The 61,221-nt window shown below is 51.6% G+C and overlaps 2 protein-coding genes and 24 non-coding genes across 26 annotated transcripts; 9 read left to right on the top strand and 17 right to left on the bottom strand.

Annotated features, from left to right (window-relative positions):
• Nucleotides 1-9,171: 9,171 nt before the first annotated feature.
• On the bottom strand, nucleotides 9,172-9,253 carry TRNAS-GCU (transfer RNA serine (anticodon GCU)). Its single transcript has one exon. It is a non-coding gene; the product is annotated as a tRNA-Ser (tRNA).
• A 122-nt stretch (nucleotides 9,254-9,375) lies between these two features.
• On the top strand, nucleotides 9,376-9,448 carry TRNAM-CAU (transfer RNA methionine (anticodon CAU)). Its single transcript has one exon. It is a non-coding gene; the product is annotated as a tRNA-Met (tRNA).
• A 231-nt stretch (nucleotides 9,449-9,679) lies between these two features.
• Nucleotides 9,680-9,752, bottom strand: TRNAM-CAU (transfer RNA methionine (anticodon CAU)). Its single transcript has one exon. It is a non-coding gene; the product is annotated as a tRNA-Met (tRNA).
• A 215-nt stretch (nucleotides 9,753-9,967) lies between these two features.
• TRNAS-GCU (transfer RNA serine (anticodon GCU)) lies at nucleotides 9,968-10,049 on the top strand. Its single transcript has one exon. It is a non-coding gene; the product is annotated as a tRNA-Ser (tRNA).
• Nucleotides 10,050-11,259: 1,210 nt separating this feature from the next.
• TRNAT-AGU (transfer RNA threonine (anticodon AGU)) lies at nucleotides 11,260-11,333 on the bottom strand. Its single transcript has one exon. It is a non-coding gene; the product is annotated as a tRNA-Thr (tRNA).
• A 792-nt stretch (nucleotides 11,334-12,125) lies between these two features.
• Nucleotides 12,126-12,197, bottom strand: TRNAP-AGG (transfer RNA proline (anticodon AGG)). The gene has a single exon. It is a non-coding gene; the product is annotated as a tRNA-Pro (tRNA).
• Nucleotides 12,198-12,466: 269 nt separating this feature from the next.
• TRNAS-CGA (transfer RNA serine (anticodon CGA)) lies at nucleotides 12,467-12,548 on the top strand. The gene has a single exon. It is a non-coding gene; the product is annotated as a tRNA-Ser (tRNA).
• A 640-nt stretch (nucleotides 12,549-13,188) lies between these two features.
• TRNAA-UGC (transfer RNA alanine (anticodon UGC)) lies at nucleotides 13,189-13,260 on the bottom strand. The gene has a single exon. It is a non-coding gene; the product is annotated as a tRNA-Ala (tRNA).
• Nucleotides 13,261-13,656: 396 nt separating this feature from the next.
• TRNAP-UGG (transfer RNA proline (anticodon UGG)) lies at nucleotides 13,657-13,728 on the bottom strand. Its single transcript has one exon. It is a non-coding gene; the product is annotated as a tRNA-Pro (tRNA).
• Nucleotides 13,729-14,240: 512 nt separating this feature from the next.
• TRNAP-AGG (transfer RNA proline (anticodon AGG)) lies at nucleotides 14,241-14,312 on the bottom strand. Its single transcript has one exon. It is a non-coding gene; the product is annotated as a tRNA-Pro (tRNA).
• A 548-nt stretch (nucleotides 14,313-14,860) lies between these two features.
• Nucleotides 14,861-14,932, bottom strand: TRNAA-UGC (transfer RNA alanine (anticodon UGC)). Its single transcript has one exon. It is a non-coding gene; the product is annotated as a tRNA-Ala (tRNA).
• A 284-nt stretch (nucleotides 14,933-15,216) lies between these two features.
• On the bottom strand, nucleotides 15,217-15,288 carry TRNAP-CGG (transfer RNA proline (anticodon CGG)). Its single transcript has one exon. It is a non-coding gene; the product is annotated as a tRNA-Pro (tRNA).
• A 732-nt stretch (nucleotides 15,289-16,020) lies between these two features.
• TRNAA-CGC (transfer RNA alanine (anticodon CGC)) lies at nucleotides 16,021-16,092 on the top strand. The gene has a single exon. It is a non-coding gene; the product is annotated as a tRNA-Ala (tRNA).
• Nucleotides 16,093-16,489: 397 nt separating this feature from the next.
• Nucleotides 16,490-16,571, bottom strand: TRNAS-UGA (transfer RNA serine (anticodon UGA)). The gene has a single exon. It is a non-coding gene; the product is annotated as a tRNA-Ser (tRNA).
• A 279-nt stretch (nucleotides 16,572-16,850) lies between these two features.
• TRNAA-UGC (transfer RNA alanine (anticodon UGC)) lies at nucleotides 16,851-16,922 on the bottom strand. The gene has a single exon. It is a non-coding gene; the product is annotated as a tRNA-Ala (tRNA).
• A 604-nt stretch (nucleotides 16,923-17,526) lies between these two features.
• TRNAP-AGG (transfer RNA proline (anticodon AGG)) lies at nucleotides 17,527-17,598 on the top strand. The gene has a single exon. It is a non-coding gene; the product is annotated as a tRNA-Pro (tRNA).
• Nucleotides 17,599-18,374: 776 nt separating this feature from the next.
• Nucleotides 18,375-18,446, bottom strand: TRNAA-UGC (transfer RNA alanine (anticodon UGC)). The gene has a single exon. It is a non-coding gene; the product is annotated as a tRNA-Ala (tRNA).
• A 171-nt stretch (nucleotides 18,447-18,617) lies between these two features.
• On the bottom strand, nucleotides 18,618-18,689 carry TRNAP-CGG (transfer RNA proline (anticodon CGG)). The gene has a single exon. It is a non-coding gene; the product is annotated as a tRNA-Pro (tRNA).
• Nucleotides 18,690-23,702: 5,013 nt separating this feature from the next.
• LOC134175711 (beta-keratin-related protein-like) lies at nucleotides 23,703-24,252 on the bottom strand. The gene has a single exon (XM_062641945.1). It carries the CDS (start codon nucleotides 24,250-24,252, stop codon nucleotides 23,953-23,955), a length of 300 nt encoding a protein of 99 aa, XP_062497929.1. The 3' UTR covers nucleotides 23,703-23,952.
• Nucleotides 24,253-30,093: 5,841 nt separating this feature from the next.
• On the bottom strand, nucleotides 30,094-30,165 carry TRNAA-UGC (transfer RNA alanine (anticodon UGC)). The gene has a single exon. It is a non-coding gene; the product is annotated as a tRNA-Ala (tRNA).
• A 169-nt stretch (nucleotides 30,166-30,334) lies between these two features.
• On the bottom strand, nucleotides 30,335-30,406 carry TRNAP-AGG (transfer RNA proline (anticodon AGG)). The gene has a single exon. It is a non-coding gene; the product is annotated as a tRNA-Pro (tRNA).
• A 1,053-nt stretch (nucleotides 30,407-31,459) lies between these two features.
• Nucleotides 31,460-31,531, bottom strand: TRNAP-AGG (transfer RNA proline (anticodon AGG)). Its single transcript has one exon. It is a non-coding gene; the product is annotated as a tRNA-Pro (tRNA).
• Nucleotides 31,532-32,579: 1,048 nt separating this feature from the next.
• Nucleotides 32,580-39,720, top strand: FTCD (formimidoyltransferase cyclodeaminase). The gene is made up of 12 exons (XM_062603501.1): nucleotides 32,580-32,632; nucleotides 34,504-34,630; nucleotides 35,656-35,847; nucleotides 35,931-36,068; nucleotides 36,370-36,501; nucleotides 37,128-37,189; nucleotides 37,516-37,648; nucleotides 37,768-37,929; nucleotides 38,515-38,558; nucleotides 38,630-38,768; nucleotides 39,312-39,407; nucleotides 39,592-39,720. Exons 1-12 carry the CDS (start codon nucleotides 32,580-32,582, stop codon nucleotides 39,676-39,678), a joined length of 1,365 nt encoding a protein of 454 aa, XP_062459485.1. The 3' UTR covers nucleotides 39,679-39,720.
• TRNAP-UGG (transfer RNA proline (anticodon UGG)) lies at nucleotides 32,853-32,924 on the top strand. Its single transcript has one exon. It is a non-coding gene; the product is annotated as a tRNA-Pro (tRNA).
• TRNAA-UGC (transfer RNA alanine (anticodon UGC)) lies at nucleotides 33,322-33,393 on the top strand. The gene has a single exon. It is a non-coding gene; the product is annotated as a tRNA-Ala (tRNA).
• TRNAS-CGA (transfer RNA serine (anticodon CGA)) lies at nucleotides 34,017-34,098 on the top strand. Its single transcript has one exon. It is a non-coding gene; the product is annotated as a tRNA-Ser (tRNA).
• Nucleotides 39,721-61,221: the final 21,501 nt, after the last annotated feature.

Raw genomic sequence — 61,221 nt, 5'->3', positions numbered from 1 at the left:
TCTTCTCCTGACATTGTTCACTGAATCCCTTTTGTTCATACTGAAAACAGAACCCCTTGAGATACATAGCAATATAGGCAATTTCAAGACATTTAATAGCTATTTTGTAAAATCCAAGCAATATGAAGGTTGGGATCATGATAGATCATGGTGTTGGAGGGGTGTTTGGTGCTTAAACTCTTTCTTGTTTGCCAGGGTATTGGTGGATTGGTTGAAAACCAAGTTTGTGGGAGACAAAAGCTGGGAGAAAAACGCTTCAAGTACAGAAGGCAGAATTCAAACACTGACGTTATTTAGCACGCCTGCCATGCAAGGGAGCAGAAGTATTAAAGTCAGTGTGTGTGTTAAGGTAAGTGAGAACAATTTCCTGATACCTAACAGACTGTAAAAGCGAGATGTGCTCTTTTCCAGTAGCTTTTGCATAGAAGCTTTTCATCCTTTCCTGTCAGATGGAAGGAGATGATGCTGGAGGGGTGGGATTCTTGAAAAGCTCTGAAAACAGATGGATTTTTCTTTTCCTTGTTTCCAATCAACTGAGTAAATACCTACCTAAACACACTACAATAGTTAGAACCTCTGTCAGCTGCATTCTTGATGCCAAAGCAGGTGCTGAAGTTCACTTTTGTGCTCACCTGCATCTATTTGACACATCTGTGTTTGTCCCACAGCTTATTGTCTTAGGATTCCTAAACCTCCTGGTAATGAATGTCAAACCTGAATGCTAGTGATAGTAAACTGCAGATTTTGGTATGAAAATACCTTTGTTTAGCTACCTTATTGTTAGCATCCTTGTTACTTGTATAGGTGGCCTGTGGTACGCTCTCTAACTCTGAGCTTGATGCAGCTGAGATGCAAAAAGACTTGCTTGGAACCAGTGGTCTCATCCTTCTCCTGCCACCTAAAGTTAGGAGTGAAGATGTTTCAGAAGATGATGTTTACTGGCTTTCAGCTTTGCTGCAGTTGAAACAGTTGCTTCAGGCCAAACCTTTCCACCCAATAGTTCCACTCGTTGTTCTAGTCCCTGGTCAGGGAGATGAGGCCGTAGAGAAAGAAGTAGAAGAAGGTATGTAATTATTTCTGTGTCTTGTAAAAACGCAATGTGAATGTGTCCTGGGTTGAGCTGTAGCAGTTATTTTTCTCTTATGTTTATGCCTGCCTCAAGTAGAACTATTACAGTCTTTTAAGTATATCATCTAGTAAAGGGGGAAAGCTTTGCAAGGAATTCTGAGGCCTTAAGAACTGATCAATAGGGAAATAGATGAACTTCCTTTTGGCTTCCAGTTTTCCTTTGCACAGAGTATTTGATCCTGGGTGTTTGTGGGCAAGGAAGGAGGAGAGAAGTGATGCTGTGAATTTAGGCAGTGTGTGGTCAGAGGTGTGTTCTTCTTTGTATATTTGACAGGGTTTCTTCTTTTTAAGGTCTGATGCTGCAGGACTTAATTTCAGCCCAGCTTATTTCAGACTACACCGTTGTTGAGCTCCCAGGTTCTATCAATGACTTACAAGGCACCACAAGGGTAAGAACACCAGCTCATATAAAGAGATAGTTGGTTAATCATGGGTAAGAACACCAGCTCATATAAAGAGATAGTTGGTTAATCATTAACCTCTCAATTGCTAATGCCTTAGAAGGAATGATTATGTTCTCAGTAGCTTAAATTGCTCTCAGTCCTAAAATACGAAGGACCCTTTCTATCTCTTCTGGCTGCTGTCCCTTCACCAGTATTTTTCCATCTGGGTGGATGGGACTAAGGGATGCCCCTGTCCTCTCATATATGTGAAGGATTGTATGTATCTCTCCCTGAGAGCCTCCAGACACCAGCTTCTCCCCTTGTCCTTCAGTTTGGTGTGTGCTTGGCAGTAGTGGCCTGGAGAAGACTCAAAAGCCCATGGTGGAAAATGATACTAAAGTATAAAACAGTTTTTTGTGGATGGTTTGGAAAGGTGGGAGAGGGTAATGGCCAAGAGCAGCCAAAGCAGCCCCAGCCCTGTATTCCCTTCTTAAGGCATCTGAAGAAGGTGCCTAAGAGAGAAAGTGAGAACAAGCCAAGCCCAGAGTGATTCCCCCCACAAACGCTCACAGCTTGCATCTCTCTGCAGTTAAAGGACTGCCAGGATCAGATACAGCTTCTTTGGATATAGTCCAAATCCTCCCAGATAAGTTTTTGACATCCCCAGCATCTTGCATCAGGGAATTCCACTGCACTTGGGGTGAGCAGCCTCTTTCTTTTCCTGACCCTGCTGCACATGAATTTAGTTTGCGACCGCCAAGTTGGAGAATTACTGTTGCAAATCCTGGGATAATGAGAATCTATTTGTTTGTATTTTGCTGCATAGTATCTTGAATAGTGTTACATGGGCAGTGTTCAAGGCAACGTTGGATGGGGCTGAGAGCAACCTGCTCTAGTGGAAGGTGTCTCTGCCTGTGGCAGGGGGTTGGAACTGGATGAGCTTTAAGGTCCCTTCCAACCCAAACTATTCTATGATTCTACGTCAAACTTAGGGTAGCAGGATTGAATCCTTTGTGTCCTGATCACTACAGAGCAGTTTCCAACCACCCATGTTTTGTGTGTTGTAGATCTCCGCGGCTGTGGGCTGGCTGGTTTCCCAGTGCCCTGATTCCCTTGAGCTCTGCAGTCAGACCCTTCAGGAGTACATTGAGGATGGGATTGATGATGAATTTGGCAAGCGCTTCTACCATGACTGGAAGGAGAGGCGGTTGGCTGGCCTGCCATCTCAGGAGCCTGGGGTCATCATAGAGCTGTACAACAGCGTGCTGCAGTTCCTTTCCGATGTGGCATCCTCAGAGCACCTTTGTGACTTGTCTTGGCCTGTTACTGAGTTTTCCGAGCCTGGGGGTAACAAGCAGTTGCCCCACCTGCAGTGGAACACGACTGATCACCTGGCCTGGCTGAAGAAGGCTGTGCTGTCCTTCCAGATCCCATACCTAGATCTGCCTCCATTAGGTGGTACGTACTTCATGCTGCAGTATCCTTCTCTCAGGTGTGCCTGTGCTGTGTTGAATTACCAGCTTGTAGGGTAGGTAGTTTGGATTAGTCACAGATTCTTGCCGTTTACTTGGTTGGTTGGTTTGGTTTGCTTTTTCCATAGCTCCTTGGCATCCTGTTTGCCACATGATTTTCCAGTATGTGTCTCAGATTGCAAGTTCTACCCATACCCAACCACTGATCCAGTCTCAAGTGGAGAATCTGCTGAGCAAAACTTACCAGAAGTGGAAAAACAGAACATCTGGGAACTCTGATGAAGATGGACCTTCTGTTGATGAGGTCCCTTGGGATGATATCTTGTTAGCCTGTATTGATCATAAACTGAGAGACTGGAAACCACCCAAACTGCGTATTAATCCAGGTATTGTATGTCCTTCTACAACATGGATGGTACTCCCTGCACAAGAGTGTTTAATAACTTGACAGTGGTGCCTTTATGTGTGGCAGGGAGAGAGCTGTGACTTTCCTCTGCTTACTGCACTGTCTTCTCTTTAGAATGTGTGTTTAGTGTTGATTATGATTTGACTTGAGCCTGTGATTAAGGAACTCTGTCTCTCTATGGTCAGAGTCTTTCAACCCAGTAGGAGAGGGTTTATATTCAACCTAAGGCCAAGAATTGGTCCTTCGGAAGTCAGGTAAGCTCAGGTCAGCCGAGCTGGCAGCCACCACTCTTAATGAGCACTTCCATGGGTTAATGAAGGTTGTCTTGGGTTTGTTTGCTTTCAGTTTCAAGTGTGTGGGTTGGCTTTATTTTGGTGCCCTGTTTGGCTTAACTGTAGGGAGGTTCTTTAAATGAAATCACTACTTAACCTTGAAGTGAACTTTAACCTTACTTAACCTTAGAGTGAGCACGGCACTTGGATGCACTGGAATTTTTTTAGTGAAGATAAAGCAGCATTTTACAGTCTGTCCCAGGAATCTGGTATCTGTTGGAACAATAAATCAGCTCAAGAAAACTCCTTTTTACACACAGATAGCAACTTAAGGCTGCTTGAAAGTGAACACACAAGTATTTCTTCAGATTGGCTTAGCACTGAGTTTCTCTTCTGAGGGGGGGAAGTCTGTTCTAATATTCAATGTTGGCTTTGGGTTTATTGACAGAAGCAGTAAGTGAAGATGGTCAGATTCGCGTGTACTTCTTCAAGGAGCACTTAAAGAATTTCACTCTCCCTTTTTCATGGGAACAAGCCAGGCTGCGCACGCAGGAGGAGATCCGGCAGAGCCACACAAGGTGAGGAGCATTCAGCTCTCCCTTATGCCATTAACCAGGGAGGCTGATGGGGGCCTTTGCAATGAACATAGAGTGCCCTTGCAGTGCTGAAAACCAGCCTATGGCATCCCCCCAGGATGTGCTTTGTGCATCTTGAAATGATGTCCAAGGGTGTGCTGAAACAGAGGAGTAAATAGAGTTTATTTCTACAGGGTTACTCAGCTCTCAAAGAAATGGATTACTTGAAGAGTGTTTAAAGTGTTCAAAGTGGAGAAATCCTGCCAAAGAAAACACTACTGAGGCTTTGGAATTATAGCCTTGTAGTCTAAGCACACAAAGTGTGGAGGGAAAAACAGTACGATGTTGGGAAAGAGCATGGGAATGAATCATGAGCGTGTGCCCTTACAGCCTGGACCTGACAGCTCAGTTACATGTTAGATGGTTTGCAGATTTACTCTTTGGTAATTACATGTTAAATTTTGCAGCATTTTGAGTTCAAAAGGAAGTTTTGTCCCCAACTTCTGGGAAGACATGAGGAAAATCCCACTGCTGAGAGAAAATGCTAGTTGGGGGCAGGCTGCCTTAGAGCTGTGTGGCATTAAAGCATTTTATGATCTCAGGAGTCTAGCTCACTTCCTTAGCCTTGTTCAGAGAGAAGCCAGGCTCTCCTTTCTGTTGGAAGCTCAGGTGCTGCTCTGCTGTGTAGCAGAGATATTGGGTACATACTTTGGGGTGAATCTCAGCCCCCTGTCAGGTTCTTCTCAAATCCCCCACACCGGAGGTGGTACGTTGGACCCTGGCACAAGGGAATTATGTTGTCAGATGATCAGTTCTTACTTCCTGTTATTTCCAAACTTCAGTCTAATGGGGAAAAGAAAAAATCAACACACTGATACCAATTTCTGTGCTTTTGTTTGGTTTTGTGGTCTTTTCCCCTTAGGTCAAGGGTAAAGTCTCCCATCTCTTTTAAGAAACCATACAGCTTCTCTATGATGCTGGGTCAATATGGTTCTGGCATGAGCATGCTGTCGGGGCAAGAAAAGAGTGTTCCCAGTATAGATGAATTCAGAGGCACTGCCTCAGCCCAGGAGCTTCTCCCACAGCGTTTGTTGGCACAGTTGCAACAGGAGAAGATGGAAAGCAGAAGGTAAGTTCCTAGATCAGCGTCATTTCAGCTCCAGCCAGGGTTGTAATCAAGTCTTAAGTTGTAATAGGAAGCTGAAGTCCAACAGTGCTAGGAAACAGCCTTAGACTGAGTCCAGTTTCACCTAATTTGATCAAGCACGTCAGTGCCATGCAGTTCCCTGCTAGCTTCTCCTTGCACCACAGGAATAGTCCAGGAAAATGGAAACTCTGGTCAGTGAAGCTGCCAAACCTAAAGCAGTACAGCGTGTACAGCAGTCTGTGTCCTGCAGTATCACAGATGCCTGTAAACTGCACCTTTGGATGTCAGTTTGGTGCCTGTAGCAATGCAGATCACAAAGCTGAAGAACTAAAGCTTTTGAGGTTGGCCCAAGGGTTTCTTGTCTTTTCTGCCTTCCCCATCAGTTGGGTGTCTTCAGGATGTGTGGGTCCTTTCTGTACCACAACCTTTTGTAGGTGGGTTATTCATCATAGCAGTTGGGTATGTCTGACCGTGTTGGAAATGACTGTGAACATCAGATCCTTCTTGCAGATACTTCTGAACCCAGAACTGTTGGTTAACACACTGGTTACAAGAACAAAACCAGGCTGAAATTTGACTGGTGCTCTGCATCTTTCTGTCCAGGTTTGAGGAACAGTTGCACCAATATCTAGCTGAGGACATCAAGCCCCTTGGTGATTTCTTAGGTCTTCCTCTCTACCTGCCCCAGTCTCTGGTCTCCACCCCAAATGTCACCTGTCCATTGAGGAAGAGTCCTGTGGCATCTGCTCAAGAGGTAAGAAAGGGTGGTGCTGAGATTTAGCTATAGTTCTAAGGAGTGCAGGTGCCAAAACTACTGTAGTTACAAAACCTGTAGTGGGAATTGTGTTGGCCTGCTGTGTTGGGTAGACTTGGGAAATAACTAAAAAAGAACACCTTGGAAATCACTTCTCTCTAGGGAGGAATGCTTTCTGTAGATCTGGAATAAGAATTCTTCACAGGTATTAGTGTTTGCTGCTGGCAATCATAACGTTGTCCTTTGTGGTGCTTCATTTTAACTTAGGGAAAATCACTGCTGTGTGTCAGCTTCCCCCAGTTAAAGGAAGGCTGGGAACAGGAATAGAATGTGTTATTTTTGCTTCACCTCCTCAGGGGTGAGAAGTGCTGACCTCCATGGTTGTTCTGAACAATGGGGGAACAGCCACTGAGCTGAGTTCTTTGTTGGTACTGGGTAGTGTTTCTTTCTTAGTCTCATTTCTCTTCCTTCTGCCCAGGCTGGGAATCCAGAGGGTCACAAGCCTTTGGTGGAGGAGCTGAAGCCCACGCTGTCAGACAGACTGAAACACTTGCAGCGGCTCCTCAGAGCAAACAAGGAGGGTGAAGTTGCCTCTGAGCTTCACTTATCTGCTCTGTTGGACATGGTGGATACTTGAGAAGGGCAAACATGTGCAGACCAAGAGACTCAGTAACAAAATCCAGGTCTGGGTGACTGAACAGACAAGCTCCTGCGTTTGTCCTTCTGGGAGAAGAACACAGCACACGTGGGTCTTGGGTCCTTCTCATGTGGCTGCCTTGCACTGAGCTGGCATGCTGTGGCTCATGTCACCCTCTGGCTCACTGCTGAGCTTTGGCTGGTCTGGCACTCCTCTTCTGCTTCACAGGCATGGAGAGGAGGCAAAAGCTTTTCTTGGAAGGCCTTAAATTGACACTTAGTGGTGATCTCTTGTTGCCAGCTCTCATTGTGGGTAAACTTCAACTATAAGGTAGCAGGAGCCTCTGGGAGCATCAGAGGCAAATGCTCTCCATAGACACAGTCCCCGAGTTCTTGTCCCAGCTTGGTGCTCCTTGCAGAAGCTGCCTTGCAGCAGCACTGTGGTTTGATAGTCGCTGGTTTGATACACAGAGATGTCAATACTGTCATTCTCAAGTCAGTGCAACACTGCAGCTGTATTTTGTACTTAGTGATGCTCAGTGCAAATCCAGAAGGGCTTTTATGTGCTGTTGGGCAAAAGTTTGATTGTATTGAATACTTAAAGCATTAAAACCAGCTGAGTTGCTTATTGTACAGATGAGTTGTCATGCTGAAAGTGGGACACTTCAATAAACACCTATGGAGAACTGACTTTGCTTGTTTTGGAAGAGCAGATTACCTGCGTTCTCCATTAAAAATCTGGGGCTTTGGAAGCTGAACACCTTTGTTTTTGTTTGATATTGATTCCCAGTAAACAGTATGAAGACTTCATGTCTGCGGTATTCCTGTGCCAGTCATGTGTTTTTATTATTACAATATGAGAGGTTTCTCAGACAAACCCCTGGCTGGTGAAATACAAATAACCACAGCTTTGGCAGTAGCACTGATTTTCTGCCCTGCCAGAGACCAGTTGTCTGATTTGCTTCTAATTTCATTTGACATCTCAGTAGTCCACATCTGTAATCTGCCTTCCAAGAAAGTAATGTTATAGTTGTTTTTCTTTTAATAGCATTTGTCTTATTTCTCTTTATCCTAGAATAGCAACAGTAGATCAATATGAAGTTGAAATTTTGCTTTGAGACTGTTCATACTCCATGATACTTGTGTTGGCTGAGTTGTGTTAACTTTGGTGACATGCAAAGTGGAACCAGAGTGATGCTCTTGGCTGTGTTTGACCCCAGTACTGCTGCTGCTGTTCTGAATTAAAGCTCTAAAAACCCCGACAGCATTTGGGGATGTGGTTCACATGTCTGATGTAAATGTGTTTCGTACCTAGTAAATTTTGAGTGTCTTGAAATGGGCTGTTTCCTTGTTGCTGTGCAAAAGCTCCTGGAACAGGGTGCTCTCAAGGGAAGTTGTGGAGGGTGCTGCGATTGTCAAATGTGAATCAGAGTGGTTTGGGTTGGAAAGGACCCCCAGGGCTGGGACAGGACCTGGCGTAGTCTCTGGTGGTGCATGCCCAGCCCAGCCCAGCCCATTACATTGTTCACTGCTCTGGGAAGGGAGCATTGTCAAACGCGGGGCAGTATCGGGGTGTTAGCAGGGAGATGGGGAGGGGATGAAATGAGCTCTGGCCCCTTCTCATAGACACCCAAGAGAAAGACCTGAGCACTGGAGCATCCAGCCCTGCCTCTTGTCTCTGTTACCTGAGTCTGATGGCAGGTATCAGCTCCTCGACTTGCACACCATGGCAGCACCCCGAGCAGTGTCACAGCGGGTCGATAGCTGGACCCTGAGCCTCACTGTCCCACAGCACTGCCTGCAGGATGGTGACCCCATCCCTGGGCCTGTCCCTGACCCCAAAACCAGTGTCCATGCTGGGAGCACTGAGCCTGACCCCATCATGGAACCACAGAATGGTTTGGGTTGGAAAGGACCTTAAAGCTCATCCATTTCATGGCAGGGGCACTTTCCACTAGAGCAGGGTGCTCCAAGCCCCTGTGTCCAACCTGGCCTTGAACACTGCCAGGGATGGGGCAGCCACAGCTTCTCGGGGCACCCTGTGCCAGCTCCTCAGCACCCTCACAGGGAAGAGCTTCTGCCTAGGAGCTCATCTCAATCTCCCCTGTTCTGGCAGGTTAAAGCCATTCCCCTTGTCCTGTCCCTACAGGCCCTTGTCCAAAGCCCCTCTCCAGGTTTCCTGCAGCCCCTTTAGGCACTGGAGCTGCTCTGAGGTCTCCCCTTAAGGAGCCTTCTCCAGGCTGAACCAGCTCCCTCAGCCTGGCTCCAGAGCAGAGCCGTACTGCGGGGGGGCTGTAGAAGCAGCTCTCACTCCCCGGGACAAACCCCCACATTCTCCCCACCTCGTCTTGCCTCCGGATCGCGGTGGAGCAGAACTCGGGAGCAGCAGCAAAAGTCTCGACGAGGGTGGGATTCGAACCCACGCGTGCAGAGCACAATGGATTAGCAGTCCATCGCCTTAACCACTCGGCCACCTCGTCCTGACACGCACCGCCCGCGGTGCCCCGCCCCTCCGCACCGCCAACCAGCTTCGCGTCTACCTGCGCCGCCGGAAGCAGCCGTCGGGGGGAGCTAAGGGCTCGGCCCTGCGTCGCTAGACGGAGCCCTCTTAGCGCAGTAGGCAGCGCGTCAGTCTCATAATCTGAAGGTCCTGAGTTCGAGCCTCAGAGAGGGCAGGTTTTTTGCCACCCGCTGCCCGTCGCGGGTAGCCGACCACCGCGGGGAGATGTCGTCGCGGGGACCTTTTTGCAGGGCCGCCTCTCCATAGCGGGGAGTAGCGGCCCTGGAACGTTGAGAATGGAGGGAGCTGCACGGAGCCGTGCCCAGGGCAGGGCCGCCTCACGCGGGGGCAGCAAAATGGTGGCCTGCCCCCTCCCATTCCCCATCGGACGGGGCGGCAAAACGTCTGCCCTCTCTGAGGTTCGAACTCAGGACCTTCAGATTATGAGACTGACGCGCTGCCGGCTGCGCTAAGAGGGCGATGGCAGAGCAGGCCCGGGCTGGGCCTGCAGCGACCGAGCGGGCGGCGGGGCCGTTCCCGAGGGCTGTGGGAGCCCCGCAGCAGGGTGGGCTGGACGGGACGGGACCCGTCGGGGCAGCGGCGGCCGCGTCCTCAGAGCGGCGGAAACGGGCGGGCGGGCGACAGGACCCAGCGGCCATTAGCGAGGGGCGGGGCCGCGGGCGGTGCGTGTCAGGACGAGGTGGCCGAGTGGTTAAGGCGATGGACTGCTAATCCATTGTGCTCTGCACGCGTGGGTTCGAATCCCACCCTCGTCGAGACTTTTGCTGCTGCGCGGAGAGGCTGGAGAGGAGGGGTGAACACAGCCTAGACTGGGGTGTCCTGCAGCACAAGGAGGGTTAAGCTCCTGCCGGGAATACGGAGACTCCCGGGCTGATCTCTCCTTCTTCCAGTAGCAAGCGCCCGGTTGCTCCAAATCCCATCCAACCATGACAACTGCATTCTCCAAAGGGAAAGATCTTGGTCACAAGATCCCCACAGCAGAGGAAACCGAGGAAACCGAGGAGCCCAGGCAGGAGGAGTTAAAGAAGCATTTAAAAGATCAGCCAGATCCTGGAATGGAGGTGGCTGGAAGAGTCTTATCCAAACCTCAAAGAAACCCTCTAAAACCTAAGAAGTCCCTTAAAGAGATCCCTATTAGTGCAGAAAGTGGCTGCTAAGCAGTAAGGCAGTAACCCTCCAAAAGAGGAGGGTGCAACTGGAAAGCAGAGTGGGACAAATGAAGCATGAAGCCATGACAAAATGGATACCTCGGGGAGCAAGGGAAGATGGGAAAGGATTGGCATCAGAAGTGTTGGTGAATGTGCCAGCTCATTTTAACTGCTATAAATGAGGAAAGGGGAGAGTGCAAATCCATGGGAGCACAGAGCGGGACAGGAAGACCTAACACCACCGCAGCTCTACTTGGCACCGGGATAAGCTGGCTAAGTTGCCCAGACAGGGACCCAACCAAAGAGCTGCTGGATCAGCTCCTGCACCCTGCCTGTTGGTGGGATGAGCTCTCTCCTGCAGCTAAACCTACTGGTCCAACAGGTCTGGGCACCCTCGGAAGGCACAAATCCCGTGAGCCAGCCCCACAGTAGAGCCTGTGCCCAGGGGCCCCAACATCCACCGAGAGATGCATTAGCCCTGTTACCCTCAGGAGTCCCCATGGGCTCCACCATTACATACGTGCTGCTGCTGGCTCTTCAGTACCTACCCTGCTTCTTGGGGATGCTCCCACGTCCTTTCTGCCCCACCAGACTTCCAGATATTCCCCATCACATCCAGATCTGCCCCTGCCCCACCCTGGAATATGCCCTTGGTAAAAGCTTGCACCCAGACAGTGCTGGGGCAGTTTAGTCACCAGGAGGAAGCAAACTGGGGCAGCAGGGCAGAGAAGTGGGGAGCTGCAGCTGGCCCTGCCAGGCCATGAGGACACATCCTGCACCCAAGCTTCGGATAGGGAGAAAAAGCAGGTCCTAGGCCAGGCACCACTGGGAGTCGAACCCAGGATCTCCTGTTTACTAGACAGGCGCTTTAACCAGCTGAGCCATGGCGCCCACATGGTCCACATCATGGGGTGCCCCATGGCCAGCCCCTGACCCCATCCTCCTGCCACCCCAGCACCAGGGTCACCCTGCAGCACCTATGGGCCTAGGCACAGGGTTGGGACACAGGGGACAGGGGTGAAGCATTAAGAGTGTAGAGATTTGGCAGAAAATCACCCCCCACACACACCATGTTCCTGAACTAAGAGATCAGGGGCTGGGGGTAGCTGGGATTAACTTCTGGTTATCACCAGTTCCATACAGTCTGGTCACGATCAATAGGAACTGTCATGATTATGGATTCAGGAAAAGTGCAGGTTTTGAAGTAACACAAATGCAGATTCAAAATTGCCATTGATAAATTCACCTCCTGCATTCATGCTACAGTCCAAAGCTTGACAACAATTCATTGAGCACATATGGAAAGAATAACCTATGGGTAAGTCATTAGTTCCACCCGGAATGGAGAAGCTGTGGCTGCCCCATCCCTGGCAGTGTTTCAAGGCCAGGTTGGACACAGGGGCTTGGAGCAACCTGCCCTAGTGAAGGGTGTCCCTGCCCATGGCAGGGGTTTGGAACTGGATGAGCCTTAAGGTCCCTGCCAGCACAAAACATTCAATGGCTCTGACTCAATGAATCCCTTTACCACATATCTCAAGACCTCGTTCTTACGGGGGGGGGGGGGGGGAGTCCTCTGTGTTCCAGGTAAGATCAAAGCCCCTGCAGCCTCAGGGTAACCCTGGCCAAGTCCCACATAAGCTCTATACTGGCCAGGCAGCATCACCCCAGCTGTGCCCAAAAGCAGGGCTCGTCCGGGAGTTGAACCCGGGACCTCTCGCACCCTAAGCGAGAATCATACCCCTAGACCAACGAGCCGGGGTGCGCAGCTGCACGGGCACCCCCTCCCTGTGCCGGTACCCGGGTGCTAGGGGGTCGCTGTGCCCAGGGACCCCGGGGTCCCCCAGATGCTGTTTGGGGACGGGCCCTGTCCCAGCCCCAGCAGCAGAGCGGGGACGGGGTCTGAGCCGGGATGCACCGGACACCCCGGAGCCTTCCCCATTTCCCAGGACACCGGGGTGCCTGGAGGGAGCAGGGGATGCCCGGTGGATGGGGCTGGTGCCCCCCCCGGGGTGCCCAGGGCTGGGGCTGTGATGGCCGAGGGGTGAAGGCGTTGGACTCGAAATCCAATAGGGTTTCCCTGCGCAGGTTCGAATCCTGCTCACAGCGACAGATTTTATCTGCTGCCCTTGTGCCCACGCTGGGGACTGGGGAAACTGGGATGCCCCTGCGCCTCTTTCCTATGGAACTGCTGCTGCACCAGGAAGTCTGCTCCCTGCCTCAGTCCCAAAGTGAGCCCCAGGTTGGGTCTCTGATGCCCCTGGAGCAGGCAGGACACAGACTCAACCTCCCCTGGGGTTATCCACATTTTGCAGACCTCAGAGAGGTGAGGGAACAGCGATGGAGAGAAGCAGGATGGCTTTGCTGAGATGGCAACCAGCTCCCTGTGCATCATCACTCGGAGAGGTGATGGCCACAGAACAGAGGGACAGGAGAGGGCACGCCACTGGGGCTCCAAAATGAGCCCTGCTTTTGGGCACAGCCGGGCCGATGCTGCCCGGCACAGCTGGACAGGAGATGAGGCCTCCCCAGCTGGGCAGCTCCTGCCAACGCCAACACTGACCCCACAAGCACCCTGCGGAAGAGACACGAGGTGCCCCTGCACCCTGCAGCACCCAGGCAGTGCAGGAAAAGACCCGGGCGCAGTTCTTCATGGGCGGCTGGGGCCGGGAAGCAGCCCCAGGGCTCTTTGGGGTATGAAGTGTGCGGGGCTCTAACAGCCAAGGGGGTCTGGGCAGGCAAAAGGAGATGGAGATGCTGGGAGTTGAACCCAGGGCCTCTTACATGCAAAGCAAGCGCTCTCCCGCTGAGCTACATCCCCTCTGCAGGGGCAGCTCTGCCCACCTGCACAGGTGCCCTCACCCCCCACCGCTGCCCCACTGACACCGCTCCCCCTGCTCTGCCCCAGCGCCCTACCCACAAAAACGCACCTCAGGGCAGCTCCCGTCTGCTCTGCGCTGCCCGGGGCCGCTCCAAAGGCCCTTTCCCACCCCGGGCTCCGTCTGTCTCCTGCCCGCAGCCCCGCACCGCCTTCTGCCGCCTCTTGGGCTCCAGCCCCAGCACGGGGACCTGCCCACACCACGACCACGCACCAACACCCCAGTGCTGGGCAGCGACGCTGCTGTGCTGGGCACCGCTGCCATTGCTCACTGGGTTAACCTGCCCTGCTTAATGCCAAGGTCCTCGCACCAAGGTGTGGGGTGGGTACCCAAAAGCAGGGCTCGTCCGGGAGTTGAACCCGGGACCTCTCGCACCCAAAGCGAGAATCATACCCCTAGACCAACGAGCCGGGGTGCTGCACCCCATCGCACCCCATTGCACCCCAGCTTCTGTGACCCACACACCTTTGCGAGTTTGGGGTGCGGTGGGGCAGTGCTTTTCCTTTGGCACGATGTGGGAGCAGGGAGGTCCCTGCGGCTCTGGCTGCTCCATGGACCAGCAGCTGGAGGTGGCTCTGGCATGTCAGTGCCCAGCATCTCCCACTCTGCCATCTCCAGGGCTGCTCTCACTGTGCCACGCTGGGCACAGAGCTGCTGCCGCCGAGCTGCATTGCCACCGCCATGCCTGCACCATGCCCCGCAGGCCCAAGCAGAGCTGCCCACCGGGGGTATCACCCGCTCCATGTCCCGTCCTTCATGGGCTGTGCCTGGCAGTGGGTAGCCAAAAGCAGTGGGCCTCGTGTCCCTTCCGCAGGGCGCTTGTGGGGCCAGTGTTGGTGTTGGCAGGAGCTGCCCAGCTGGGGAGGCCTCATCTCCTGTCCAGCTGTGCCGGGCAGCATCGGCCCGGCTGTGCCCAAAAGCAGGGCTCGTCCGGGAGCTGAACCCGGGACCTCTCGCACCCTAAGCGAGAATCATACCCCTAGACCAACGAGCCGGGGTGCGCAGCTGCACGGGCACCCCCTCCCTGTGCCGGCACCGGGGTAGTGGGAGATCACTGTGCCCAGGGACCCCGGGGTCCCCCAGATGCTGTCTGGGGACGGGCCCTGCCCCAGCCCCAGCAGCAGAGCGGGGATGGGGTCTGAGCCGGGATGCACCGGACACACAGAGCTTTCCCCAGTTCGCAGGAACATGGGGCAGCCAGGACAGGATGGGACAGGGTCAGTGGGGGGTGCACAGGAGCCGGGCAATGCTCCTGTGTGGGTCTGTGATGGCCCTAGGGTAGGATGGGTGCAGACTCACCTCCCCTGTGGTTTTCCAGAGCCAGGAGAGGTGAGGAAACAGCCATCCATATGAGCAGGGTGGGGTGGTATGAGCCATGCTGGGTGGCTCCCCATCATTCCCATGTGCATCATCCCTGAGGAGATGATGACCATAAAGTTAAAGGACTCTGAGCCCTCAGGCACTCCCAGGGCTCTTCTATTGGGAATAGGACTTTGCCCGCCCAGCCGGACAGGAAAGGCGGTGTTGGAAGGCAAAAGCACATGGAGATGCTGGGGATTGAACCCAGGGCCTCTTACATGCAAAGCAAGCGCTCTCCCGCTGAGCTACATCCCCTCTACAGGAACAGCTCTGCCCACCTGCACAAGTGCCCTCAACCCCCACCGCTGCCCCACTGACACCGCTCCCCCTGCTCTGCCCCTGCAGCCCAAAATCAGACTGTCAGGGTTGCACGGCCACCCCCATCACTGATTCCAAGGGTCTTCTTGCTGGCATGGGGACACGCCCACCCCAAACACTTCGCCATCCCTGCACTGATGCCCTTCCGCCAGGCTGGCCATGGTCCCACCATGGGCTGGGGACACACACTGCAGCCAAAGAAGGCCGGTACCCAAAAAACAGGGCTCGTCCGGGAGTTGAACCCGGGACCTCTCGCACCCGAAGCGAGAATCATACCCCTAGACCAACGAGCCGGGGTGCTTGTTGGGGGAGGAACCCGCTCCTTGACCTTCAGTACTCAGGGAACTGGCTGGGTGAGACAGGACTTTGGGAAGTTCTTTTTGGTCTCGATGGGTATTCACAGCTGGGGGTCCTCCCTTGCTCTGCCCTGGCTGTGGGGATAGCACCCAGGCACAGCCCCTCAACTACAAGAGGTGCTAGAGCATGTCCAGAGAAGGGCAATGGAGCTGGTGCAGGGCCTGGAGCACAAGTGTGATGGGGAATGGCTGAGGGACCTTGGGGGGTTTAGTCTGGAGAAGGATCGGGGGGGAACTTTTCGCTCCCTACAACTGCCTGACAGGAGGATGGAGCCAGGAGGGGCTGGGCTCTGCTGCTAAGGAACAAGGGATGGGACAAGAGGAAACGGCCTCAAGCTGCACCAGGAGAGGTTTAGATGGAGCTGAGGAACAATTCCTTCCCCAAAGGGTGCTCAGGCATTGGAACAGGCTGCCCAGGGCAGCGCTGGAGTCACCGTCCCTGCAAGTGTTCACACACCGTGGAGACGAGGCCTCAGTGCCATGGGTTAGTGGTGGCCTTGGCAGTGCTGGGGAGCAGTTGGACTGGATGAGCTTAAAGGGCTTTTCCAGCCTGGTTGATTTTGTGATTCCATGATTCCGTGGCTGTGACTGCCTCAACTCCAAGAGCTACAGGTCCATGAGGTGCAGGGTGGGCAGCAGGACTCTCAGGTGCAGAAAGCCCCCAGGCAAGGGGATGTAGCTCAGTGGAAGAGCGCTTGCTTCGCATGTAAGAGGTCCTGGGTTCAATCCCCAGCATCTCCATTCTTTTGCCTTCTCCACAGGACAGGGATAACAGACTCCACTCCCACCTCCGGAAGGCATCCCCTGTGCCTGCACCCCAGCCTCTGGGTAGAGCTGCCCAGCAGGGACATGGTGTCAGCAAGTCCCTGTTTTGCCTTCTCCACTGGCTCCAGAGCCCTTTCCCCACCCAGGAGGTGACATCCGGAGCCGTGCTCTGTCTCTTTGTGACCCCCATTCCTCATGGGCTGTGCCCAGCGGTGGGTGCCCAAAAGTAAGGCTCCAAGAGGGAGATGAACCCAGAGCCCACCAGTGCCCAGTGCAGGTGAAAGACTCTTCCGTCCACTGTGCTCCAGCCATCATCTCCCATGGGATGGGGGGGTCACGGCCCCCAACCTCATCCGGCTGTTGTAAAAGCTATCGCTGTGAGCAGGATTCGAACCTGCGCAGGGAAACCCTATTGGATTTCAAGTCCAACGCCTTCACCCCTCGGCCATCACAGCCTGTGACAGCCCAGCAGTTGGCCAGGGACACCCCAACATTGCCCTGGGATTGGTCTCTGGGGTGAAAACTTACCCCCAGGCTGGCATGGGACCATCTGCACGGTCCCATTGCCCATTAGCAGCCCCAGTGCTGTGGCTGGGAAAAGGGAACATCCAGGGGGATTTATTGATAGTTGGGAAAAAATCCAGGTACAGCAGAGCCTTTGCACGGGAAGGCACCAAGGGGAAGCATCCCTCAGTGATGACTGGGAGATAACAGGTTTGAGAGGCAAAAGGAGATGGAGATGCTGGGGGTTGAACCCAGGGCCTCTTACATGCAAAGCAAGCGCTCTCCCGCTGAGCTACATCCCCTCTGCAGGGGCAGCTCTGCCCACCTGCACAAGTCCCCTCACCCCCCACCGCTGCCCCACTGACACCGCTCCCCCTGCTAGGTGGTGTAGGCTAAAATCATATGTTTAAGCTAACAATAGCGTGTGTGGCTCTCAACTAACACAGTGAAATGCAGCAAACTGTTCTAACTTGCTAACACGCAGGGAGTAAGGAATGTCCGGCTCACGGGAGAAGGAACATCCCGGGACTGATAACAGCTAAGCAGGCAGTAAGCCTTCAAGATAACAGAAGCAAGGACATACCAACTGCTTAACTCAGTACTAGGACCTTGCGCAAGCACTGAGGTCATTCAGTAAACACAGGGAGGAAGGCTATTGGGGACCACCAGAGACCCCCACTCAGCAAGAAAGCGAATGTGTAATTAGGATGCAGATGTTATAAATAGTTCCAGGAAATCCCACGAATATGTAAGTCATTTCCTGGAAAATCCTGGCACAGACCCCATCCCCTCTCTGCTGCTGGGGCTGGGGCAGGCCCCATCCCCAAACACCATCCGGGGGTGCCCGGGGTCCCTGGGCACAGAACCCCCCCACAGGGAGGGGGTGCCCGTGCAGCTGCGCACCCCGGCTCGTTGGTCTAGGGGTATGATTCTCGCTTAGGGTGCGAGAGGTCCCGGGTTCAACTCCCGGACGAGCCCTGCTTTTTGGTACCCCCTGCCTGGCACAGCCCATGAGGGGTGGGGCATGGGAGAGGTGACATCCCGGTGGGCAGCTGTACCTGTGCGTGAGGCAGGTAACTGTGAAAGGAAGCAGGTATGAGGATGCCAGGAGCAAGGAGGAGAAAAACTGGGGAGGGGAGGAAGGTCAGCTTAAGGTCCTTTCTGACCCGAACCACTCTATGATTCCCATGCAGAAAGAAAGGGCCTGGTTTTTACTGGAATTTTTCAGGGAAGAAACACTGGAGATGCTAATGGTTGAACCCAGGGTCTCTTCGCATTAAAAGCAAGTGGTCTCCTGCTGAGCTACATCCCCCTTCCCCCCTCCCCCCCGCCCAGAGGGATGCCCAGGCAGGCTATAACGTCCCCAGTACCACAGTGATAGCATCCAAGGTTACTAAACCCAGTGTCATCTGAAAAAGAAACCTCTGGCCACACCGCGGGGCCAGGTTGGCCAGGGCTGAACATCCTCCACTGGGAGAGCAGGAGGGATGCAGTCCCCAAAGCAGGGGCTGTCCCAGAAGGACAGCTTGTCTGGGAGCTGAAGCTCTTCCACCCCTGAATGAGAATCATACCCCTAGACTGAGCTGAGAACCTCTTCTGCACCCCCTGCCCCTGTGTCCCCACATTACTGGGGTGCAGCTGAGGCTGTGGTGTTCCCCTTGCACACCCAGGCCAGCCCAGGGCTTTTCCAGGGTGCCTGGGGAGCTCTACCACCCCTGTGTAACAGGAAAGGTGTTGTGAGAGGCAAAAGGAGGTGGAGATGCTGGGGGTTGAACCCAGGGCCTCTTACATGCAAAGCAAACGCTCTCCCGCTGAGCTACATCCCCCTGCATCAACAGCCCCTCGCTGCTGACTCTTGGGGGTCCATACTGCCCACAGGGATATACCCAGCCATAACTTGGGACCAAAGCCACTGTGCTTTAGCACTGCTGCACTTACCTGTACCCTTGTCATGTCACAGCCACCGGCACCAAAGGGAAGGTGCATGCCCAAAAGCAGGGCTCGTCCGGGAGTTGAACCCGGGACCTCTCGCACCCGAAGCGAGAATCATACCCCTAGACCAACGAGCCAGGGTGGACTGGGGTGACAGGCCCTTGGCCCCTGTGCTCTACACTGGGACCAAGTTGATGGTCCCTGGGTGCCTTCATCTCCCATCACCACCTCTTGGAGACCGATTCCAAGTGAAATGGGGGTCCCTGTCCACACACAGGTACTGTAGCACAGCCCACACACAGCAAGTTCAGCAGTGCTAATAGCATTGCAGGCTGTGCCCGAGCCAGGGTTACCTGTCTGGGGTAAATCCAAACCTCGTGAGCTGACCCAGGGGAGCCGGGAGGGTGGATTTGCCACCGGCAGCACAGGCAAGCCTTGTTCCTCAGCCCTGCTCTGCAAAGCAGAGGAGGAGCAGGCACCCCAGGGATTTCCAGTCATGGCTCCTTCAGTCCTACACATCCAGTGCTAGCAACACACACCTTACTCTGCTCACCCTTCTCTATGGGAGACGTGCAGACACCTAATCCTCAGCAAATGTGAATTAGCAGTGCGAGAACTGAGCATCTCTTGTGTCTGAAACACTCAGGACCTGCCCCAGCACTGTGTGCTTGCAACCCAGAGCACGCAGCGTGAGCAGCAGGTCAGGGAGGAGATTCCCCCCCTCTGCTGTGCTCTGAGGAGACCCAGGTCTGGGATTCTATGATGACCTTTTAAGCCACGGGGATTTGGTGTCCTCTTCCGTTGCACTCATCGCTGTCCATCCCCGAGCACTGCTCACCCTGGTGGGAGCAGATCACAGAAGAAGGGGATGTAGGACAGCAGGGAACAGTGGCAATGATCTGGGCTTAGGGTGAGGCTCAGTGACTCACACATGTGGCTGGCCTGTTATTTTCCTGGTTTACGGGATTTCCAGCCCTGGGGAAGAACTGATGGAGCCATTGCCTGTCTGGCTCCCCAGGCTGGTGCAGGGCCCTTGTGTAGCAGGGATGGTGCTTTGAAAAGAGGGGTGAGCCTGCGGGTGCTTGGGGTCGGGTATCCTATTATCCCAGCCAGCCAGCCACTTTCTCTGCTCTTCCTAAAACCTAAGAGCAAGTGTCCGGTATGCTTTGGTGCGAAATGGTGTTGGAAACTCTGGTGGGCAAGGAAGGAGGATCCGATTGGGAAACAAGCCCCACCTCAGTCCGCCCTGCCTGCAGGCTCCCTGTCTCTCCACCCAGCTGGCTCCAGGATGCTTGTCCCCAAGTGCTCTGGCCACAGGTCCTTCCCCAGTGAGGAGGATGATGGGTGCTGCCTGTTGAGGCCTGCTTGCCTTCCTGGTATTGCCTTCAGCTTGGCACTTGGGAGCTGGGGTGGGAGATGCCTTTTGCAACCCAGCAAAAGCACAGGCAGTAGTTCTGGCTCTTCATCCTGCCCCACTGCTATGAGTCACTGGGATTTCTGCCTTCCCATCTGGATGTGCAGAGAGGCCACAGACTGATGTGCCACGATCTTGTTATCCCAGCAATTACACAGCCACCACCAATCCCTCTATTGCTATCACCAGCCCCGTGCTGCCTGGGGTTTCCATTGCTGATGGTGCCACTTACTTGCTGTTCACACCAGTCTTCCCTTTCCCATGACAGCTCCATACTGTGCTGGTTCAACTCACACCATGACTTCATCCCTCCACCTGCCTCATCCACACCCACTGCCATGCGAGATACTCACTGGCTGATGCTGTTGGGTTCCCCAAGTACAGAGAAACCTCAGTGAGCTCATTTGCCACCTGAGCTGGTGGAAGTGGGGATGTTCCCTTGGTTACATGCACCCCAAACAGAACATTGACACCCCTAACACTGTGACATCAATAAGGAGCTATCCCACCACCTTCCCAGCATGTTTTGACTGCTCCCTGCTGAGCTGGTGTACCTCACCATAGTGCATGCACTGTAGTGTCTGCTGCTGCAGTTGTCTTCACCAAAGCAAAGGAAGACAGAAAATGCAGGGAAAGAGGGGTCTCCAGGAAACAATAACTGCTGCCAGAGGAGGATGCTGGGTGACAGCATGGAGAAGGTTTCCTGCAAGGACATAATCAGGTGAGGGAGGATGGGAGGTGAGCAGAACACAAGACCCAACAGATTCATGCATGGCGTCTGGGCTGTGCTCCAGGATCTTCTGACAAATGCTTCTGTTGCTGCTGCTCTTTTTGAAATCCATAAGTAAGTGATGCTGGGACCAGGACCCAGCTATTTCCCTCCATGTGCATCCTTCCACCCACTAAGCATTGTTTTTCATCTCATGAAAGATGTAGTTCCCTCTTGGTCTGTAGTTCACTGTTTCTCACCAGGGCCTTTGGTAGGAACCTGTATTTTAGGGCCTGATCAGCAAGTCTGTGGGGTCCTGCCCTGGGCAAGCACTGGCTTGGGGGGATATGTGGTACAGTGAATTCAGGACGGCTCCCAGCTGGGAGCCACAACACCCATGGGAGACAGGGTGCCAGATCCCTTAGGATAGGGAGCACTGGAGGGCACTGAGGTCCTCACTTGCCTGTCTGCAGAAAGGCATCACAATTTTCAAGTCAAATCAAGGGCTAGCAAACAAAACAAAACAAAACAAAATCATGTAGTAATAGAACCATGGAATGGTTCAGGTTGGAAGGGACCTTAAAGCTCATCCAGTTCCACAGGGAGGGACACCTTCCACTGGAACAGGTTGCTCCAAGCCCCTGTGTCCAACCTGGCCTTGAACACTGCCAGGGATGGGGCAGCCACAGCTTCTCTGGGCACCCTGTGCCAGTGCCTCAGCAAGAACACCTGCAACACCTCACCAGTGAAGTCATTCAGTGAAAAGCCACATAAAAATGCCATTGCTCGTTCCCCCTGCTCCATCCTGGACCCTCCTATGATGGAAGAACGTTACATGAGCCCTGGATGGCTACATCTTTCTAACACAGCTTTTGCTGGGAATCCAACCCTTTTCCTCATTGTAGTGTTCAGGAGAATTTTGCATTCTGTAGGTAATTCCTGGAGCTTGGATAAGAAATAAACTGATAAAACATCCCTAGGAGAGGTCTGCGGAGCCACAGCTCTCCTCTCCTGGTGCTCAAGGTGCTGGGCAATTGCCACATGAATTTTCCCCAAATTAGGATCACCTCTGTGAAGATCTCCTGAGCAATAAAACCAGTTGAGCTTGGGCAAAGGCTTTTGAAGACCAATATGCTTTCAGGCTCAGCCTCATTATAAGCACTCATATGCTCTATGCAAATTGTCAGACTACCAAAATGCAGGACTCTTATTCCTCCTTCCATCAGCTGAATAGGTTCTACTTGGTACATGGCATCTTAAAAAGAGGCTTTACTCAGTGCCTGACATCTTCCAGAGACACCTGCACCCCCTCCTTGTAAAGCAATTACTCTTCAATTCACCAATGTGTCCAATTAAAGTCTTGGGTCCCAGTCTTTGGAAAGAGCTCACTGTGCTGGGGCTGGGGCTGGGGCTAGGGCTAGGGATGGGCTTACCCTTGTTGTCTTCTAACTGGCCAGCATGGGACCTGCAGGTGTCTCTACACAGCAACAGAGCAAAGCTCTGAGTGCTGGTCCAGTTGTTGCTGTTGCCTCTGTACCTGTAGCACACAGGGAAATCAGTTTCTTCTTCATGTCCTCATTATTATGTTTATATATCTTCCCTGATCGCACCACCACAGGTGTGAGCGTCCACCACGCTTGGTGTCTCAGAAATGTCAGAAAGACTCAAGCTGCACCAGGGCAGGTTTAGATGGAGCTGAGGAACAATTCCTTCCCCACAGGGTGCTCAGGCACTGGAACAGGCTGCCCAGGGCAGTGCTGGAGTCACCGTCCCTGCAAGTGTTCACACACCGTGGAGGCAAGGTCTCAGTGCCATGGGTTAGTGGCGGCCTTGGCAGTGGTGGGGAACGGTTGGACTGGAGGAGCTTAAAGGAGTTTCCCAACCTGGTTGATTCTGTGATTCCATGACACCTCTGATCAACCAGTGCTCAGTCACAGCAAATTGGGCTTCTAAGTGTCTGTGTATATTTGGAAACCTGGGTGTACATAGAGGAAACCTGGGTAACCCTGCACCGCATTCCACATCACAGGCACCCCTCTTTCCCTGATGGGGCTGGGGATGCTGCTGTGAACATGGGCTGCAGGACAACGTGTGCTCCCTGAGCCAGGATAGGAACATGGGGATATTCAGCTCACAGATAAGGCTTACTCCAGGCAAAGGCTGGAGTCACAGCTGTACGCATGTATGTCTAGTCATGCAATCAGCAGCACAGAACAAAACGTTTCTGTTGTTTCATTAAGAGTTACAGACAGATGGAGATACACCACATGCCTCACTGCCACCTGAGTTGAGTCAGCACATACTATTTGTATAAGGCCTCTTTTGCCTTATAAAGAGCAAGAATGAAGAGCCTAAACCTTGAGGTCTGGTTTTGCCCCAGTATATCTTAGTAATATTTTATTCTTCACCGTCACCCATAAAACGCTATGTGAGTTGGGCACAGGATAGCTATCCAAAGAAGCCCACTTCTACCTTTTTTCCCTGACCCCACATCCATCCTCAGCATACCCCCAAAACTGCTGCAAAACACAGGGTAAAATGCTAAACCTCCATGTTCCCACCTCCTTGAGGGAACAGGCAAAAAGTGTGCTCCTGCAGGAAGAACTCCCTAAGCAGATGCTTGCTATGGGGCAGCAGGAGAGTTTTCCAGGCTGGGAAAGTTATCTTCGAGCTGGTCACAGCAAATCACACACTTATGTCAACACAGTGAGGAGCTGAGCAGCAGAAACCGTCATTTCAGTCCAAAACCAAAAGGAATCCCCACCCCCAGCAACAAGTTGTCTCCAGTCCAGAGGCACAAGGAACACCAGAAGACTCAGTCTATGATGCAGCATGACTTTAATGAGATAGGAGAATAAATCAGTGCATAGTATGAGAAGTGCATTTCCAGTGCTTGGTAAAGAAATGGATAAACCCCACTCCGGGACAAGCTGATCCCTACAAGGCTGTTCCTCTGCCCCACTGCCCACTTCCCCCTACAGCCTGCTATAAGCATTTTTGCCCAGCCAGCAGCAAATGCTGTGTAGCCCCACAGGGTGTGACACCTACATGGAAATATAAAGCAAGGCTTAGTGAGAGAAAGGTATACATAGGCACGGTGACAAGCTCACATGGATCCCTTCCTCCTGGTGGGGGTCTGCAGCTCCCCCCCTCCCATCTGGGAAACCCACGGGCCTTTTCTTAGTCCTCTTCCCCGGTCTTGGTCCTGTTATTCGTTTGTCCTTCCTGATGCAGAGGTTCTGCTGGCATCAGCAGGAGGTGACCGTCACAGAGACCCCTATATCCCGCTGCTGCCTAGGCACAGCAGTCCTGCCTTCCCCAGCCCGCGGGGACCACCGGAGCCCACGGGGATCCCGCAGCACCGCAGGTAGTTCCCAACAGCGGCCGATGCCGTGGATCCCACCGTCGTGTTCTGCGGGTAAGAGCTGAGGATGGGCCCGGGCAGGGTGACCACGACAGTGGGGGGCTGGATGACGGTGGTGGAGTCCCCACAGCGGCGGAAGCAGGGCTGATTGCAGCTGGTGGCCAGTGGCCGGGGACCGCAGGAGGAGGGCAGGCACAGGTCGTAGCAGGACATTGCTCGGCAAGGACGTCTACCTGAAAGCCAGAGCCAGGTGGTAAATGCAAGGCAGAGGCTGGTCCGTCCCTGCTGAGCCCTTATTCAGTGGCTCCCATAATAAGAAGTGTGGGAAAGCAAGCTAAGGGATGAGCTTGGATGGTTTAGAAACCCCAAAGGAAGGCTTTCCAAATGGGCTTCCTCCTTTCCTCATCCCATAACTCACTTGGGAAAATGCAAGGAGTTTGGTTTGAGTAGCACATCTGGGGAAGCACCAGATGCTGAGAGCAGACCCAGCCCTGCACAATGTCTCCCTTCAAGCCAACAACAAAGCCCTCAGCAAGCAAAACGCTTCCTGAGACAAAAAAAAACAACTTAAACCAACATAACATGAGCAAGCTGGATTTAACATGAGCTGAGTTATCCCATCCCAAAACCTAAGGGACCTCTGATGCCCTTCCATAATCAGTGACGCACTGATCCCTGCAACCCGGGCATATTCTTCTTTCGGCTGAAAGGCTTCAGCAAGGCAAACCACGCAGGACGGACCTGCCTCCGTGGTTACAAGCCCCCTTACACTCCTCGCTTTGTAGCAGAAATGAAACCCTTCCCCAGCATCCTCCTCCTCCACAGGGCGGAGGGAGGGAGGCAGGTAACCAACCTGGGACTCGGGTGGAGGACTGAGCACAAGGCATCCGTGAAAGAAACAGCTCAGCTGGGAAGGAGACGGAGCCCGTCTCGCTCTCGACTTACCCAGGTGACGGCAGCAGCGGCGACTGGGAATGGGTGGTGGGGCTCGAGGCACCGTGTGGGGTTTTATAGGGTGCCCCGGCCCCGGGGGTGCGGGTGCGTACCTTCTACCTGAAACTCCCCAGCAACCGGCACTTTTCTCCTCGGAAAGCTCCCCCGGCTGGTTAAACAGTTCCCCCTTTCATCTGCCGCATTTTGCTTCCACTTCATACTGAGTAAGATTGAAATGATTTGGGCTACAGGCATTAATTACCTCACTTCCTAAGGCCAGAGTACATCTGATGCCATCAGGCAAGAGAGTGTTGCAGCAGAATTTAGGGCACATCCAGCTCATCTCTCCCCACCTTCCTCTGAGCACAAGCAATTCAGCTCCTTGGTGCACCTGAGGTGAGCTTGGGGATGTAGGTTGACTATAAGGAGCATGTATTTGTGGGTAAATCTACCACAGACACAGTCCTGAGCTAGCCTGGCTGGAGCCAGGTGTTATGCTTCTGGATCCACTGAGAGGATTTTGCCTGTTTCTGTTATTATTCCTTACACTTGTGCTATGGGTTCTGTTTGGAAGGGATATTAGATTTCAAACCCATAGGCACCTGGAGGTGGCACACATCAAATCTGACTAGTTTTGCACGCTGAACTGATTTCTGAGCCCAAGAGCCTTTCCAACTGCTCTTTGGGTGCGCTAACAGTGGCGAGCCCGAAGTTCTCAGCCCTGCTTCCTTGGGATGCAGTGATGTTGTTTAATTAGAGGCTGTGGCGTGACACTGGGTCGCCCTGCAGAATGCCTGTTAGATGCTAAGCAGTTGGGGAGTCGCACAAATCCCGACCTGCACTTAAATGTGAATCACCATCAAGTTGAGGAGAGGGAGTCGCTGATGTGGTCCCGAGCAGGGGAATGAGCCGTCAGGCTCTAGGGGCAAGGAAAGGTTGAAGAAGGCTTCTCATTTCAAGCCAGCAGAGCCTAAATGAAGGCACAAACATCTCCTGCCCTGGAATTAACCATGTCAACAGCAGGGTACATGTACTATGCATGTGTGGAGCCGAGGGTTGTTAGCATCACTGTTAAAGATGTGCCCTGTAGGGGTCTGGGGGTCATTTTAGTTTCTAGGATGAGCTGGCCTTGCAGAGCCTTGGTGACAGTGCTGAATTGTCCCTAGTGGCTCCTCTCTGCCCTGCCTGCCGAGGCAAAAAAGCCTTTCAGAGGCATTTTCAGCATCATTCTGGAAGGGGAAAGAGGAAATCAGCTTTTCTGATGTGCAGTGGGGGCTACGTGCTTCAGAAGGAATCAGCCTTGCAGCCTGCTTGGAATAAGGCTGTGGGTTCATCACAGCCTCCTAAATGGTGATTCTGTGAGTAGGAAAAGGTGAGTATTCTAAGCTTTACCCTGCTGCTTTTTGCCACCACTTTTGAATGATGAAATGATGCCACAGATTTGTGTCATGAATTAGATTAAAACAAAATAAATCTGTAAGGGAAAGAGCTCTTCCTGGAAACACAGATACTGGGGAAAAAGGCAAAGAGTGGTTTTTTTCCAACCCCTATTTGTTTCAGGGAATGAGCACTTTCTGCTTGAGACATGGCTCTCTCTGGAGGAGCCACAGCACCAAGAAAATGTCAGCAAACCAAACACATCAGACCCAGCTTCTTAACTGCGAGGAGGAGTGACCATCTCAGCCCTGGTTCTTCCTGCAGAAAAGGGCACAAGGAGAAACACGGCCCAGGACCAACACTTGCTGTGCTTCCCTTCCCATCACCAGCCCCAGCAGCACTTTGCAGCTCCAGTTTTACCACTCTGCGTTTTGATTTCCACCAACCCAAGGGCCAGATGTCTCTCAGACTGGCTGGAGGGTGGAAGCTTACCCCTGCCCCAAATGTCTCCTGAAAGCCAAAGGCACATTTTGCAACAGCAACAGGCCCATTGCATCCCATCGCCAAGGAACTACTTCATCCAGTGCACTTCCCTTAGGGCTACAGCCGACATCCCAGGGACCATTCCCATACGGTTGATGGGCAAAGTGGGACATGCTGGTGCCAGGAGCATCCTGGTGCAGACAGACTCATGCTGCATCCATGGAGCATCCTTGGCCACCTGTGCCCTTTCTGAGGCACCTGAGAGTGCTGTGTGGAACCTGGGCAGTGGAGCCCAGCCAGTGCTCTGGGCATCCCTGGGGCTGCAGGTGATCCAGTTCCATGCCTCTCACATGTCCCCTATAATTGCCAGGTCCCTGGGTGAGCTGATGCTCCCCAGCGTCACTGAGGCTGGCACCTTCCCCCCCAGGAGGCCACATCACTGCACACCAGAGCAAGGGCACACATATACTGGGGCAGACACAACCCAAGGGAATCCCAATGGAGTCAGCTTGTCTCCTTTCCCTGCAAGTCCCCAGGTTCCATCCTGCAACACCAGCACCACCAACTTAGGGGGAGCCTGCACTGACAGCTTCCCATCTCACCATCTCCAGCTGTATGTTGGTGTTTCCCCAAGGCTGTAACCCCCCCCCCCCCCCCCCCCGCCGTGCACCAAACCCCATGCCTTTTCCACAGGAAATCTGCTTGCAGCCCTGTTTCTGGCTCCGGAGGAGCTGACAAAGGGAAGCAGCTCCCAGCTCAATCCCAGCAGCACTTCCTCAAGGCATGGGAAGGAAACATGTCCCCAGGGAAGGTCAAAAGGCCAGCGTACAGCTTGCAGTGTGGGCTACTAAGCCTGAGCATCTTTGCCTTTGCCTCCAAGACATGGCATTGCTTGGCTACATCCTCATCTGTGGAAAGGGGTGGGAGCAGGGAAGGAACCAGCAATGCTGGCACAACAGGTTTAACTAGCCACATGGAAGCACAGGCAGCTCTGTGAAAGGCAAGGCTACCCTCTCCTCAAGACCTCTGGATTTCAGCCGTTAAAGCCTCACAGCATGTGGGGTTTTACCTCTTTTATCTGCATCTTGCAGTAGTTCATCCTCTCCTCTCTCCAGAACCTCCACTGCGAGCACTGCATACCCAGGAGGGAGCTCCCACCCATAGCAGCTATGCTGTGTGCTAGTGATGGTGGGGGCTGGAGCAGCTCTGCTCTGGAACTAGGCTGAGAGAGCTGGGCTGGTTCAGCCGAGAGAAGGTTCCTTCAGGGGAGACCTCAGAGCAGCTCCAGTGCCTAAAGGAGCTGCAGGAAACCTGGAGGGGGGCTTTGGACAAGGGCCTGTAGGGCCAGGACAAGGGGAATGGCTTTAACCTGCCAGAACAGGGGAAGTTGAGATGAGCTCTTAGGCAGAAGCTCTTCCCTGTGAGGGTGCTGAGGTGCTGGCACAGGGTGCCCAGAGAAGCTGTGGCTGCCCCATCCCTGGCAGTGTTCAAGGCCAGGTTGGACACAGGGGCTTGGAGCAACCTGCTCTAGTGGAAGGTGTCCCTGCCTGTGGCAGGGGTTAGAGCTGGATGAGCTTTAAGGTCTCTTCCAACCCAAACCAGGCTGTGGTTCTATCACCTCCCTCCTGCCTCTCCCTGTTTTGCTCAGCCATGTTAAATACACATCTGCCTCTGCACTGTTGCTCCCACTTGCCGAACCTGCTCCAGTTTGCTCAGGGACCTGCGTTGTCCTTCAGTGCAAGGTGCCTGGCACCACGCTCCCATGCCTGTCCCCTTGGCTCCCCGAGCCCACGGGCCAGCCTGTTACACCTCCTCCAAGAGGCAAAGCACTGAACCATGGTAAGCAGCAGGCTTGGGGGTCCCAAGAAGGTGGGATTCAAACCCACACATGCGGAGCACAGTAGATTAGCAGTGCATCACTTCCACCATTCAGCCACCTCATCTCCTCCTTCAGACCCTTTCTTAGGGAACCTTTTCCCCTTTTCTGACCAAAGGCTGCAGACTGTGGCTGGTTCTTCAGAGCAGAGCAGAGCCCTGGCAACACATCTGACTGGACCTCCCCACGCTCCCTTCTGTCCCTGTGTTCAGAGGATGGCAAAGGGAGAGGTGACATTTATTTTTGCCATAAAAGTGTGTACCCCAGGCTGTCCCAGGTCTCCATCAGCCCCACACCTCCACTCACCCCCCCCCCCCCAAACCTGTGTCCAGAGGGTTTTCTTGCATGATTCAGCAGTTGTGCAAATGAATGGGGAAGATGCTGGATGTCCAGCCACCACAGGGGGTGCCTCTTTGTGTACCAAATCCCCTGGGTTTGGAGATGGTTTTGGGTCATCTCTTCACTGTGAGCTCCTTCCCCACAGAGTGGGGTTGTCCGGCACAGAGCTGCAGGGGTCACCACTGCGAAGACCCAAAGCAATGCCCCCAGGTTGGGGCAGGGAGGAAAAGAAGCCCCTGGGCCAGGCACCACTGCGAGTTGAATCCAGGATCTCCTGTTTACTAGACAGGCACTTTAACCAGCTGAGTCATGGTGCCCACATGGCCCACACCATGGGGTGCCCCACTCCTGTGGGGTACACATCACCCCCTGACCCAAACCTCAGCTCCCAAACCCTTCCCTCTGCTGGGAGGACCCCCAGTGCTGACACAGGGAATCCAATGCATCCCCTACCAGCACCAGCTGGGTTTTGGGGTCCCAGCCTCTGCAGGGACTTGTTGTCCCCCTCCCTTTTCCCATGAGTGCCCAAAGCCATCCCAATCTCCGTGCAGCCTCAGGGCTCAGGCAGTCCCAAAGACTCCATTGTTTTGAGATGCATGAAACACAGCAAGGGAAGAGTGGCCTAGAATAGGTCCTCAGTGCAGTGGATGCTGGGGCATCCATGCTCACCTAGCTCCATCTCTCTGGCCTGCCCCCCGAACTGGGTAGAGGACATGGGAAGGGGACAGAGACCTCCTCAGCCATTGCCACCCAGCAGGAAAGCTGAAAAGCCAAGGATGAAACCTGGCCCACAGCACCCTCCAGCCATGCCAGCTCACAAATGGGACCCTCCAATGGGGAGTGCCCCAACCCCAGCATCTGCAGCTACTCTGTGCTCTCCTTTATAGGTGCATGGCAGGATAGGGGCAGGGTCCGTGTGGAGGGTCTCCGCTGTGCTGCAGATGCACATCCCAATTTGCTGTTTTCAGGGGTATGAGTGTCTCTTAGAGGGGGAGACTCCCAGGGTTCAATGAGCCCTTGTATTGGTCACACACTGCAAAAGGAGGTGGAGATGCTGGGGGTTGAACCCAGGGCCTCTTACATGCAAAGCAAGCGCTCTCCCGCTGAGCTACATCCCCTCTGCAGGGGCAGCTCTGCCCACCTGCACAAGTCCCCTCACCCCCCACCGCTGCCCCACTGACACTGCTCCCCCTGCTCTGCCCCAGCGCTCTCCCCACAAAAACACACCCTCATGCCCTGGTGATGCCAAGGTCCCCACACCAATGGGGAAGATGGTGCCCAAAAGCAGGGCTCGTCCGGGAGTTGAACCCGGGACCTCTCGCACCCTAAGCGAGAATCATACCCCTAGACCAACGAGCCGGGGTGTACAGCTGCATGGGCACCCCCTCCCTGTGCCGGCATGGGGGTGCTGGGGGGTCGCTGTGCCCAGGGACCCCAGGGCCCCCCGGATGCTCTTTGGATCCAGGAGCAGAGTGGGAATGGGGTCTGTGCCAGTATTCATCCCAGAGATTTTCCTGCTTCCCTGGTCAAAAAGATGCCCAGGAGGATCATGGGGTGTCTGGGGATTGTGCCAATGGGGACAGACACCAAGTGGCAGTGGAGCCATGGAGGGGGGCTGGAGAACCCAGTGCAGACTTGGGGTATGGTTACACCTTCAGGTGCAAGAGGAATGTGGGTCCAACTCCCAGTCCTTCCATGGGCAAAGCCTGCCCTGCTTTTGCCTGGGGCACACAGAGCTCATTTGGGATGTTACCCAGTCCATGCCTATCCCTCATGGGCTGATGCCAGGCAGTGAGTGCCCAAAAGCAGGGCTCACCCAGGAGTTGAATTTGGGACCTCTCACACCCTAAGCGAGAATCATACCCCTAGACCAACAAACCGGGGTGCTGCACTCCATTGCACCCCAGCCTCTGTGACCCACACACCTTTGGGATTTTGGGGTGTGCATTGTAGGAGCAGGGAGGTCCCTCTGCCTGTGGCTGCTCCATGGCCATGGGGCATCAGCGCCCAGCATCTCCCACACCATTCAACCCCAGAGTTTGTCCTCCTCTTCAGACATATAGAGGTTGAAATGCCCAGTGATTTGCAGCATCTCCAAACCGTATTCCTCCATGCGGCATCCCTCAAAACCAATGTGCCCCTGTGACCTGGCTCCTTGTCAGTCCCTGAAAATTCCTTGCTGCTTCCTTCTACTCACCAGAGCTGCTGAGTGTGGGGTTTGGAGCTTTGGAGGCTCTGGGTGACCGCGGGTGCCCCTTGGCTGACAAGGGGCCTGGGAGAGTGGGGTGGTCTGAGGCAGAGAGGGGACATATTTTTCTGGATGCAGCCCCCAGCAGAGCAGCCCACCGGGGATATGACCCCGTCTGTGCCCTGTCCCCATAGGGTGTGCCAGGCAGTGGGTACCCAAAATCAGGGCTCGTCCGGGATTTGAACCCGGGACCTCTCGCACCCTAAGCGAGAATCATACCCCTAGACCAACGAGCCAAGGTGCTCAGCTGCACGGGCAGCCCCTCCACCGTGTCGGCACCGGGGTGCTGGGGCCGGGGCCCCAGGGGTAAAAGACCTCAGTATATGAGTTGTTAAATGCCTCATGTTGGGTAACCAGGACTCCCATTTCCTTCAGTTTTTCCCTAGTCTTCTTTTTATCACTAATATACCTATGGAAGCAAAAAGAGTGAAATTTTACGTTAAAATAATTATATAGAGCAACAGAAATGACTATATTTAAAAGTTTTCGAATCAATAGTAGACTTCTGTATATTAAAAGAATGTTGTAACTTTGCTGTGGTAGCCTCAACAGTAGAAACTAACATAACAACGAGAAGGACACAGGGTATCTGGCCTAAGACCTTGTAGTTTAGAACAAGGAAGCTTTGTCTAACCGTGCGTCTTGATAATACAGATGTTCATAATCTTGTATTGCTTACAAGGAAACTTTGTCTAGAAATAGAAACCATGTATCTTAAGCAGCAGAAAATTTAATCTCTGCAATATTGGTAGCTTTGTGAAATCATTGCAACATAAAAGGACAAGCCAAGCGAGGAACTGAGAATGCTGACATCCACATAATGGTTGGGGCCTGTCCAAAGAACAGAGAGGTGAAAAGAATAAGGGGAGGAAGACTCCTTACTTCATCGGACGACCACCAGAGGGGGCTGCACAAGCGTAGAAGAGGCTGATGTCGTAATGGACTAATGAAGTAATCCTTGATGCATATGTATTAGTCAATGAAGTAATCTGTGCTGAATATGTATTAGTTACGAAATTTTTAGTGTATAAATTGCGAACGCGATGTGACGGGGTCGAAGCCAGATTTGGGCGCGTGCAATAAGGCACGTCATATAACCATTCCGGTGGTCATGTGTCAGTTCTTACGCTAACATACTGGCCCCACAAGCGCCCTGCGGAAGGGACACGAGGCCCACTGCTTTTGGCTACCCACTGCCAGGCACAGCCCATGAGGGACGGGACATGGAGCGGGTGATACCCCCGGTGGGCAGCTCTGCTTGGGCCTGCGGGGCATGGTGCAGGCATGGCGGTGGCAATGCAGCTCGGCGGCAGCAGCTCTGTGCCCAGCGTGGCACAGTGAGAGCAGCCCTGGAGATGGCAGAGTGGGAGATGCTGGGCACTGACATGCCAGAGCCACCTCCAGCTGCTGGTCCATGGAGCAGCCAGAGCCGCAGGGACCTCCCTGCTCCCACATCGTGCCAAAGGAAAAGCACTGCCCCACCGCACCCCAAACTCGCAAAAGTGGGTGGGTCACAGAAGCTGGGGTGCAATGGGGTGCGATGGGGTGCAGCACCCCGGCTCGTTGGTCTAGGGGTATGATTCTCGCTTTGGGTGCGAGAGGTCCCGGGTTCAACTCCCGGACGAGCCCTGCTTTTGGGTACCCACCCCACACCTTGGTGCGAGGACCTTGGCATTAAGCAGGGCAGGTTAACCCAGTGTGCAATGGCAGCGGTGCCCAGCACAGCAGCGTCGCTGCCCAGCACTGGGGTGTTGGTGCGTGGTCGTGGTGTGGGCAGGTCCCCGTGCTGGGGCTGGAGCCCAAGTAGGCGGCAGAAGGCGGTGCGGGGCTGCGGGCAGGAGACAGACGGAGCCCGGGGTGGGAAAGGGCCTTTGGAGCGGCCCCGGGCAGCGCAGAGCAGACGGGAGCTGCCCTGAGGTGCGTTTTTGTGGGTAGGGCGCTGGGGCAGAGCAGGGGGAGCGGTGTCAGTGGGGCAGCGGTGGGGGGTGAGGGCACCTGTGCAGGTGGGCAGAGCTGCCCCTGCAGAGGGGATGTAGCTCAGCGGGAGAGCGCTTGCTTTGCATGTAAGAGGCCCTGGGTTCAACTCCCAGCATCTCCATCTCCTTTTGCCTGCCCAGACCCCCTTGGCTGTTAGAGCCCCGCACACTTCATACCCCAAAGAGCCCTGGGGCTGCTTCCCGGCCCCAGCAGCCCATGAAGAACTGCGCCCGGGTCTTTTCCTGCACTGCCTGGGTGCTGCAGGGTGCAGGGGCACCTCGTGTCTCTTCCGCAGGGTGCTTGTGGGGTCAGTGTTGGTGTTGGCAGGAGCTGCCCAGCTGGGGAGGCCTCATCTCCTGTCCAGCTGTGCCGGGCAGCATCGGCCCGGCTGTGCCCAAAAGCAGGGCTCGTCCGGGAGTTGATCCTGGGACCTCTCGCACCCTAAACGAGAATCATACCCCTAGACCAACGAGCCGGGGTGCGCAGCTGCACGGGCACCCCCTCCCTGTGCCGGTACCCGGGTGCTAGGGGGTCGCTGTGCCCAGGGACCCCGGGGTCCCCCAGATGCTGTTTGGGGACGGGCCCTGTCCCAGCCCCAGCAGCAGAGCGGGGACGGGGTCTGAGCCGGGATGCACCGGACACCCCGGAGCCTTCCCCATTTCCCAGGACACCGGGGTGCCTGGAGGGAGCAGGGGATGCCCGGTGGATGGGGCTGGTGCCCCCCCCGGGGTGCCCAGGGCTGGGGCTGTGATGGCCGAGGGGTGAAGGCGTTGGACTCGAAATCCAATAGGGTTTCCCTGCGCAGGTTCGAATCCTGCTCACAGCGACAGATTTTATCTGCTGCCCTTGTGCCCACACAGGGGGGGCTGTGGAGCATCTGTCCCTAATCACATCACCATGCAGTACTGGTGGTCCTCTTGCTGTGTGCTTTGGCCAGGACCCTGCTGCCCCATCCAATAGCTACAGCTTAACGCTCAGTACAGCAGATGTTTTCCATCATGTGGTATGACCTTCTCATAGCAATTAGTAAGTGCTTGTTGGTAATTAGTGGTCTAGGCTGGTGCTGGTGAGCACTCATTACCCTTGAGCCTGGAGCTGCTCCAGTCACAGAGCAGTGACCACATTGTTTATACAAGACCCTTTTCTGGCCACAGGTCAATGCAGTTAATGAGAAACCCTGGCTTGGTGAAGAGACAACTGGTTGGGTGCTGGGAACCCTTTTATTCCACAGTGGGACAATCTGGACAGACAAGCCCACAGGACACAAGAAGCTGAGCCAGGGGCCACAGGCAGACCCTGGTACCATGGCCAAGCTGGTGGAGTGTGTCCCCAACTTCTCAGAGGGGAATAACAAAGAGGTGAGTGAGCACACAGAAGGGCTGTGGGGTGGGTGATGTTGGGGTGCTGATGGCTGAAGATACCTAAAGGCAGCCAGCCCCTACTCCCTTTTGATATCTGGGTGAGAACTGGGGGCTCAGACCTCCCCCTCCTCACTGCCTGCAGGTTGCTGTAGCACTAGGGTTTGGGGTGGTCTGCCTTCAAGAAGTATTGCTTGCGGTTATTGTCCCAAAACACAAAGTGTGGGTTAATGGACTTTGTGCTGGCCATTGGCCCTGGGCTGAACTTTGTCCCTGCTGAGGGCAGCGAATTCAGCAACCACCAGATATCAGTAAAACCACTTCTTCCCCCAGGGAACAGGCTTTGCAGACCAAAATCTGTTTTGAAGCTGGCAGGGGATGGCATCCTCAGGAACAGCAATTTGTGATGATGTCTCTGACATGCAGTAGCAGCCGGGTGTCTCTCTCCCACCTTAGAATCCCAGACTGGGTTTGTGTTGGAAGAGACCTTAAAGCTTATCTAGTTCCAACTCCCTGCCATGGGCATGGACACCTTCCACTAGAGCAGGTTGCTCCAAGCCCCTGTGTCCAACCTGGCCTTGAACACTGCCAGGGATGGGGCAGCCACAGCTTCTCTGGGCACCCTGTGCCAGCGCCTCAGCACCCTCACAGGGAATATTTAATCTGAATCTTTCAAATTAAAGCCCCCTTGTCCTGTCACTCCTTGCCCTTGTCAAAAGCCCCTTTCCAGATTTCTTGTTGGTCTCCAACAAGTTTGTTGGAAGCTGCTTTAAACTGTGGTGGGTTTGGGGCTTCCTGGGAGCCAGGGGTGTCTCAACCCCCCTGGGTGAGAATGTCATGATGGTGCCTTTGGATCCTGCATCCTCTGCAGTGCAGGGCTGCATTCCCACTGATCATAGATGGGGTCATCCCCAGCTACCTGTGCCCATGTCTTAAGGCAGCGCTTGGCAGTGGAGCTGGGGGTGCCTGGTGAGTGGGGTCCCACCACTGCACACTTCCAGCTATGGACAAACTGCACATGATTGACCAAATGGGGTTTGCTTCCAAATGGTCCAAACTGGACCCTGCTAGATGATGACCAACCCTTACCTGGCTGTGCTCACCCCCAGCTTTCTCTTGCAGTTTACCTCTATGCAGGGGCAGCACAGGAGGAGAGCAGGAAAGCTCTGCCCACCATTGCCCTCAACATCCGTGAGCAGGGGCGCGGCACTGACCAGGTACCCCCGTGCCATCAGCGCACTGGGAGCAGTTTGCCCCTGGTCCTCCCGGGCCATGCCTTGACCATGGAAGTTCTTGGCAGCCTGGGCGCTTGAAGAAGGTGCAGGGCATCGGCTGGTATCTGGAGGAGGAGAATGTAGCCCAGGTTTCAACGAACCTGCTGGACTTTGAGACCACACCGCTCCATGCCATCTATGAGGAGGTGTGCCAAGATGCCAAGGTGGGTCAGCGCACCGTGATTGTTTCAAAAGGGGCTTTGCAGAGGATGTCTCCCTCCAGGCTTTTCTCCCCATGCCAAAGTCAGGCTCTGCTTTACCTCACACTTGGCTCAGCCAAGCTGGGCAGAGCACTGAATGGCATGAAACCCACACGAGCTCAGCGCCTTGCCTCAGCTCCTCCACTGAGGGCTTTTCCATGAGCTCTTCAGGTCCCGGGAAGGGATGAGGACCAGAAGGCTGGGGTGATGGTGGTGGCAGAGCAGGTAACTCTCGGGACAGTCGCGTTTCTGATGTCCGCCACAGGCACTGAATCTCCCCGTGGTGGGGTCCCAGCTGGTGGGGCTTGTCCCCAAGAAGGCCTTGCTGGACGCAGCCGAGTTTTACATGAAGAAGGAAAACCTCTTCATCCTAGAGGAGGAGCAGAAGATCAGGATGGTAATGTGGCTCTTCCTGGTACCCAGACAAGGGTGGGATCATGACAAGAACTCATGCCCAGCCTCCCAAAGTGGCCCTGAGCAGAGATTTGCGACCACGGCAGCCTCCAGGGTTGCCTACAGGGACCCCTTGTCTACAGGGATGGTTCTTGGCAAGCTGTAAGGGCACAGTGAGGGGGATAAGAGGATGCTGAGATACTCTAGGGAGCAGAGAGCCTATCCTGTGAGGACAGTGTGTGGGCAGCAGCTCCCCATCTTGCCTGCATGGAGGCCAGGAGGGGAAGAAGACCCCCAGAGAGCTCAGGGACAGTGTGTGGCATTACAGGAAGCTGCCCCAGGACCAGCATAAGCTGGGAATGAACAGGCAGGCTCTGCTTTTCAGCTGCAGGAGGGAGGGACTTTTCCACCCTATGGGGAAGGTGCTAGATAAGAGCAAGCTAATGATTTACTGGTGCTGCTCCCTGTTGTTTGCAGCCATCTGGACTGGACTGGGCTGGGCTGGGCTGGGCTGGTGCTGCCTGGGGTGATGGCCCCAGTAACTCTGTCTAGGGCGGGATCACCCATAGTTAATCAAGAACAGCGAATGAGGATGCAAGGGGACTGACATGGCAGTGCTGTTCCTTGCAGGTGGTCAGCCGGCTGGGCCTTGACTCCCTGGCTCCGTTTCACCCCCGGGAGCGCATCATCGAGTAGGGATCCCCATCCTGCTTCTCATCACGGTGCCCATCCCTACCTGGATAGAGGGGATCCTGCTGCCTATGTCTTCCCTTCAGCTTACTTTGGGAGAGGCGCCTGCACTCAGCTTCCCTGAGCATCTCTGAGGGGCGCTGTGCAGGCGCGGGGTGGTCCTTGCTCCCCAACGCTGATGGTTGTGGACGTGTCAAGGGGGGGACTCCAGGTGTCTCTGGCGAGGCAGCAGGAGCAGGTTTCAAGAGGGTGGATAAAAACCTGTTGGAGAAGGGACCGGGTGGTGGTTGTGGTGGGGGCTCTGACCCGCAGGCCTGCTGTGCTGCAGGTACCTGGTGCAGGCAGGAGAGGCTGGTGATGGAGGGCTGGCGGCCAAGCCGCTGGGTGCCTTTGTGCGAGCGGTTGGTGGGAGATCAGCAGCACCGGGAGGAGGCTCTGTGTCTGCAGCCGCGGGTGCCCTGGTGCGTGCCCCACGCTGGGATGGGGTCCCCTGGCTGTGCCGAGCCCTCAAGGGGAGGTGACACGACTGTAGTGGCGGATGATGTGTCCTGATGGAGGATTTAACTCCATGCCCTCACAGGGAGCAGCGCTGGCATGCATGGGGGGGCTGATGAGCTATGGGAAGAGGCAGTTTGAGGCGCTGGACCCCATCATGAGGAAGTTGATCCCCACCTTCCACCAGGCCATGGATGAGCTGCTGGTGATGGTGGACGCTGACTCCCGCGCCTTCAGCAGCTACATGGTAAGGTCGGCAGCAGGTATCATGTGGGAAGTGGAGGGGGACCAGTACTGCTGCTCCCTGGTGCCCTTAGGAAAGGGGCTGTGACCTTGGCCCAAGACAGGGCCAGGGGAAAGGGCATAGAAGAATACAATGGTTTGGGTTGGAAAGGACCTTAAGGTTAACTAGTTCCAACCCCCTGCCATGGGCAGGGACACCTCACACTAAACCATGTCAGCCAAGGCTCTGTCCAGCCTGGCCTTGAACACCGCCAGGGATGGAGCATTCACAGCTTCTCTGGGCACCCTGTGCCAGCGCCTCAGCACTCTCACAGTAAAGAACTTCTGCCTTATCTCCAACCTGAACTTGCCCTGTTTCAGTTTGAACCCATCACCCCTTGTGCTATCACTACAGTCCCTGATGAAGAGTCCCTCCCCAGCATCCCTGTAGGCCCCCTTCAGATACTGGAAGCTGCTCTGAGGTCTCTATGCATCACCTACAGGAGGTTTACAAGAGCATGGGAGCTCCTGGGTCTGCCCTGGCCCCCAGCGCGGGGCACGCAAGGGTCTGAGAGTGAATGGCAGCAAACCTGCTTTTCTTTGCCTGCAGGAGGCTGTGAAGCTGCCCAGAAGCACCCCTGAGGAGCAGGAGAGGTGAGCAGTGCTGGTGGGGACAGGCAGCCGGGGGGAGCACGGCCACGCAGTGCTCATGTCCCCCTTGTCAGGCGCACGGCTGCCATGCAGGAGGGGCTGAAGACAGCCGTGAGGGTGCCCTGTGCCCTGGCAGAGAAGGTGAGCAGGCTCTGGCCTGCTCTGAAGGAGCTGGCCCATCACTGCAACCTGGCCTGCAGGTCCGACATCCAGGTACAGCCCTGTGCTCACCTGCTGCCCTGGCTGGGGCTTTGGAGGCTGCTGGGCTCCCTGCTTTTCCCTGCACGGGCTCCCATTGTGGCCTGACCTCCAGGGTGCATCTCTCCATCCAGGCTTCCCTAACAGCCCAGTGGTTCTCACCCACTAACTTTATGGCAGCTTGCAACCCTTGTTACAAGAGTTGACATCTACAATCCCTTGCCTAAGTTTTCCAACCTCTGTGGCAATGCCGTGAATCGTAGAATCATGGAATGGTTTGGGTTGGAAGGGACCTCAAAGCTCATCCGGTTCCAATTTCCTGCTGCAGGCAGGGACACCTTCCACTAGAGCAGGTTGCTCCAAGCCCCTGTGTCCAACCTGGCCTTGAACACTGCCAGGGATGGGGCGTTCCAGGCAGTGGAATGGTTCCCACTGCTGAAAAGAGCATATTGGAAAGTGTGGGGTGGGAGTCCTGCAGCAAACACATCTGCCCTGCTGCAGGACCATGTGGTGGGACTCTGATCCAGCGGGAGAGCTCCTCGCAAGCCTCTTTCCTAGGTGGGAGCCAAAATGCTGGAAGCAGCTGTGTTCGGAGCTTACTTCAATGTCATGATCAACCTCAAAGACATAACAGATGAGGAGTTCAGGCTTGCAGTGAGCCGGGGCCATGGTGGTGGGGATGAGGTGGGGCAGAGGTGGAGAGGAAGCCCCTGGGAGTCCTCATGCCTGGGTACCCGCTCCCTTTGCCCCCAGCGGAATGCATGGGGTGGATGGGGGTTGGCTGTTTTGTCCTGTTGGACACGGTGGTGAATGGTGGGCCTTCTTCCTCACCATGCAGATGTCACAGAAGGTCTCTGGGCTCCTGGAGGAGGCAAAGCAAGGCTCGGCGCTCGTGCTGGTGCTGCTGGAGAAGCGGGTGGCCTGAGAGGAGCTCTGCAGTGGCAAATACAGCTGGGAAACATGATTATCTCTGCCTGGGCTCTTTCAGTATCTACTTTGGGAGAGCTACTCTGCCCAGGCACATCCCAACGTCCTGCCCCCTGCTCACCTTGACCTGGCCAAGGGTGACTTTTTGCTGCCTGGGGCTCAGATCCCAGTCTCCATTCCCCTATGCCTGGCCACAAGGAGCCAATTAGGCTGGCAGCGCCTGTGGTCAGGGATCCCAAAGGAGCGGGATGGCAGAGACCCCATGGTGCTGCCCCCAGAGAGATCCTGAAGTGTGACCAGCTCCTGACCTCGCACGCCCCAGTGTGCTTCTGTGCCCACAGGGCTGGGACAGGACCTGGCGTAGTCTCTGGTGGTGCATGCCCAGCCCAGCCCAGCCCATTGCATTGTTCACTGCTCTGGGAAGGGAGCATTGTCAAACGCGGGGCAGTATCGGGGTGTTAGCAGGGAGATGGGGAGGGGATGAAAAGAGCTCTGGCCCCTTCTCATAGACACCCAAGAGAAAGACCTGAGCACTGGAGCATCCAGCCCTGCCTCTTGTCTCTGTTACCTGAGTCTGATGGCAGGTATCAGCTCCTCGACTTGCACACCATGGCAGCACCCCGAGCAGTGTCACAGCGGGTCGATAGCTGGACCCTGAGCCTCACTGTCCCACAACACTGCCTGCAGGACGGTGACCCCCTTCCTGGGCCAGACCCTGACCCAAACCCCAGTGTCCGTGCTGGGAGCACTGAGCCTGACCCCATCATGGAACCACAGAATGGTTTGGGTTGGAAAGGACCTCAAGATCATCCAGTTCCAACCCCTGCCACGGGCAGGGACACCTTCCACTAGAGCAGGGTGCTCCAAGCCCCTGTGTCCAACCTGGCCTAGAACACTGCCAGGGATGGGGCAGCCACAGCTTCTCTGGGCACCTTGTGCCAGCGCCTCAGCACCCTCACAGGGAAGAGCTTCTTCCTTATCTTCAACCTGAACTTCCCCTGTTTCAATCTGAACCCATCACCTCTCGTCCTATTGCTGCAGCCCCAGATGTAGAGTCCCTTCCCAGCATCCTTGTAGCCCCCTTCAGACACTGGAAGCTGCTCTGAGGTCTCCACACAGCTTCTCTTCTCCAGGCTGAACACCCCCAGTGTTCTCAGCCTGTTTTAGTATGGGAAGTGCTCCAGGCCCTTCTCACGGTTGCGGCCTTCAACATGACCAGGAGGTGAAACCACCACCCTCCATCCCCTGTGTTTAACAGCCCTGTGGGACCTTTGTGCAGCAGGGAGTGGAGTGTTGATGTTTCCGGCGTGCCTATGGTGACATGCGATGGGAGCAGTGCCGCCAGTTCTACCTAGTGTTCCATCTGGTGTCACCCCTTCCTGCTGCACCCCTTCTCCCCTGGGCAGGGCCCCTCTATATAAGGGATGCCAAGGACAGCAATTGGGGTTCTGCTGGCAGCGGTGCTTCCAGAGGGTGCTGCAGCATTGCCTTTACCAGGAGCTTCCCTGAGTATTTGGTGAGTGGAAGCTTCCGGAAGCGTTCGCATCAGGCAGAGAGCAGGGGACAGTGGGAGCGTAGGCACTCGTGGGTCGGGGTGCACTGTCCTCATGGCTGGCATCACGCCAGGACATGGTGTCCTCATCCCCTTGACATCCACGAGGATATGGGCTGGCACCCGGGCTTGGTTCATGTTTTTCATTGATGATGGAAACCACACACACAGGATTTGGGGTGCACAGAGCTTGGGACAGCCCTTCTCAAGGCTGGCACTGTCACCCAAAGGGACAGGACAGCTGTCGGGGGGTCTGGGGGGGGATGCGCTCCTGCAGAAGTGAGTGGGGGCTCAAGGGCTGTGATAGAGGAGCTGGGTCCTGGCTGCTGGCAGGGCGACGGTGTCCCCACACCAGGAGGTGTCACTGATGATGCCTGTCCTTCCCTTGCAGCTTGGGGGTCACCGAGGATGCCAAACCCACACCCAGGTGAGGAGTTGTGGGGTCAGGCAGGACTGTGGGTATCACACAGCCATTGCAGAGCTCGGTGCAATAACCATGGGCACCTGGGGGATTAGCTGTGTACCAAAGGGGAGTGGGGCATCATGTGTGGGGAGGAGTCCTTTGGGTGCATGGGTACACCAGCTCCCAGCTCTCCTCTGTCCAAGGAGAATCCCTCTCTGCTTGCTAACAAGCCCCTCTTCTTCCTAGGTGGACCTGGAGGGGTGCCACCACATAACCCTGGTGCTGGTCCCTGCCCTGGTCACCCTCCAGGCCACCCTGGTGGCCATCCCCATGGCCCTCCTAAGCCTGGTCCCCACCAACCAGGGCATCCTCCCCATGGGCACCCTCCTCCAGGACCCCCTCACAGCCCTCCAAAGCACCATTAAGAAGGATGAGAAGAAGCTCTCCAAATACTGCAGAGGCAAGGTAAGAGTGAATCTCTGCTGTGGTCCTTCACCCGCCTTACTTATGCCATAGAATACAGCCTGGATAGCTGGGGCTCCCCTCTTGCACTGTTTGGAGCAGAGTGTTGGAACCCTTGTTGGTTGTTTTTAGACACAGAGAGTCTTGCTTGGTTAATAAACAGGCAAGCCTGAGTCATTTCAGGTGATCCATGAAATTGCTGAAGCCATCTGAAACAGTGACACAGCTCAGGGTGTATTAAATCCCATTTAAGTTCCTTCTTAAATCAAACCAAACCAATAAACCAATCCCAATCACCAGATAAAGGAAAAGCAATTCTCTATGCCAGGAATAGATGCTGCAGAAAATGCCATGCCAGTGATAGGCACCATCCAGAGCAGGTCTGAGTGAGAGACTGTGAACAAAACCCCAGTTCCACCATTCAAGGTAGAAGCATTCCCTATATGAAGCAAACCATTAGCTTCTGTAGGGGTGTAATAGCTCTGGAAGTGATTCACCTTGATGTTCACCCTTGCTGACAGAGAGCAGGACCTTTCTGGACTTAATTGCTTCAACAGCCTTGAAAATAACAATAAAACCCCGTCCCTCCCATGATATGCCCATAATTATATTCTCCAAGCACAAAAAGAGTGACTCCAAGCTCTAAAACATGGTTTATAACAGCATTGCAATAAAGATTGTGGTGACAATTAGTAGCAGTTTCATCTTCAAGTCAAAGGATCCCAGCTGTGGTTTACTGTTCTGAGGCTGTGGTGCTGACTCTCATGTAAGTTCACAGCATCACAGTCATAGAATCATATCATAGAATGGTTTGTGTTGGAAGGGACCTTAAAGCTTATCCAGTTCCAATCCCCTGCCACAGGCAGGGACACCTTCCACTAGAGCAGGTTGCTCCAAGCCCCTGTGTCCAACCTGGCCTTGAACACTGCCAGGGATGGGGCAGCCACAGCTTCTCTGGGCACCCTGTGCCAGCGCCTCAGCACCCTCACAGGGAAGAGCTTCTGCCTAAGAGCTCATCTCAATCTCCCCTGTTCTGGCAGGTTAAAGCCATTCCCTTGTCCTGTCCCTACAGGCCCTTGTCCAAAGCCCCTTTCCAGTTTCCCTGTAGGATCACCAACACCCATCAGAAATGGTGTGAAAGGGGATTGTTTCTGTGCTTTATCTCCTCCAGCACTCCAGCAGCTCAAGCAGCAGTCCTGACTCTGACAGAAGAGGACATCTCCTACTCATACTGAAGCAATGATACACAAAGACAAATGCCCCATGGGAACCACCTGCACGTTGCTCCACTCTTTCCCCCTTTCTCTTAGAGCTGCATTTCACCCATTGAGTGATTTCCCTATTTTTACCTTGTAAACTCTTTTACCTGGATTCACTGTGAGACAATGGGCTCTGTCTGCTGTCTTTTGGGAGAGCCCACTAAAATAAGGGCAGTATCATGATGCTTGTTTGCAGTCTGCTGGTGTCCATGTGTTTTTTCCAGTGCAATGATGCTTGCTGCCAATTTAGCTCCTTAGGTTTTCCCAGCTGTAGCAGAGGGCCTGGGTGGGGAATGCCATAGCTTTCCCCAGCTGGGCTGTATGGTTTGCCATCCTCCACTCCAGGGTAATCACTGATAGTAGTGAACTGCCTTTCTGAATCCTCTGAGCCATAGGACTGTGGCATGCTCACCAGGAAAGGTGAAAAGCCTGGCAGTGCTTTCACCACCTCAACCATTTCAACCCGGGACTGCTCTTGCTGCTGTTTTTGTTTAGTTTTGTTCATTGCCATGGCTCAAGAGGACCCTTCCTAGCCCCATTGCTGCAAGCCAGTGTGGTGGCTGCTGGAGCCAGTGGCACAAGCAGGAGCAACCTGCACCCTACACCCGCACTTCCAGCTCTTCTGCACCCTGACCCTGGGGGCCCCTACACACAACCCGTACACTGCCCAGCGTCTCCTCCCCATCCCACCTCCACCACCTTACACAAATGCCCCCCATCCTCAGAGGGTTCCCCTGCTCTGCTGTCCCAGCTTGAGATACTCGAGTGCTGGATGCAAGAGGGGATGAAGAAAGTGTGGGCTCAGGTGTAATGCCTGGTGGGATGGGGAAAGCCACAGCCCCCCCAAAGAGTCACAGAATGGCTTGGGTTGGAAAGTACCTTAAAGCTCATCCAGATCCAACCCCCTACCATGGGTATGGATGCCTTCCCCTAGACCACATCACCCAAGGCTCTGTACAGCCTGGCCAAAAGGTGGTACCTGAGGTCTCTTCACCCATGAACAGGTGAGGAACATGAAGCAAATGAGGAACATGAAGCAAGTGAGGAATGAAGACATGGTCTTTGTCACGCTGAGAGATCACAGGCTGGATGGGCACTGCAGGGGTGAGGGATCAGGAGGCAGAGGAACAGGTTTGCAAGGGGACTGATGGAGATAGTGTGGGGGGATGGACGGGACCCGTCAGCCTCCTGTGGTCCTTCAGGTTCTCAGACATGCCCCATGACCCCTGTGCTGCAGGGCTTTGTGCATCAATCTCACAGGCTGCAGGTTAGGGTCCCGTTTTGCTTTTGGATTTGTTTTTGGGTTGGGTTTGGATGGTTTGGTTCTTGTTTTGTTTGTTTGTTTTGATGTTGCTTGTTCTTCTTGGTTTGGGTTTTGATTTGGGTTTGGGTTGGTTTGTGTCTTGGTTCAGGTCCCCATATCTTTCAGGCCCAGCTCCTGTTCGTTTGCAGCTCCTGCTGGTTTCTCCTCTGGGTTCAGCTCCAGCTCACAGACAGCTCTGACCAGTTTGAGCTCCCAGTCACGGCCAGGAGCTGACTGTGCCATGTCTGACCCTGCGCAGGGGTGGACAGAGGAGCCCCAGCCACAGCATGTGGGGCGTGAAGCCCCAAGACTCACTCCTCACAGCACTGCGGGCAGGTGCAGCATCAGCTTGGATGCAGCTCCAGGTTGGGGGTTTGGGCCCCTCTTTCTTGAAGGGGTTGTTTTGAGGTTGTGTTTAGATTGGTTTGGGTTTGGGTTTGGATTTCGTTTGGGTTTGCTTGTTTGATTTTGGGTTTGGATTTTGGGTTTGATTTGGTTTTTGTGCATTGGTTCAGGTTCCTGTTTCTTTCAGCCACAGCTCCTGGACATCTCCAGTTCAGTTTTGGCTCCAGCTCATTTACAGCTCCTGTTGATTTCTGCTCTGCGTTCAGGTCCAGCTTATAGATAGCTTCAGCTCCTGGTCATCGTGGCTCCAGCTTGTGTGCTTCGGATGCCCTTTTCAGTCTATGCTCTCTTTATGTGGCTCTCCCCCTTCTCCCTGCTGTTTGAGAACATCTCTTCCTGCAGCAGGCTGCCTTGCCAGCTGAGCACCAGAGCATCGTGTAGAATCATAGAATCGTTAGGGTTGGAAAGGACCTTAAGATCATCTAGTTCCACCCCCCTGCCGTGGGCAGGGACACCTCACACTGAACCATGTCAACCAAGGCTCTGTCCAACCTAGCCTTGGGCACCACCAGGGATGGAGCATTCACAACTTCCTTGGGCAGCCCATTCCAGCACCTCACCGCCCTCACAGTAAAAAACTTCCTCCTTATCTCCAACCTGAACTTCCTCTGTTTAAGTTTGAACCCATCACCCCTTGTCATATCACTACAGTCCTTAATGAAGAGTCCCTCTCCCTAAGAGGCCCCCTTCAGATACTGGAAGCTGCTCTGAGGCCTCCACACAGGTTCCCTTCTCCAGGCTGAACAGCCCCAACTTTCTGAGCCTGTCTTCATACAGGAGGTGCTCCAGTCCCCTGATCATCCTCGTGGCCTCCTCTGGACTTGTTCCAACAGTTCCATGTCCTTTTTTTGTTGAGGACACCAGAGCTGTGCACAATACTCCAAGTGAGGTCTCATGAGAGCAGTGTAGGGCAAATGGGAATTCACCTCTGCTGTTACTGCACTTGCCAGTGCTGTCTAAATACTTCATTCTAGCAGCTTTACCATTAGGAACAGCATTCCCTGCCGGTGGTGTTTTGGGATGCAGAAAGTGAGGAATTAACTGACTTCAGTGTGTTACCTGCAGCCACCTCCTCTTCCTCCCACCCTTCAGCTCTTGGCTAAGGGACGACACTTGTAACTGCACCCAAGTGTTTTGCTGGGAGCTGAATCGCATGTCTTGTGACAGCTCAGTGCACTTTCTTCCTGATTTTTATTTCCAGTGTCTTATTTATGCAAGTGTAAGAAATAATTACAGCACCGGCACTGCTCAGGTGCACATCGTGTGTGAACAAGTGTAATAATAAATACTTTATTCCGTTATTTGCAAACCAAATTGCAAGGGGGCTGGAACTGGATGATCTTGAGGTCCTTCCCAACCTAACGCGTTCTGTGATTCTATGTTCAGGCAGCGCCATCTATCCCCAAGCCGTTGTACCTGCGGGTGATAGTAGCGCGATTTGTTATTGCAGGAGCAACATAACTCTTGGCAGTACTTAAAGAGTGCTTCTTTAGGAAAAGAAAAAGGTTTCGTAGCTCTTATTTTGCAGGGTGCTTGGTAATACTGCATCCATCTGCACACAGAGCAAGTCAGTGATTGCAGTGAAGCTTATCTGTGCGTGTACGTGGAGACCGGACTCAAACTGGTCTATTTCTTCTGGTGAAGAAATCAGAGACTTATTTTGGCTTGCTCAGGGAGTGGAAACTCTCCCTTTTTCCTTACTAGTCTAAGGCTAGGGGTGAATGGAGGTGGACAACATACTGAGCTATGATCATAGCTTCAGTACAGCACCATTGACCCCTGTATCCACAGAATTAAAAGAAGACATTTTGGTATGAGTGCAGCAAAGAGTTTCCTGCTCCTTGTACCTTTCTAACCTACATGTTTAGTCCCAGACTCGAGTTTGGGGTTTCTTTTCCCCCCAAATTTCTATCCCAGTTGACTGCTGGGTATGTGCCTCCTGCATTTCAGGAGGCTCACACTAATTCCTGATGGCTTTCCAGAGGAGATTCTCCAGCATCTACCTGGGAGGCTTGTTCTAGTCTAGGTGTTCATTGCATGCTTAGTAAGTTATTGGCATGGAGATATCAAGGGTAACTTATTAACTCTCCAGTGTTAACAATTTGGTGAATACAACTACCAGGGTCAGATACTTATATCCTGGAATATTTTTATCAAACCCTCTGCAATATAAATCTTTATTCCCGCTTTGTTTGGGTTTTGTTTCCAAACTCTTCAAGTAAAGCTTGCATACTTCTTCATTATCTGCAGGAAGTCATGTAAAGTTGCAGTTGTGTTGGCTTGGATTCAACACTGGACCACAATTGGTAAGTTTCTTTTGTCTTGCTTCCCTCACACTTAAAGACATAAAGAAAATAGATTAATTTAAGCAAAGTGGATTGAAACCCCCATTCACACTCAGAGGTAAAATATGGGTGGCAGGAGCTGTTCGAGGGTGGGAGCACAACTTAACTCACGTGTATGTGCTTGCTGAGACCTTAACATCACTGAGAGCATTTTCTGCTCTTGTCCTGCAGTGAAGCCCCAGGGATGGGAAAGCAGAGCAGCTGTGTGGCAGGACAGACCATTCCTGGAAGAGCTGCACCATGCAACTTTTATCCTGCTGGAGACTTCCAAGCTGTCAGCTTTGCCTATGAGGAAATTGGTAAGGTAAACCTGACCTTAAGAAACTTATTTTGAATGTTTGAGTACTTGTCGAAGGCCACGAAAAGGGCATTGATATTTGCTTAACAGCTATTCAGTTACCAAAAACTGTGTGCATTCACTTATGCACATGCACAGCCTGTGAGGCAGCGCGGTTTCAGAGTATTCCCTGCTGTTACCTGATGGTGGTTGTATTACTTAAATCCTTGCAGCAAATGAAATATGGAATGAGATGGAGAAGCAGCAGGGGTTTCTTGTTGTAGTGCAGATCCCCTCTGGTAGATCTGGTTGCACTGAATGAAGATGGTCCCTTACATCATCTTTAGAGCTCATTCCCTCTGATAGGGTGCTTAAGGAAGCACAAGAGCACATGTGATCTGCCTGATGCAGCTCCTCCAAGGATCCAGCTGTGGCTCCAGAGGTGGGGAACCTGCCTCAGTGGGATCTCTATGCTCTGCTGCACAAAGCCCAGCTGTTTCTTTCCTCCTGTTTCCCACTTCAGTGGACCTCCTTGGAGCTAGGAGGTGGGCAGCCACAGGCAGAGCTGCCTGCTTTGCCTGTGCAGGGCACAGAGGTGTCTGAATTGCTGTGGACAGTCTTCTCCATCAGAGGCAAAGCCTGTCCCAGGTATGGGCAAGGAAAAGTCATCATAGAATCATAGAATGGTTTGGGTTGGAAGGGATCTTCAAAGCTCATCTAGTACAACCCCCCCTACAGTGAGCAGGGGTATCTTCAACCAGATCATGTCGCTCAGCAGCAAAGCTTTTGAAACCCATCCATCTGAGGTAGGTGCTAAACATGTCACACATCTGCCAGCCAAGCAATGCTTTTAAACACACACAGGTTAACGCTGCTCCTTAATGTCCATGGCAAAGTATAAATGCCCTTCTGTGCATAAGTATAGTTGTCTACCTTTAAGTGATTCTCTTAGTGAGGTCTGTATTACTGGAAGGCCCACAGATAACATGATGTCATTGTTAAACAAGAACCAGAACAACAGCAAAAAAGGCTTATAAACCAATAATAACAACAGTTATGCTCGGTAGTGAATAAATAATATGGGCTTTATTACCACAGGCTCCTTTTTTTCCCCATCCAGCTGACTGCAACATTAAATTCAACAAGGGATTTCTTAGCTTTGCTGCTGAGGTATGTTCCTGATGGGGAACATCAGAGAGTTGAGCTCTGGAGCCTGGAGGCTCTTGCAGTGATTCGTGTGCCCTGCTTTGAGTGCCCACTGCAGTCCTGCCTGTCAGCAGAGGTCAGCACAGACCTCTGTTGCTTGGCCACCAGCCTGCAGCCACTCACTGGCTTCAGGCTCTCCTCTCAGACAAGAGGCTGTGATTTCTTTCACTCTGGAAAAGGGATTTGAAGAGAACTGTTATCCAGGCATCCGCAGCTTAAATAATAAAACAAATCCCCATGTCACCAAAAAGTGTGCTCTTTGGGGTTTAATGAAGATTTCTTGTGCTTGTTTTCCCCATGAAGTGGATGCTATGCAGTTTAAATTATGTATAGATCTATTACAGAATAATCAGTGCTAAGTATATATGCATATACGCAGCACAATAAATTATGTAACTTTCCTTAATATTTCATGAATAAGAGGCATAACATGTATAGATTTCATTTAGACCCCAGTTCGAGAGAGCATTTAAACTTATTTCTATTTTTAAATCCACGAATCATCATAATGGGACTGTTCAGGTGCTATGTATCACTTGATATCTACTTAACAACCTTGCTGAATTGGAGCCATAATGATAATCAGATTAATATTTTGAGCCAGCACCCAAGGAAGCCAACGGGAGACATCTAATCAATTTTACCAGGCTCTTGGAATAGGATCCATTTTTTAATATATATGTGTACACATATATATTTTTAATGAAGAAAATCAAAGGCAGAGCTCCACCAAGTGAGACTGTGCCTGCAGTCACCTTGTGTCGTCATGGATTTCAGCAGCAATCTGAGAAATTAAAGCAAGCTATCTCAAAATGCCACCGGCAGCCAATTATTCATTCCTCTAATGCCCAGGACTTGTCATGCTGAAGGCTGAACATTCATCCTGCCTGCACGAGTGAGGCAGCATCCTTTGGGGAACAGGATCTCATTTTTACCTAATGAAATTGTATTTCATTATATTTGTATTATCCCCCCATATCTTGCCTGCAAGGTGTGGGGAAAACAAGGTTTTATAGGTCAAAATGTTTGAAAGCATTTCCATGACACAGGGACTTAAACTTCCCAGCCTCTGACTGAACAGGGAGGGTGGCTTAGCCTGGACCACCTGGTAAGATTAGGATTTCCAGCTGTTTCCCTGCACAGATGTTCACACTGTTAGTAAATCAGCTCAAACACTGTAACAGCCTACATTTTAGGCATTTTTCTTAATCTGCAGACTTTGACTACATGCTTTGCCTTCTCTAAGACAACTGTTGGGATACATTTATGTCTTTAGTGGAGAGGTCAGAAATGATCAATAAATCTGATCAAGGAAGGAGTCGCATTAAATAGTTCATCTAAGCTGTACTTTCTAGAATGAATCTGCCATACAAACATTAGCACATACCTTATTTTCTTGTTTTTGTAGAATAAAAACCAGGTCACAACAGCTGTGACTCTGCTTTGACCCTTGTGTTTCTTCCCCAGGACATACCCAAACTTCACAATGGAGAACATGGCTACAGCAATATCATAATCTATAGGAAAACATAAAGGCCAGGCTGCAGGAGGCTGCTGCTCTGTACAAAGCCCTCAGCACAGGCAAGGAGGCATCACTTGGCCATGTGCTGCTTGCAGGGAAGACACGGCTTGTTCTTGCCTGTTGTGCACAGAAGCCTGTTCCTTTGAGTAGGGAAGGACCAAACAGGGGTAACCTAAAAGCCCGATGAACTGATTCCCACTAGATCACCTTTTCCTGTCTTGCCCTTTTTTCCCGTCTCCCTTCAGGACATAGGCAAAACTGGTGCTTTTATCTTTAAATATTAAGAAACTACCAGACGTCTGCACTCTTCTTGTGGATGAGTAGTAATAATGGTTAATGTTTCCCTCTGAAAGCATCCTATATGAACTGGCTCTTACCAAAGTAAGTTAAATACCCTGTGTTGTATCACTTTATTATTACCATTATTTATTAACAGCAAGCTGTTTGAGGCTTTGTTTCTTTTTAAAATACAGCATTCATAGCCCAGTGTGTGTGTTGGCTCACACATTAATATGAATACAAATAGGGAGCCATTCTGGGTAAAAGGCAACACCTCTAATGCAGCTTTAATATTGCTGTGCTTTGCTTCCACAAGATGTTTTTGCAGCAAACTGAGAGCCCTAACCTTATCTGCAGTATAAAAGTTTAGGAACTGATTGCATTTTCTGCTGTAAGAACCAGGTTCTATTGGGGTAGTTTCTTGTCTGTTAGGAAAATAAAAGTAATATTCAAATCGTGGCTATCAAATACTGAACCTCTCATGGTTCCTGAGCCCACAGCCTCAAACTCTGCCTGTGTATTGGCTCAGCTATGACTTCTGAGATCCAGAAATAATCAGACTACTGAGACTAAGTGGTTTTTAGTTGGACAGGCCATATTAATGTGATTGAAATGATAATATGGCAATGCTTAATCTATTTCCTCTTCTGCAATCTTTTCATTTCCTAAGAAAAACCCAGAGAGTTTTATTTATCGTCTCATCTGGAAAGGGAAGAAAACTAGAGTTTTCACTTACTTGGAAGGGTTTATGTGGAGTTCGTTAAGTAGCAAACATTTCGTAGGTCCCCATATGAAGCCACAACTTTCTTCAATTCAATTCTATAGATTACAGATTTCTATTGTTTAGCTTTTAAGGAATTATTTTATCTGTCAGTTGCTCTTAAGCATCCTGTAGGAGAAAATCTCAGAAGACAGCCATTTGTACATACTGTCCTTTTTCTGTGGGGCAAAATACAAAGACCTATAAGCAAGCCAATATTCAATTGTAGAGTCTAATGGCATCAAAATTTAGTAATGGGTCCCTTCAATAAAATGAATTTGGAGTCTTCTATGACAATTGTAAAATTAGATCACGCCACACCTCAGTTCACTTTGTGAGATGAGTCAGGAGCCTCACACATTTACTGCATAAATGCCCTTTTATTTCTGCTCTGAGGTCATTAGTTGAAGACTTTTTGATAAACGGCTAAACTTGATGCATTGTTTAAATTACAGGTTTTTAATGGCATCCCTTCTAGCAAGAGAATTGCCATACCTGTTTCAGAGCAACAGACAGACAGTATAGTAAGCACTGAATGCTTAGGGATGGGGGTATGAGAAGAAAAGAGAGCTTATAGAGGTCCTGCTCATGGTACCCCCTTGCTGCCTGGGAGGGAGCTGTCTGACCCCCCTGCCTTCAGTAGCTGCCAATGCCCATGACTTTGTCTCTACCTTTGAGCCCATGTAGGTTTTTCACCTTCCTGGAGTCCTTTGTCAGTGAGTTCTGCAAATCAGCCATGTCTGTTCCCATAAAGATGTCTCTTGCTAAGCAGAGAATAGCCTGAGGCTAATGTCCCTGGTAGAACCTGTGTAAATCCTGATTGAAAGCAGGAAGAACTGCCCAGTCATTGATGATAGTGCCAGTTCCTAAATCTGGGCTTAAGATTCTATCTTTGGGCACCTGTAATGGGCAGCTTTTGTGATTTCCACTGCAAGAATTAACTACAAATTTCACAGCTGAGAAGGTGCAAGGAACAAATATCAATGCTAGTGAGTGGTAAAAGACGTAATCTCACAGCATCAGGTTCGAAACCTCTATGTTCTGTATCTGCTACCAAGTTTCTGTGCAACCCTAATGTGCCCACCCGTCTCCACCTGAAAAGGAGGTAGAAACGTTACTGTGGATATAAAAATGACATGGTTACTGAGCTGTGCCTCTTCGGCCAGGTTTTTTTCTACAGCACCAGCGTCGCATGAGCCTTAACTCTTGAATACCTCTGTTTGACGAAGCACAGAGTGAAAGTGATGTTAGAAATGCAACTGCCTGTTGGGCAGCAGCAACTGGAATACCTCAATGCTGCAGGTTTATTTGATGATGCGTGTACTTTGATCAGGAATGCTGCCAAATGGTGGTTTATTCCTACCTCAGAGCTCTATGCAGAGGAAAAATCTGAATTTCCCTGCCTGCAGGTCTTTATACAGCTTGACCAGGCTGGGATCAAGGCCTGTTGGGGCTAATCTGTTCGTGCTCAGTTGGGGCTTTATCAAGTGTCTCTGAAAAGGGTGAAGGTGGAAGTGGTGCTTCCCCAGGACTAAATGACAAGATCACAGTCTGACCCCCACCCCAAGGCTTCAGGAAGGGGCAGCTTTCTCTTAAATGTTTATGTGAAGTGGGTTGATGGGTATAACTCTGTCATGATTCCTCTTTAGCCTCTACATCAGGTGTGGCAGTTCAAGGACAAGCTCTGACTGGATTGGGATTTTCTCCTCTTTTGAGTGTTAGGAAACCTTTCCCGTCTGTATTTCTTTACCCTTACCAATGCTCTTCCACTTTCCCTGGCAAATGGAAGGCCATGAATTCCCAGCCCTGCAGATCGCTTTTCTGGATTCACATCTGTGTCACAGCAAGTGTTAGACCTGTTTTCCAGTGCTGTTTCTGAGTTCTTTTGGGGTTGACCTTAAGTCCACTGAAGGCCATAGAAGTTTTCTCAGCATAGTTAACACAAAACTTCAAAGTGTTACCTTCTTCCTGAATTGCCACTGCGTATTCCTGCAGGATAACTTGCCCTTGCCACATCATTTGGACTGCCCGGCTGAGGTTACTGTTGCTTAGCTACAAGACTCTATAATAAGAGCTCGAACCATAGCAGAGCATGCACTGAAGCATTTCAAATACGACAAGACCCAAAGGATGCTCATCAGTGTATGTGCAGGAATATTACAGGTCCCAAATGTGGAGGTTTTAGCAACCATGACTGTTAGCTTTTAGCTAACAGAGCTCTGGTTGTTACTAGCTCAGCTTTTACTGGAGCTTGGTTGTTTGCAGTCTGTGGCCAGAGACACTGATTTTAGGAATGTGGGTGTTTTGGGGGGAAATTATTGAATGAAGGGCCTTAAAAGAGGACAATGGGGTAGGAGAGGAGTTACTTGGTGTTTTCTGCAAGGAAAAACTGATAGCCAGAGCTAAGCCCTGGTTACTGGGCTTTGTTAGGGGATGCCTTGTCAATGTGAACTGCAGAACAGGTCACACGTGCTGTGTAAATATTGATCTCTGTCAGCAACAGCGATGTCTTTCAGCTTTTTTCTGCCAGTCCACATAGGTGACTTGTTTTATATCTCCATAAATTAGGAATGCATTTTTGAATGCCACTGATTGCCCATGACACATCTTTGGTTCTCACAGAAGCTACACATGAAAGACGTTAATGCTGTGCTTCCAACAACATTAATTAATAGTCTGGAAGTGAGTGCTCAGCTGAATTCAATAGCAGTTCATCTGAAAGCAGAAGGTTACTCTGACCCTTCAGGAGAATGGGGTAGGACTCACAACACCTGTGTGGTGACTGGGGCAGGGATTTGTGTCGAAAGGTAGCCTGGGGAAAGCTTTTCCTGAGGTTCAGCTGCCTCCAGTGTGAGTCAGCAACAGGAACTAAAAATAAGAGCAAGCAGCTTGAAAGTGCTGGACCATCCTCAGAGTGAGGCCACAAAGAGAGGCTGGACTAGCTTTGTTTTTAAGGAGCATGCTTGGAGTAACTGGCCATGTTGGTCCATAGATGGAAAGAAACTGAGTCTGTGTCCACATCTCTGGCATGACCAAAGGAAGCTATTGGAAGGGCAAATATTGCAATTTTGACATTCTGTTTGTCTTCTCTGTCTCCAAAGATTGCTCTTGCTGTTTGTGTCACAGATGTGAGCCCAGGGAAGCAGCAGGGTTAACTTCGGAATGGGTCAACTCTGTTTTCTGGCAGAAAAATGACAGGTAACCTGATTTTTTAAGAAGAAAGTCCACTATGAAATATTGTGCACTGGATTTCTGGTTCATATACAGTAATACAGCCCTGTTGAGAAAAGTCACAGCAAAGGCAATCTCATATTGTCGTTATTTCTTGTTATTGACACCTATTTAACTTAAACATCTATGTAAGCAGTGAGGAACAAACCTCCCCTGTGAAAGTGTTAGTGCTTTTTGGCCCCCAAACTCAAACCCTGGAGAAGCTCTCAGTGAAACTCGTGGGGTTGTGCCTTATTTTTGTAGAACTCCCTCTAGAACAAGAGAGTAAAACCCCACAATTGATAACCAAGGGGGACAGCTTTGTGTTGTTGCCTAATAGGATACTGCATTATTGCATGGGAAACTAAACATGAGCCTCAGTGTGTGCTTGCAGCCCAGAAACCAACCGTATCCTGGGCTGCATCAAAAGGAGCATGACCAGCAGGTCGAAGGAGGTGATCCTGCTCCTTTACCTCACTTGGAGTATTGTGTACAGGTCTGGTGTCTTCAACATAAGAAACACAGAGGAGGCCACGAGGATGAAGGGGGGCTGGAGCACCTCCCATACAAAGACAGGTTAAGAAAGTTAGGGCTGTTCAGTGTGGAGAAGAGAAGCTGTGTGGAGACCTCAGAGCAGCTTCCAGTGTCTGAGGGGGGCTACAAGGATACTGGAGAGGGACTCTTCATCGGGGACTGTAGTGATAGGACAACAGGTGATGGGCTCAAACTTCAACAAGGGAAGATCAGGTTAGAGATAAGGAAGAAGCTCTTCCCTGTGAGGGTGCTGAGGCGCTGGCACAGGGTGCCCAGAGAAGCTGTGGCTGCCCCATCCCTGGCAGTGTTCAAGGCCAGGCTGGACACAGGGGCTTGGAGCACCCTGCTCTAGTGGAAGGTGTCCCTGTCCATGGCAAGGGGTTGGAACTGGATGAGCTTTGAAGTCCCTTCCAATCCAAACCATTCAATGATTCTGTGAACTCAGCTCATGGGGGATTTGTGCCATAGGTGTGTGTAATTTAGGGGGTGGTTCTAACACCAACAAAAAAGCCAAGGTTTGAATATAGCCTGGATCACTGCCCAGGCTTTTTTTTTACTTGGTTTCCTGTATATTCACTTGCCTGTCACTTCCAAACCTGTTTTGTCTCTCACTTAGCAGTGGAGTTGCACCTGCGTAAAGGCATTACATGTGTACTAGCTATATATTAGTCTTATAGCACATATTCATTGTTTGTTCCCAAGCAAGTTGCTTGTTCGCTCAAAGCAAGTTATTCTGCGGTGTTATGTTGTCTATTGATCACTCCGTTTCACTTTTCACCCTTGTTCTTGTTGTTTTAATCCTGGCTCTTGCAGAAAGTGATGCCAGGCAATTAGGAAATTGAATTATTCAACCTTCGTATTGATTTTTCTTTACCATATAGCTGACGTTATTATGCAGGGACCCTTGCCTTGAACTAGAATGGTTTGACAGCTCTCCTCACTCCTTTGCTTCCTTTTCTTTACCACCCCATCATTTCCAAGAGGAGGAGGTTTTGAAAGCTCCACCGTCAGGATCCCCTTGCTGGCAGCCACACCAATGACGGGATTTGTCTATCTTTCTGTACACAAACAGATCAGCCTGTTTGCTACCAGCCTCAGCACCGACACCACGGTATCCATGGCAACGCGCCAGCCTGCACAAGCATCTGCAGGCGCCTCAAAATCCGAAATGCCGAGTGATGACAAGGAGTCGCTTCAGAGAATGGATGCTTATAGGTGTCACAACCACCTGAAATGCTTCCCTCTCCACCCGTGGGCTCCTTGATTATAATCTGCTTTACTGCCTTGCTCCTTCGTCAGGATACAAGATTCCAGGGAGAGTTAATCCTCGTTTTGATGTTATATTCTTTTAGATTTAGATCATCAGCAGAGTTGCCTCCTGGGAATGAGCACCCCAAGTTCCACTGCTGACGTCCTTTTTTGAACAGTGCAGTTTCTTCAAATGGTAAAATCTGAAGTCATAATTGAAGTGGCCTATGTCAACCAAACTAACAGATGAAGTTGTGTGAATGCGAGGCTGAGTGGTGATTCGCCTCATCGTATTGCATGAACTACTATTTTCCTAGAGTGACAATAGAATCGCAGAATCATGGAATGGTTTGGGTTGGAAGGGACCTTAAAGCTCATCCAGCTCCAACCCCCTGCCATGGGCAGGGACACCTTCCACTAGAGCAGGTTGCTCCAAGCCCCTGTGTCCAACCTGGCCTTGAACACTGCAAGGGATGGGGCAGCCACAGCTTCTCTGGGCACCCTGTGCCAGTGCCTCAGCACCCTCACAAGGAAGAACTTCTTTCTTATATCTAACCTGAATCTCCCTTATTTCAGTTTGAACCCATCACCCCTTGTCCTATCACTGCAGTCCCTGATGAAGATTCCCTCTCTGGCATCCTTGTAGTCCCCTTCAGATATTGGAAGGCTGCTCTGAGGTCATAGATTTAATAAGATCCAATCAACCATTTTGGGGTAATACTTTTATGTAAGTTTATTCACCCATTGGCATGGCAGACATGCTACTGTGTTTACAGCCCATAGTCTTCATTGATCCTCTGGGTCCTTCAGCTCTGCTTTCAGGACATAGCATCCAGGTGCTCAGGCTGCATTTCTGAAGCTGGTTGCAGTAACTGCATCAGTTCATTAGTACAGGCACTTACATGCAAAACCACTTGTAATTCAGATTAGGTAATGACACAGAGAGTACTGATTTGTGCAGCTGGATAACTGGGCAAATGTATAGGCACAAGTTAGCATGGGATGTATGTGTTGCTCCTCAGGACCCCACCCATCATCTTTCATGTACAAAGCAGGCTGTTAGAGGCACGTGCTGATAACAACCCTGAGTGAGGGGCAGTTTTGTAACACAGCAAACCAACAGGTAGTCTTCAGAGGTTCAGGACCATGTTCTACCACATCAAGACTGTTCATTGATCAGGCTGAGGCCATTCTCAAAACTAGGCTGGACCTATTTGTTGTTTGCACAAGAGGCTGAATTTAAAGCTTGGTCATGGGAAAGAGCTGAATTACATTAATGCTCAACTTAAAGCCACAGTTTTGGTGAGAAAATGGCCCTTCATTCTGCTGCAATGTTTCCCGTCTCTTAAGAAGTAACATCTGTGTTTTATTCATGGAAAGGCAAAACCAGAGCCCAAACCCAACATGAACTACGTTGCCCCATATTGTGGTGTTAACTTGATTAGGCTAATCTGTTTTCAGATGATAACTTAAGCTTTAGGCTTGGAAAATGCAGTAACATTTGCATGTTTGAATACAACAACAGAAGCCTATTAAAAAGCCTTACCAAAATCCCATATTAATAAAACAAGTTATCAGTGCATCAGAGAACTGAAGAACTTCCATGAGCAAGCATAGTAACAGATTCCTTCTAAGGTTTTTAGTCTTCAGTAGATACTGTTGGAAAGCCTCAGGGTTTTCACTAGAACAGGAAATTAAATCTCAGAATTAGTATACCCTTCCTGTTCAGCTTGACTGCTAACTTGTACATCATACTTATTTTGAAAAGCAACCTTTTCATATCATACAGTTTTGCTACAGTTGCAATAGGTAAAGAGATTTCACTAATTACATAATTAATGTATGTTCTGTTCATCTTCAGTTTGATCTTGTAGGTAAGCAGTGGATGTTTGGGATTTTTTAATTTCATTAGAAGGCCTAGTAAGACTGAATGGTGCAGTAGTTTTATTCCCACAGCTTTCGGGACAGATAAAGAAGGCAGTGCTTGTACTAGTGAGAAGGTAGAGATGGCAAAACAAACAACCCAAGCTCAAGCTTGCATTTATTACTTCATAGCAATCATCATTCCCTGTTATAACTAGAAAATGGTAAGTGCAACAAATCTTATTTTCCTCGAGAGTTTGGGTTGTTTTTCTTCTTGTGGGGAAAGAACACTAATAGCTGAACTGTTTCTCTGTACCTGAGAAAATGGGTTAAAGCAGTGAAAATTGGTTTAGGTTTAGAACTTTCTGCAGCCGAATCCTGCAGGGATCAGTAATCCCCCCGCTTCCTTTTGAATGTGTTTACAAAACCTCCCGTGAGATGTCTCTAACATGACATGTCTGACATCCAGCTTTTCCCTCTTCAGCAGAGGAGCCAGCCCCATAACCAAGATGTCACAAAGCATCAAGAGCTGAGAGGAGAAAGCAGCTGGCTTTAGGTAAATGACAGGGGAAGGAGGAAGCTCTGCGCATAACCACATACTCTGTAAGGGACCTCTAGCTGTCCCTTTTTCCCATTGGCATGTTACATGGGGAACCTTTGCTTTCAATCACAGCGGTGAGAAATGGAGATGTCCACTGGAATGTATTCTCTACTGTAAGTCTTGTGTCCTTGCATCCCCCAAAGCAGGTGGCACCAGGAGTTTGTATCCTCTCTCTGCTTTCAAATTATTCTACTTCTCATGCACAGACTGGCTTTTGACACTAAAGCCATTTAGTAAATTACAGTGTAGCTCCCTGAAGCTAATTCTTCCATCATAATTCACATGGGTACCTACCATCCGTTGGATAAAAACACCAAAGATAACTAAGATCTACAAAGGCAGCACTGCTCTGGTACAAGCCCTTCCACTCTGGCTAGATCTCACCTTTGCTGAAAGCTTTCCTGTAGCAACCTGAGGCATACATTTACAAACAGGTAATATCTCCAAATAATCTTTAAAATGTAAATGTTATCAATGGGAGACAGGCATGAAGGCTTTTATATGGTAATGAGTTTACATGGTAATATGAGCTGATGAGATACAGTTGAGTTTCTTGTCCAAAACAGAAACAAACTGAACATAGTTTGTTATTCAACACCAGTGATAAGTATATACTATTTTCAGCGGAAGTTTTTATTTTGCTTAGTGGTTGACTACCTTCCACCTTTCTTCCCCACCGCCTCCGTTGGGCACTAGAGGGACCCTAGAGTTTTCCAACCGATAGAAGCAGCAGCAATACGGAGGCAGGAGCACTGCATTTCCCGATCACCTTAGCCAAGGTGCATCTAAGGGGAAAGGTGACAAAAATACTGCTCAACCCGTTGCTGAACGTGCCAGGATACTGCAAACATGCCACTGGGGAAAGTGTGAGGCCATAGCCATACTTGCCCTTGTTTCATCCTCTCATTGGTGCTCACAGCTCTTCCCGTCACAAATAAATCAGAGCTGGCTTTGCCTTGACTACTCTGTTCATTTGGATAATGTTGTGACTTTGGCACCAAGGCTTGAGTCACACTGTGCTTTTGAGAAATTAAAAGTTTCCTTCCTCAGTCTGAAGGGGAGCCAAATACCGAAGTTGCCAACAACTGCATCTCAATAAACTGTCATAGGAGCAGCAGTGGCTTGTTATTATAGCTATATAGCAAGAGAAGAACATATATTGACACAAGTCCCTTTTCAAACAGCATTTCCCAGCCACAGCTTCAAACAAATCTGTTCTAAATAGAGATACAGACAATGCCATTCTTTTTTCTTTTAGCAGGCAAAAAAAATCCTCTGTGTTTGACTTACAAGACCTCCACACAGAGATCCATCAATGGATGGATCAGCATGTAAAAGCTTTACTACAAAGCTCACGGCTTGTGAAGTTATGTAAAAATCCATTTTTCCTTTGTACCCAAAAGATCTTTCCCCACTATCTCTTAGTGCGACGATGCTTTTTGATCTCTGCATGAATGTTTCTAATGACAATATGTGCATGCATTTTAATCTCCAACAGAAATTAAGGGAATTTTTCCCCGTCTTAATGTCTAGTGCCAACACCGCTGCTGAATATTTAATGTAAAGTATAATGTAATTTGACTACATAATTATCTCGAGGAAAATGGCGAATGCCACGTTGTTTTTTTTCTGTGTTCCTATTTCATCAGCTTTGATGATTGTTTAAAGCAGAGCAGCAGCTGAATGACTAACTTCCAGAATCCACTGGCTGCTGCTGAACAGAGACAGGCTGCTACTGTACTGCGTCTGAGCTAGAGGCCTTGGTTCCTCCATGGCACATGGGATATTCTGAGTGTTTCTCCAGATAGTTATATCATTCCTCTGATCTCTAGGAATGTTTATGGACAATGCGCAGTTGATTTATTGTACATGGTGTCTTTCTGTTAAGGCATCTCTTCAAGGATACCTGGTATTTGTATGCAGTATTTGTTTCCAGCAAAAGTGTAAGCTCTCGGTTCCCTTTTTAATTGTTTTCATATTGTAAGCTTTAAATAAATCTAATTTCCATTTGGATGAAGTGTAACTGTTTCTCCTTGATCAAGTCAACTGCTCATTCCCTTTCAGGGCTCCTTCTGATTAGGCTTTACGTAAGCCTACATTCATGTTATCTAGATGGTGAAAGGAAGGGCAAAGTCCCCGTGCTTGAGGGGAAAGCTCCATCAAGGTCTTTGCAAGGCCACATAAGCTTCCAAGGGAAGGCACAGAAGAAGAGAGCAGGGGAAAGGCACTTTAAGGATCCTTAGGGTGCTGGGGATGCTGGTGCACATTCCTGGTGCTCCTGGAAGAGCAAATTCTGGAAGAAAGACTGTCTG

This window comes from Pezoporus occidentalis, unplaced genomic scaffold (assembly GCF_034315485.1).
Source record: "Pezoporus occidentalis ecotype Australia unplaced genomic scaffold, CSIRO_AGI_Poc_V1 ctg118, whole genome shotgun sequence".
Taxonomy (NCBI): domain Eukaryota; kingdom Metazoa; phylum Chordata; class Aves; order Psittaciformes; family Psittacidae; genus Pezoporus; species Pezoporus occidentalis.
This window is presented reverse-complemented; position numbering and strand designations above follow the sequence as displayed.

Bases quoted from the DNA above. Each gene is read 5' to 3' on its own strand.
- LOC134175711 (XM_062641945.1), bottom strand. From the start codon at position 24,252: ATGTCCTGCTACGACCTGTGCCTGCCCTCCTCCTGCGGTCCCCGGCCA.
- FTCD (XM_062603501.1), top strand. From the start codon at position 32,580: ATGGCGGTGGCAATGCAGCTCGGCGGCAGCAGCTCTGTGCCCAGCGTG. The intron at 37,190-37,515 runs GTAGGGATCCCC...GCTGTGCTGCAG, and splicing joins CCCCGGGAGCGCATCATCGA to GTACCTGGTGCAGGCAGGAG. The intron at 38,769-39,311 runs GTACAGCCCTGT...CCTCTTTCCTAG, and splicing joins CCTGCAGGTCCGACATCCAG to GTGGGAGCCAAAATGCTGGA.